Below are 72,089 nucleotides of genomic sequence, written 5' to 3'. Positions count from 1 at the left end.
CTCAAGAGAGAAAATGGACTTATCCTTGTCACTAAAGTGTCTTTGAATCCTGTCATTTCTTTTCTTAGAACTTCTTAATACTTGTTGTTTTTTTATATCCTTTTCTGATTAGTTATGTATCATCTATCTCCACTCTCTAGAAAATAAGCACCATGAAGGCAGGCCACCTGCTACTCTATCCTCAGGGTTTAAAATGTGATTGACATATGTCAATGAATACTTGTTGCTTCTATTGCTTCTACTGTTATCTCTGCCCAGCATTTCCCTGCACTTCCAGAAACAGGTTTTCTGGCCCAGGATCTTGCTTGTGTACTGTATATGTGGTTCTCAAGGGTGTTGTCAACCAGTCGTCTCTCCTGAAGCCATACTTGACAAGTTGTAGCATGCCACAGTGACTCAGATGGGGCCAATGTACTGATAAATCTTTGAGAAAAGCCAAAGAAAGGGATAATTTCACTAGTGTTGAAACTGTGAACATCACTAGCAGCAAGACAGCGGTTGTGTTGCCCATTATGTGGAAGAAATTGGTCCGAGAGAGTGAAGCCAACAGAGAGATAGAGAGCAGTGATGGATTCGAAACATGCTGTGGCAGTACTTGAGTGTCGGGTCCCAACTGCCCCTCAGAGAAGCAGCCCTCCTGCCATTTGCATGGTTCCCAAGGCGTCCAGAAAATTCCTTCTCCCCAAGCTAACACAATGTGGACTTAATACTTGCACCCAAAAGGGTTAGGTACAAGGAAAACTGTATTACTTGTCTATTCCTGCATAATAGAGTACCAAAAATTAGTAGCTTAAAATAGTATCCATCTATTGTCTAATAGCTCTGGCCATCAGAAGTCCAGGCACAGCATAACTGACTTCTCTACTCAGGGTTGTTTTCCAAGCCCATCAGATTAGCTGGGGCTGTGATCTCATCAATTGTTTGAAGTCCTCTTTCAAGCTCAAGTAATTATTGGCAAAATTCAGTTCCTTGAGGGTGTAGGATTGAGTGGCCCCGGCCACTCTCAGCTCCTAGAGATTGTGTGTTACGTGTGCCTTCCGTGTTCAAATTCAGCAAAGGAGAATCTCCGTCAAGTAGAATTCCCCACACTGCAAATCTCTTTTTCCAGGAAATGCTCACTCTCTTTGAGGAGTTTGCCTGGTTAAGTCAGGCCCACTAAAGATAATCTCCATTTCGGAAAGTCCACTTATTTATGACCTTAATTATATCTGCAAAATCCCTTTAGAGCAGCACCTAAATTAGCGTCTGATTGAATAACTAGGAGAAAAAGTGTGGTCATAATGGACCAGAGTCTTAGGGGCCATCTCTGAATTATGTATACCATAAAAGCTAAAATAAACATATGATTAAAACTGAGCAGAAATATTCAACAGCTTAAATTGGAAGGTAAAAATTTACTAAAAAAGAAGATTAGTTCTAAAAAGAAGTTCCTGTGCCATTTTTGGAAAGGCAGCCAAATAGGGCTTTCCTAGTCCCAGAAAATTTGGAAATTGTCCGATTTCCAGACGTGGAAGCATTTGGAGTGTTGGATTAAACATCTAAGTATTTCTCTTATTCATCAAATATCATTAACAAGAGGTCCACGTCAATGTACCTAGTTTTATTTATCATAACATATTTTATTCTACATTTTGAGATAATTGTATATTTGCATGCAGTTATATGAAATAATATAGAAAGATACTCTACCCCATTTTCCCTATTGGCACAATCTTACATAAATATAAAATAGCATCACAACCAGGAAATTGACAATGATGCTCTCCATTGCTTCTTATTTAGTTTTCACCAGTTTTACACGCACACATTTCAGTGTATGTGTGTGTGTATGTGTTTAGTTTTATGACACATGTGGATTCTTGTAATCAACACCGCAGTCAAGATACAGAGCCATTTCATCTCAAGGAAAATACCATTTTGTCCACTTACAATCATACCCACCCATCTTCATTACTAACCTCTGGCAACTACTAGTCTGTTCTCAATAAATATGATCCTGTTGTTTGAGGAATGTTGTATAAATAGAATCATAAAACATTTATCCTTATGAGATTGGCTTTTTTCATTCAGCATAATTCCCTTGAGATATATTCAAGTTTTTGCTCTGTGTGTAAAGAGTTCATTCATTTTTTATTGCTGCATAGTATTCCACGGCATAGAGGTACTACATTTTGTTTAAGCATTCTCCCATTGAAAAATATTTAGTTTATTTCTAGTTTTTGCCCATTGCAAATAAAGCTGCTATAAATATCTGTTACAGATTTTATGTGAACGTAGTCTTCATTTCTCTGATATAGATAAAGAGTATGATTGCTAGGTCATGTGGTAATTGCATGTTTAGTTCTATAGGAGACTTCTAAAGTGGTTTCTAGACCAGCTCTACCGTGTTACATTACCATCAGAAATGCGTGAATGAGCTAGTTTTGCCACATCATCTAGTAGGTGGTTGCTATCATTATTTTTTATTTTAGCCGTTTGGATAGTGTATCATACTTTCTCATCGTGTTTTTAATTTGTCTTTCCCTAGTAGCTGGTGAAGTCAAACACCTTATCATGTCCTTATTTGTTATCTAGATATCCACTTTGGTGAAAATATATTCTTGTTATTTTGTCCATTTTCTAATTTTTTGTTTATTTTTTCAATCTTGGGTTTTGAAAGTACTTTATATTTTTAGATGTAAAAATATAAATATTTTATATACTTTTATATTAAAAAAATACTGTATATTCTAGATCGGAAAATATAAGTCTTTTGCCAGACAGGTGGTTTGCAAATTTATTCTCCCAGTCTCTAGCTTGTCTTTTTGCTTTTTGCAAGGAAGATTGGCTCTGAGCTAACATCTGTTGCCAATCTTCTTCTTTTTGCTTGAGGAAGATTGACACTGAGCTAACATCCATGTCAGTCTTCCTCTGCTTTATGTGGGATGCTACCACATGTAGCTTGATGAGCCGTGCTAGGTCCGCGTCTGGGATCCAAACGTGAGAACCCCAGGCTACCAAAGCAGAGTGCACAAACTCAACCACTACAGCGCAGGGGCGGCCCCTCTAGCTTGTCTTTTTATCCTCTACATGGGATCTTGCAGAGAGCAAAGTCTTAAATTTCAGTGAGGTCTAATTTATCAATTTTTCCTTTTATGGATTGTGCTTTTGGTGTCAAGCCTAGGAACTCTTCGCTTACTTCCCAAAGTGTTTTTCCTACATTTTTTTCTAAGTATAGATTATCTATCCAGCATCACTCTATCTATAGTTTTAAATTTTACCTTTAAGTCTCTAACCCATTTGAGTTAATTGATGTGGTGGGTGTAAAGTTTAGTCAATATTCTGCTTCTTTTTCTCCTATTTGTCTACAGATATCCAATTGCTACAGCACCATTTATTGCAAAATCTATCCTTTCGTCGTTGAATTGCTTCACACTTTTCTCAGAAGTTAGTTGGGCATATTTGTGTGGGTCTGTTTCAGTGTTCTCTGCTCTGTTCCTTTAGTCTACATGTTTATCCTTCTGACAACACTACTCTGTCTTGATTACCATAGCTATATATTAAGACGTAATGTCAGATGGAGTGATTCCTAGCGGTTTATTCTTCTTTGTCAAGACTGTTTTACATATTCCGGTTTCTTTCCCTTTCCATATAAATTTTAGTGTAGGGTTGTCTATTTACATTTTTTTAAAAACTTGCTGGAATTTTGATAGAAATTGTATTAAACTTCCAGATAAATTTGGGGAGAATTTAGATCAAGTCAACCAATTCAGTAAATGTGGTATATTTCTCCATTTATATAGGCTTTCTTTGATTTATTTCATCAGCATTTTGTACAGCATACAGGTTCTCTGTGTGTGTTCTTAAGATCTTACCTAATTATTTCATTTTATTTGGAGCACTTATAAATAGCATTTGTTTGTAACTTTGGTTTCTACACGTTAAATGCTGGTATATAGAAATGCAATTAAATTTTTATGTTGATCTTGTACACTGAAAACTTGCTGAACTGATTTATTAATTTAAAGATTGTTTTGTTTTTGTTTTTGGAGCTTCCTTGGGATTTTCTACATAGATAACTGTCATCCGCAAATGGGGACAATTTTATTTTATTTCTTTCCAATCTAGATACCTTTTATTTCTTTGTTCTTGACTCATCACGATAGCTGGAACTTCCAGACCTATGTTGAATAAGAGTCTTGAGAGCAGTCATTTTTGTTTTGTTCCAGATTTTTGGGGGTAAGTTTCAGCCTTTAATCAGTATGTAATGTTAGATGTAGGTTTTTTTCTAGATGCTCTTTAAAAATAGAGGTAGTTTTTCTACTCTCAATTTGCTGAAAAGTTTATTATGAATAGGTGTTGGATTTTGTCAAATCTTTCTTTGGTTTCAACCTCTATGATCATTTATTTTTCTTCTTTCCCCTGTTGATATGGTGGATTGCACTGATTGATTTTCAAATGTTAAGCCAGCTTTGCTTACCAGGAATAACACGTTTGGTCATGATATTTAATTCTCTTTATGCGTTGCAGATTCAGTTTGCCAACATTTTGCGGAGGTTTTATTGTGTCTATGTTCATGAGATATATTAGCCTGTGATTTTCTTTTCCTGTTTTTTTCTTTTATTATACTGTCTATGTGTTGTTTTAATATATTGAAAAATTAATATTGTGCTTATAGAATGAGGTGAAAGTGTTCCCTCCTGAATTTCTTTCCTCTCTTTTCTGGAATAGTTTGTAAAAATTAGTGTTGGTTCTTTAAATGTCTGGAAGAATCCTCCAGTGAATACATCTGGGGCTAAAGATTCCTTTTTGGAAGACTTTTAATTACAAATTCAAATTGTTTAATTGTTTATCCATTTCATTTAGGCTGAGTTTTGGTAGTTTGTGGTTTTCAATTAATCTGTCCATTTTTTCTGTTTTCGAATTTATGAGCATAAAGATATTCATAGTGTTCCCTTATTGTCCTTTTAATGATTGCACTATCTGTAATGATATTCCTGTTTCATTCCTGATATTAATAATCTGTGTCTTCTCTCTTTTTATCTTTTCAGTCTTGCTAGAAGTTCATCAACTCAATACATTTTTTGGAAGAACTAGCTTTTTGTGACATTGATTTTCTCTTATTTTCAATTTCACTAATTTCTGCTCTTATCTCTATTATTTACTTTCTTTTGCTTACTTTAGGTTTATTTTGCTCTTTTTTTTTCTAATTTCTTGAGGGAGGCATATACATTATTGATTTGAGGTCTTCCTTCTTTTCCAATGTAAGCATTTGAAACTATAAATTTCCCTTTTCAGCACTGTTTAAGCTGCATACCACACATTTTGGTATGTTCATTATCATTTAATTTGACATATTTTGTTACCTCTTGGACACAGTCTCATTGAACTATTGATTATTTGAAGTTTGTTTAATTTCTAAATATTTGTGAATTTTATATTGTCTTTCTCTTGATTTCTCATTTGATTCTACTTTTATCAAAGAAAAATTTATGTGTCTTGAATTATTTTAAGTTTGTTGAGATCTGTTTTATGGTTCACATTTGGTCTGTCTTGGTAGATGTTCCTTAAGTGCTTGAAAAAAGCATGTATTCTAATGTTGTTGGATGGAATGTTATATAAATGTGGATACACTGTTGGTGTACATTGTTCTTGAATTCTATTGTATCCTTATTGATTTTCTGTCTAGTTCTATCACTTTGCTGAAATGTGGTGGGTGCTAAAGTGGCCAACTATAATTGTGGATTTGTCTATTACTTTTCCAGTTCCGTCCATTTTTGCTTTGTGAATTTTAAGGTTCTGTTTTGGTGTGTACACAGTAGGATCTTTATGTTCCCATGGCCTATTGATGCTTTCATCATTGTGTAATGCCCCTCTAGTAATTGTCTTCTCTTTGAAATTTTGCTTTATTTGATATGAACATAGTCACATTTTTTCTTGTAGTTGTTGGATAATGTTTATATGGTATATATTTATCCATATTTTTATTTTCAATTTGTTTATAATGTTATTTTTGAAATATGTTTCTTGTAGACAACACACAATATGGTCATTTTAAAAAAATTCATCTGTCAATCTTTTCTTTAATTGGTATAATTATATCATTTATATTTCATGTAATTATTGATATCTTAATAGGTATCAATAGGGCTTAAGTCTACCATTGTGTTATTTGTTTTCTGTTTACATCTTCTGTGTCTTACTGTTCTGTTTTTTTCTCTTGTCTTCCTTTGGGTTATTTGAGTACTTTTTAGGATTTTATCTTGATTTATTTGTGGGATTTCTGAGTATACTACTTTATGTCATTTTCTTAATGGTTCTGTAGCTGTTATATATACATATACATAACTTACTTTCTGCTGGCATAAATGTTTTACCATTAGGAATGATACATTGAAAGTTACTTCCATTTAGTCCTAGTCTGACCTGCTGGTTGTGATGGGAACCCAGGCTGCCCTCCCAGTGTCTTTAGGTGGAGAAGGGATTCTCTCGCCTCAGGGAAGAAGAATTGTTCCCAGACTTGGCTTCTTTTTGTTACCAGATCCCCTCTGGCAGTGCCACAGGTCCACCCACAGTCTCTGGTAAGACTTGGTGAGAGGTAGATGAGAGAAATCTCTGGCCAGAGGGCCAAAGATTACTTATCGGGCAGGGCTTATTTTCGTGGTGTGATTCCTCCCTGCAGGTGCATCTGCCCAGCTGGAATATTTGCTGGGACTCCCTTGTGATCTGGGAGAGACAGGAGTCTACTGGGCTGCCTTGTGTTGCTAGGTTAGGTTTGGGAGATGCAGGGCCTGAGTTTTCTTCACTGGGTGAGGGATGGGGTGAAAGAATTTGTAAAATTCCACGGTCCCTTGCTGTTTCTGCAGTATTGACTTACTAAGGCGTCTGACTTCCTTGCTCTGGCTTGTGGATTCCTCCCATTGTTGCCTCTTGCATGATTTCCATGCCAAGCTACATAGAGCAGTTAATGTATATATTTCTAAAATCTCAGAGGAGGAAATATCTGATTCTTATTTTTAACAATGAAACTACAGACATAAAATCATCATGAAAATTCTGTCATAACATAAATTTTTTAAAATGAGAGTATGTCAGGGATAAGACCCACAGGAAATTATTAGTTTCACTGGGTAATTTAATCAAATATGCAATCTACTCAATTTAATAATCAGGTAATTTATGGCTACTGTACATGCCTATACACCTTTTAAAAATGGGAGAAACCGTCTTTAGAGTACAGATGCCACCTTCCCTATTACTAATCATATTTCAAGTGTGCTTTTCCTTATGTTTCAACAATTGGCTATTCAAACTGGAATGTGATGCATATAATCTCTTCTTGGATGTATTAGAGTCATCTCAAACTTACTATGTCTTAAATTTAGCTCAAAATTTTACACCCACACGTGGTTCCTATAATTTTATCCATCTCAACTACTTGCAATTGCATGTTTCCATATTTTCAGACCAAAAATTTTGGTGCTCTTACTGATTACATTCTTTTTTCACACCCCACATCCACATTTTTTTTTATCATTTTCGGATGTACATCATAGTTTGAATTCTGTGTACATTACGTCATGTTCACCACCCGGACACTAATTATAGTCCATCCCCTCACATGTGAGCCTCATCACCCATTTCGCCCTCTCCCCTCCCTCCCTCCCCAATCGTAACCACCAATCCAATCTCCAATGCTATGTGTTTTTTTTTGTCGTTGTTTTTATCTTCTACTTATGATTGAGATCATATGGTATCTGACTTTCTCCCTCTGACTTATTTCACTCAGCGTAATTTACCTCAAGGTCCATCCATGTTGTCACAAATGGCCAGATTTCGTCATTTCTTTTGGCAAATTAAGGATAGATCTACCGTATGATCCAGCTATTCCTCTGCTGGGTATTTATCCAAAGAACTTGAAAACACAAAGCCATAAAGATACTTGCACCCCTATGTTCATTGCAGCATTATACACAATAGCCAAGACATGGAAGCAACCTAGGTGCACATTTAAAAAATTCATTTGTAGCATTCTCAATGAATATCCAGTACATGACTATATCTCATGACCTCCACAGTTACACTAAGTTACACTTATATCTTTTACCTGGATTATAATATCAGCCTCGTAACTAATCTAATTCAACCCCAATCACCTCAATACCTTCTCTATTCTCAGTACAACGGCAGAATGATTCTATGTGTCAGATTATGTCACTCCTCTGATTAAAACCCTCTAACGGTTTCCTGGATCAATGAATGTCCTGGTAAGAAATAGATGCCATCTTCAATTTAGGTCATTTGAAGAGCATTTGATAAAGAGGTTACTTTCAGTGGTGTAGACAGGGCATAGTCCAGGGCAGTTATAAGGGCAATACTAGGGTACAGTAACAGTAGCTCTGCATTACCACTGCTAGACCGATGGTACAAGAACAGTTATACGGTCCAATTCAACTGATAAAAACTAAAATAGGAAATTATATACATATTTCTTTATGAGCCTGATGGCTTTTTTTTAAACTCAATATTTCTATCATTAAAGTATTTACTTAATACTTGTTAAATTTTTAATAAAATAAATCCAAAATTAATCTTAAGAGTACAGAAAAATGATATACATTTTCCGTATTTTCTTCCCAGGATTGAACTAGCATGATTACATAATGAATGAGAGTGACAATACCCACTTTCTTATGCTTCAGCTACAACACCTAGTGAGCAGAGTGTATGCTGCATCTCTCTGTGGCAAATAACCTAACATAGTATGAAACTGGGCTAATATGCAATTGAAAAATAGCAGGGTACTACTAATAAGTAGGTTTTATGAAAGTTTTAGCAATTAACAAAAACTTTTATGATTTTATATATTTGTGTAGCTTTTTCAGAGAGACACACATGAAGCAATCATGAGAGTTATCCTCATACAGTACAATACTGCTGGAATTGTACTGATAATATCACTGAATAATGAAATTGACCTAGAAACTTTCTGTCATTTTCATGAAAGCGGGTTAATATTCAAGCTTATATATTTTGATATATCGGCCTTTCAATCCACAGGTTCCAATTCTAGCTCTGTCACTTTTTAACATATATAATATACATAATTCATTGAGATAATTATATAGAAAGTGATAGCTGACTCCTCATCATGTCCTTAGTATGCCTGCATTGACTGTGGGCTTGAAAATCCTAACCACTCTTTGTACTATCAAAATTTTTGAACTGTATTTAAATAAAATTAAGTGGAATTTAAAGTTTTACCCTTTCATTTAACTGCATACTCTGACCAATGATATTTTAAGTAATTACTATATGATACTATGCAGAGATAAAAGGATATCTTTTTTCCCAACTGAAACAGCATTAACCTTGACTTTTTTCTCTTAAATGCTATATCTTTTTGCTTTAAAACAAAACATGACTAGAATTTCTAGTTGTTTTTCTGTAAATGAAAACACAGTTTGCACTTTTGTCCTACCCTCAGTAATTCCTTCACGGCTATAGTGCCTCGTATGAATTTGTTTGTCTCAAATGCCACTGTCCAGAATCCCACATGCAAAACATACATATACCAAAGGTACTATTTCTGTCTGGGCTTCTGTCTTTCTTTCTCATTTGTCACTGGATCCTGATCAAGTATACAATTTAATTCTAACGTCAAACTTAAATTTTTCTTTATGTTAAATTTCTATAACTTTTCCCAAGAATATTTGTTGGATTGTGGTCTTTACAAAGATTGGCCTTGCTTATAGGTTGAAAACATTGATAACGTAAGTTTTACTTCATTGGTCCTCAAATTTCAAAGTGACATGTCAGTATATTTTGGAATATTCTACCATAAAAATGAGACATGGAATGTTTCATACTCTTTGGAATTACTCATATCTAACAACAAATACATTTTAATAAAGAGTCGTGTTCATCCAAAAATTTGTCTATTCTTTAAATGTTTTTCTATATTAAGTAAACATACTTGATTTATAGTTGTGTTTCTTAAAGTAGATAATTATTAGATAAATGTTTATCAAATAACTTTCAAGATGTCTTAAAAAAAGTTAGTGTATTATTCTTGCTATGATTTATTTCAACCAAAATGTCCTGCCTACTCAAAATATATGAACCATTGGGTGAAGCCATCTAGGAGATACACCTTAAATAAGAAATGTCCCCTTAAGGGCTTACGTACTTAAAGGAGAGTTTGAAAATGTTCCAAACATGATAAACATCCTAAGGGAAACATCAAATACAATATTATGAGGGTTGAAAAGAGGAAGAAGTCACTTCCGAATGTGGCTTCAGTGGATTAGGGAAGAAAGCCCAGTAGAGGTGGATTTTGATCTCTTAGCACGTTGGTAAACTTTTGAAGGGAATGTTGGAGGAGTCAAGGGATCTGTCTCCTAGAAGAAACAGCAGAGAAGGAGTGAATAGTTGGAAACCTCGAGAAGTGACCTTAAAAGCATTTAATCCATGCAAGGTAATAAAATACTTCTATGAATGTACAGAAAGAATTCACTCAGGCCGGCCCCGTGGCTGAGTGGTTAAGTTTGCGCACTACACTTTTGTGGCCCAGTGTTCGGATCCTGGGCACAGACATGGCACCACTCATCAGGCCATGTTGAGGTGGTGGCCCATGCGCCACAAGTAGAAAGACCCACCAGTAAAATATACAACTATATACTGGGGGGATTTGGGGAGAAAACGCAGAAAACAAAAGATTGACAACAGTTGTTAGCTCAGGTGCCAATTTGTTTAAAAAATTAAAAATAAAATGTTTAATGATTTAGACTAGAGTCTTAGAAGGATGAAAAAGAAGGAATGTATTGCACTATTTTGTAGGCGTTGAGTTCTTACAGAAATTAATGACCAATGAAAGCAGTGAGATTTCCAGTATGATGGCTCCTCGCTACCGTAACTCTCAAACAGGAAATTTCTGCTCTCTCTTTCCCACAAGGCACTTCAAATGGAAAAAAAAAAAAAAAAGGAGAGAGAGAAAGAGAGAGATCTATTACGGTGAATTTAATTACAAAGTAAAGCAAATACAAAGGGGAATAGAAAATGTTCCTAGTGGTCCGAAGTATAGAATCTAGAAGGCCAAAATACATTTTGTATCAGCTATGTGCCTATCTACTTGCAAGTGGATAATACACAAATTTCTAAATATGAAGAATCAAGCCCAGATCTGCTTGATTCAAAAACTAATATATCTATTCCATTATACTAAATTTCTATTAAACAAACCTAAAAATGCCGAAAATGTCAAAGTGTTTTTTTTTCACTTTTCATTTAGATATATTGGCATTGGGGAGCCAAGGCCACAGATAACTTTTAAAAATACATTTACCTAGGGGCTGGCCCAGTGGTGCAGGAGTTAAGTTTGCACGTTCCGCTTTGGAGGCCCAGGGTTCGCTGGTTTGGATCCCAGGTGCAGACCTCCACACTGCTTATCAAGCCATCTTGAGGTAGGTGTCCCCATATAAAGTAGAGGAAGATGGGCACAGATGCCAGCTCAGGGCAAGTCTTCCTCAGTAAAAACAGGAGGATTGGTGGTGGATGTTAGCTCATGGCTAATCTCCCCCCATCCCACCTCCCAAAATACATTTACTTATTTTCCCTCTCAAAATTTGGGCTCTAGTATTTTAGTTTCTGAAATCGGGAAGGATGTCAGGTTTGTTTGGTTTGTTATTGGTGTTGGTTTTCTTTTTCCTGAAGCTGTTATTCTGTGATTTTTTTAAAAAAATATTTTTGAGCCAGAACTGTAGATAGCACAGAAGTGCCCAAACAATATTCTCTGAGTGTGAAAGTGCTTTTGAACAGAGAATAATGACATCTTTTCTCCAGATCAGCTGTGGAGAGGCTCGAGAAATTCAACCTGAGATAATTCAGTTATGTACAAGGAGCCTCATGAAAGCTATTCACCACTGAAGTGGGAGAAATCCTTGACCAGAGAACTTTAAAAGTAAAAGTAAAAGATATTTTTCAGCCTTTTAAGAACAATTTTTTAGGTATAGTCTTTTTGAAAAATCACTTGCAAAAATAAACCTCTAAAATATTTCTGACCTCAGAAGCCCTTTTTTTATTCATAGAATATTTATTATCTAGAAGAGAAAAAGGGACTAACGTATTTTCCAGGAGTCTTACATTATCGTCTCATTATGGCTTCAACAATTCCATACACTGAGTATTTTGACCCATTTTTTTCCCCGATGAGGAAATCAAAGATTAGGAACTAAGTAATTTTCCAAACTCACACTGAGGTGATATGTGAAATCAGGTATATCTTTTTTCTGTAGTCCATTTACTTTCAATTCTGCCATGTTTTTTTGTGGCTATTTTGCTGGCAGTATTTTAATGGGTGTGCTGATTAGAAATGGAGGCAGGATTATTCCTTTTGTGCCCCTAAGTGAGTACGCTGAACAGAATTATCTAATTCATAATGGGATTTTCAGGATTTCTTTTTTTAATTTAGAGTTTAATTTCTCTCAGTAACCTATTCTACTTATACCTTACTATCTTAAGACCAAGAGTTCACTCTGCTGTATAAAAATAGTACTAAACTATGATATTTAGTATACTTAATATCAGAGCAAAATAAAATATCATGATAAAGTAAGCATTGATGAATTGATAGGCTTTAATTTCATATACTATGCCTTTCTCACATCTTTTTGGAAGTGAAGGAAGGAAATCAGGGGCTCAGAAGAAGTGATGGCTATGATCCCTGGGCCTCCTGATATATTAGAAGTCTGGAAAGAAGATCATTGCTGCTATCTCCAAGCAATGTGGCCCAGGCATAGAACTAAGGAAAAAATGTTTAAGTATTCAGCTTTCTGATATTTCCAATGAGGTATCATAATTCTACATTATCAAATTATATGAAAAGAGATGAGAATATTCAGTTCATCAACTATCTTAATCTAATTTTAAGCCAAAACATCTTACTTTTGCAATGGAGGCAAAGTATTTTAAGTAAAAAAAAAAAATTAATTATTTAAAATTATAAATATTTGCACAAATATCAGTTTTAAAAATACTCTTTAAATATCTTTAAAAATATTCTGCTAAATTATATTCATCTTATAATCAAAATTTCACTCCAGAAAATCTGCCACTTTTGTTTTCAAACATATTAGCTCATGAGATTTTTGAACTGTTTTGCAAGATATTTTATAAAATATCTTAGGAATTTCAAGTGTAGCAAATGAAATTTACACAATTTCCTGACTAAAACTCTGCTTTCAAGAAGAATATAAAGCTCCTTGGAATTAAACTAACTTATGTTTAGCTTTTTCCATTACTTAAAAATTTTGGACACTCCATCTGAGCATGTGTTTATAAGCTGAATCTATTCATCATGGCTTCGAATCTATTGAATATTGAAAGTATGAAAACACGCAGCTCTAATCCTTGAAGTAACATTTGACTTGCCATTTGTACATTTTGAAATTATCTTAATATTCAATGAATATAAATGTCTACCGATTGCATACTTAAATGATGTTTCTATGATTTCAAAATATTTAGAATTTATCTTCAAGTTGACAGTTATTTTTAAATGTTGAGTTAGAGGCTGATGTTCATAGAATGGAAAACAAATGCCAACAATATTTGGCTGGTTATAATCATAGAACATGTCTCCAAAGTAAATCTATATTAGCACAACTCAATGTGGTAATTAAGATAGAAAAAAGCAATACTAAGCCGCATATCGTATCAGGTTCCTTGGGGAGCAAAATTAACTGACGTGACTTGAAATGTGTCCAAGGGGTTTAGTTAGCCTCCAATTAGCTGCAAACTTCTGCTATTAAAATGCATAACAATACTAGCTGCCATGTCCCTGAACCCTTCATTATTTAAGTCCTGATTTCAGATGGCTCCTTCATTAGAGTATAGATCCCAAAAGCTAGCTTTGACTTTTAATTACACTGTACAATCAGTGCTGTCAGGTGACAAGTTGGAAGGACAACAGACTCTAGGGCATATCTTGGTGAACCTCAGGGGCCCAGCTCTTAACCAAAAGCAAACAACAGAACAAAGGCAGACATTCTAGTAATAATCTAGCATGAAATGCAGGCCGACTTGTCGCCCGTTTAACCTTGCCGCTTACACCTGTCACGAAATCCATATAATAAATTCAAGAGGCCAGCAGAGATAGGAACACAGGGAATGTTTCAAGAATGGGAAATTGCAATCTGTCTTTTCTTGGCTACAGAAAGCACATGCCATGTTCCTAAATCCCCTTTTATCTTCTACCTCTCTTTCCCTTCATAGACATCTGGACTTACATGAAATGCCTGTCTGTCCTTTAAATAACACCTCGACGATTAATATTCCAGGTTGAATGACAACAAAGTAGGCTTGCTAAATATTTCATGAATACTTTTGAGGTCACAACTAGTTTACTCTTTGGACACATTTATCTCTCTATAAAAAAGTCTATTTGTAAATCACTTCTTTGGAAATCATGACATATTTTCCTTTATAGAAAATGTTTTAAAATCTTGTTCAATTCTCAGGACAGGTCAGACATAGTCTACTTCACCCATAGTATAACCTGAACTGTCTTTGTAATCCAATTTTACTCATTTGTAACAAGCTTCATGTATAAACGTTCTCTTGACTTCTACCTCACAGCCTAATAATACGCTCTGCCTCCGACTAAGGCTATTTTAGAAAGAGGTCGATGCTGTGGCTGTAACGGCCCCTCTGACGACGTCAGCAGATGCACTAGAGTGAGTGATGGAATAGATTTCCTATATGGCAGCAACATTCAAATTCAATATGTTTTCATAAGTAAAGGGATATTTAAAAATTTTGTGAAGAGAAAAACTACTAAGAGCTAATAATCCCTCAGCTGCTCTAAACTAGGGAAACATTGTGTTTGTGAGTCTTTGTGACAGTGGGAGTGAGTGTATATGTATGATAGTATTGGAGTGTGCAAGCTAGCAAATAAGTTAGTGCTTAAGCGTGTATATGAAAATGTCTATGAGTTTATGAGCATGCATGAATGAGTGTGTGTGTGTAATGCGTGGAACAGGAGTGCAGTGTTCCTAGGCTAAGGCTGACAAGGGAATCACATGGATGCAAGTGGGATAGTTATAACCTAAGAGCAATTCACAGCAATTCAATAACATATGGAGGAATTACTAGAAAAAGCTGGGGAAGGAATATGTTAAGCTTCATTGTTCAGAAAATATTCATCAAGGCACATAATTTCCACATCATCTCTTTGTATTAAAGGTAAATCAGAAGCTTCTCAATAACTATATGGAAAGAAAGTGATGAATTGGATTGCATTAAAATGATACCATTACTAGAGTAAAAAGAAAAGTTATAGAGTGGGAGAAGGTATTTGTAATAACCGGCAAAAGGATTATATCCAGAATACGTAATAAATTAGAAAAAAAAACAAGTATTCTCTTAGGAAAAAAGTGCAAAGACTTGAATAGCCACTTCTCAAAAGAGAATATCCAAAAAACCAATAAACATGAAAAATTTCTCAACCTCGTTGGGGGAACACCATACAAAATCATGGTGTGATCTCACTACACACTGAAAGAATGGCTAAAATAAGTCTGCAAAACAGTAGCACTTTCCCTGGGCACCATGCCTTACAGCACACCACTCTGCTCCTTTTCTGGTCTTGCACCTTTCACAGGGCAAGGAGTGCTTGGGCCAAAGGCATGTACCCCCCCAGAGTCTGCCACCCCTACCTTCCAGACCATGTGTTAGCTTCCTGTGCCCCAAATTCCCTGTCCAGATAGCGTGGAGCATTCTTCCAAAACGTGGCTTTGGCATTTTCCTTGGGGTTTCACCCAAAGAAGAGATGATATCACCTAGGTGTGGAGCAGTAGACCCAAGGGACGGTCAACATTCCGGAAGACGCATACAAAGCTTCAACGTGCAGCCTAGGTTTCCAGAAGCTTGGTTCTCCTTTTGTATGTACACCACTTTTTCTCATTCATTAAGTCCTATCAATTTTACATTTGAATATTTCTGGTGTTTCTACTCATCTCTAGCTACACCTAAAACATCCCTTCTGTTTCCATTCTTAAGATTCCACTTTTCCCCTGCCTAAAACAATCCAGCAGCTCAGTATTGCTCATGAGAGAAAGAAAAAAGAAATCCTTAACATTACAGGAGCCTACATTTCCTCTGCCTGAAAAATCACCAGCATCTTCTCATCTAACTCTAAACTTCACTCTTTGCTTCCCAGTTACATTAGCCTTCTTGAAATTCCTCAATCTTGCAATTCTCCTTTCTACCTCAACACATTGGTCTATCTTGTTCCTCTGCCTAGGACTCCCCCCTCTCAACACACCCACAGTTCACCTGATTAATGTCTGCAAATTATTCATAGCTCAATTCAGATACATTTTCTTCAGAGAAACCTTATCTATTCCCCTCACATTATGTCAGGTCCTCCATTATAAACTTCTCATAGCATCCTGCATTGCTTTCATAGTATCTACTACAGTTTTAATAAAGTAATTTTATTCTTTGTTGTTCAATATCTGCCTCAAGCAAAAGTGGAAGTTACATAGGAATGTCAAGCACAAAACTTTTTATATACAAGTGCTCAATAAATAATTGTTTAATAAATGAATATAAACATTTACCTATGTAGCTTAGTAAAACCTGCCATATTTGGACTTTATGAAGGATGGCTAAATAATGAATGTTTTAAATAACCCTCTAAAATCTTCAATCATCTGTTCATGAACTATTTAAAAATAGTGCTGTTCTATATAATATATTTAAAAACCTCTAAGATTCTAATTCTAGGAAGGATTCAAGTATAAGCAAAATAAATGGAGATATAAATTCGTAAACTTAAGTAAGGATTACAATTTAAATAAATTTAAATAAATTCAGAATTATCATTGAAACAAAATATACATTGGCTTACATTCAGAATTATCATTTAAACAACATATATACAGGCGTAAGTTCACAAATCATAAGATTTCATATTCCAGTAACAATTGTAATGTTTACACGCACAATGTAACATATTATCTGTGATTTTTGATACATATTAATAGTTATCAATTATTGGTAATCTCCCTGGTAATCTACCAGGCACTCTACCTATATTATCTCTAATTCTCACAAAAACTCCATAAAGTGGATATTATTACCCCTACTTCACTGTTGAGGAAATGAAGATTAGAGTTGTTACAACACTTGACCAGGCCGCGTACATTCTTAGATTCCCGAGAGCTGGAGTTTGAAACTTTGAGAAACTCAAAAGGTGCATTCTTCTCATTTTCTTAAAAAAAAAAAATTCACCTTCGTTTTTGCCAGAATTATATTTTTCAATCTCTAGATTGAGTATTTTGATTAGAGCTTAATGTTTCCAAGAAAAACTCACTTTCTCAGATCTGTTAAATAGGTTAGCACATAACATATATTGTGAACACTGCACAAAACAGAAGAGAAAAAGTCAACAGCAAACCAACCAACCACCAATGAATCAACTAGCAAACAAACAAATTAACTTGTTAAACAACCATTAGAGGAATTTCAAATAACACCTTTCTTTCTAAAGTGGGAACCTCTAATAGATCATTCTGCATTTATTACAGAAGAGTAGATGCAAAATCAAAGTTATAAACCAGGAAGATATTAACAATGCAATGCTAATGCACAAGAAAATAACCAATAACACTGCAAAATGACTGCAATCTGCTAATTAGTAGAGCATGTTATGTCAATTTGCATATACATATTTTCTTTCCGTGATAAATAACCTAGAAACTACGGAGGATAAAGTCCAAGATAAAAATCAGTCATTGAGCACTGCAGTTCACCTTATGCTAGAATCTCAGTGTGAAATCTATTTCGGTCCTGGTCCTTCATCTATGGAGGAAGGATACACATGTGCATCACAATTTGCCAGATTGTTTCTTACATTTTCTTAGGAACGGAGCCATATTGAAGAGACAATTAACCACATGATGTTAATTACTGGGGAAATTATCATTACTAAAATGAGAATCATCATATATAGGTATGTAGAATTTTAAAATTGCATATAATGCGCTATATCAATATATATACATATAAATTAACTCTAACTAATGAGATACATCTCTTAGAGTTAACATAATATGTCAAATATGTCAGTGATTTACCATGGGTTAATCCAAACTGCAAAATCAGAGAAGCTTCCACATTGCAATAAAAGACTTCCATATAACCCTACTTTTTTCCTTTTTACATTAAGTTGTGGAAGATATATAGCTCAAATTGGAAAACGAGCCCTTAAAACATGCCATTAGTTCAGAGAAGCAAAGGTTAAGAAAATAAATCAGGTGTGCATCAGATGAGGAAGTGCAAACATAATGATTACTTTTATGTAAGTGGAAACAACAAGAAAAAAATTAACTAAAGTAATGTTTTTCATAGATGACATTTCTAGAAAGGGGTACAGTTGCAGTTAATGAAATAGATTTTCCCTATGATTCTCAACAATACTACCTAAGGAGTGGTTTGCAGAGGTACAGGGGCATTTCTGCTTTTCTCCATGATTGAGGATACTGTCATGGGAACCAGGTAACCGAACATCTTAGACTGTGTGTCCTCTTCAATTCTCTGATCTCTTCTCCAGCACTGTTGTGACAGATCTGTGTATAATCATCTGATAATAGAACATAAATTACTTTTACATGTAAACATCCAGACTTCATTATAGAGTTTTAATATGAATATTTTATAAAAAGTCAAAGGAAGATTATAGGTTGTTTTGTTAGAAATATCTTCAAGAGGGAGTTATCATTTCACATAGTCACATCATTAATGGCATGTAGCTTGTCCCATTAGAGTCATCAATATGTGCCAACTGGACTTTTGGCTGTCACCTTCAAGGGAGTTCTACACATACTCAACACTGGCTGCACATCAGAATCTTCTGGAAAATTCTTAACAAATCCTAACTCCCAGGCTGCACCACAAATTATTTAAAGCAGAATCTCTGCACTAGACGTGTGGAGGCAAGGTCAAGCACCACTGTTATCCACATTTGCTCTGATCACAATTATTTACTTATTAATACATATTATTTTATTAGATATTACATTCCTGTCCTCATTAGATGAGAATGAAGACATCATATGCCTTTTGAAATTATCTGTAAAGTACATTACAGAATGTTTGTTGTAAAATGGCAGCACGGGCTCTTATAGTGCTGAAAACTTGTGACATAATGCTTCCTCCCCGCTCCAGCATGTGAACAACCAAATGCAGCTGAATACCCAAGGTGACCTTTGGCATCTATGGGCAAAAACTTTTCAGCATGATACTGAGTTCATCAGGGTCTTTCTTTTACTTCCCTCCCACAATTTCACACTATCAGAAGCTATTCTCAATCTCTTTGTCTGAAGAGAGTTATGTATCAAGAATTCCCATTCTCTTTTGTAAATGCTTCAGTGCCCCATTTTGAAGCTAATAAGATATTATTGTTTTAGGGGCCGGCCCCGTGGCCAAGTGATTAAGTTCACGCACTCTGCTTGGACGGCCCAGGGTTTCGCCAGTTCAAATCCTGGGTGTGGACATGGCACCGCTCATCAAGCCATGCTGAGGTGGCATCCCACATGCCACAAATGGAAGGACCCACAACTAGAAATACACAACTATGTACTGGGGAACTTTGGGGAGGAAAAGGAAAAAAATAAAATCTTTATTAAAAAGGATATTATTGTTTTAGAAATTTAAAAATGTCATTAAACTATAGAATAGTGTGAGCACTCGTTTCCTAGAATATCCTGAATCTTTTTCCTGTAAGAATATTACATTTTTCATAAGTCATAATTAAGAATATGATTAAAAGTAAATGTGGACAATTAAATTTAGAGAACCTAGTTTTTTTGGGTTTTTTTGTAAAGATTGCCACCTGAGCTAACAACTGTTGCTGATCTTTTTTTTTTTTTCTGCTTTATCTCCCCAAACCCCTCCGTACATAGTTGTATATCTTAGTTGTGGGTCCTTCTAGTTGTGGCATGTGGAATGCCGCCTCAACGTGACCTGACGAGCAGTGACCGCGCCCAGGATCCAAGCCCTGGGCCACCGCAGTGGAGCGCGGGGACTTAACCACTCTGCCAAGGGGCTGGCCCCTAGAGAACCTAGTTTTAGAGAAAGTTTTATTTTTCCCCTCATTAAATTTCATTTAGTCAATTCTAAACAATTTTTCAACTCAAACTTCAGAAAACTACACTTCAGGAACAGTTTAGTAGGAATAGCTGCTTTTTTTAGTTAATATGGAGTAAAAAGAGAGAGAGAGAGATGACAGAGGGAAGGAAGAAGGAGGATTGTGTTATATAATACACTGTGTTATAACAAGCAGGTAGCATTGTGAAAGGAGAGGACTCTGGATAACTCTCTGCCATTGAGATTCTTTCTGAGTCAGAGTTTGACAATTATATTCATCTTAGGAGAGGACAGACTGCTTAGCTTTGCTGTGTAGATGGCAATTCAAGAGGAGAACACGTATTTACGTCTTTGGAGGAGAATTCAACAGTATCTAGAATGAAACAAACTATTATACTCAATGTGGAGTAAATGCACAAAATCCATATTTTCTTTAAAAATATTTGTCTTATTTACACTATCTCTATAAATGCATCCCTTTTATAGGTAAATGATTTGCACAGATTTACAGTATTTCTCTGTGACTTAACGTTATTATTTTGACAACAGTCGCCTAGAAGCACCAATAGGCCAGAAAATCTCCCGCTGAATATGGACACATGTTTCCAATGCTTTTAGCCATCTGGGAATGTGGAGCTCTTCATGGGAGCTCCATTTCCTAAACTCTGCCAGCATCTTAGCTGCTTTTTCAACTTAGCATAAGCACATCAAGCTCCAAAAACTTATTAACTATTTCATGTCCTGCACTGACAATTAACCTCAATCATATTAAACCAGTAGATTAAAGGGGACAGAAGAGTACAAAAACATAAGACAAAAAAATACACGTTAACGAAGACTAGTGGAAAGAAGAGATGTGTGAGTAGAATGTTCTGCGTATTTTCCTCAGCTTTCTGGCACCGAACAGAAGTCTAGGTGCAAAAGTGTCATTTATCTTCAAAGGATCACCTTTGTTCTCTTATTACCATTGTATGAAAGAAAATTACTCTCATTTTTATCGCATCTCAAGATTCGGAACATCCACCTAGAGGTATGAAAGTACGAATTTGCTATTCATGCATTTAAACGACAAACTAAAAAACATTCAGCTGAAATCACCTAATAAATTCTATGATACGAAAACAATATCACTCCCCCAATATAATACAGACATATTCTGATCCTGTAAGAGCACTATTGGGACTACCACTTTTCTGAAAATCAGTAAAATTCAATATTTTTTTTTTGTCTTTAATGGTATGCTGAAAAATACGTTTAAAGGATGAGCCCCATGTAGCCTCTTTTCGAGTGTGTGTATCTTTGGTGGGACTGCCCTAGTTTGCTAGTTAAGTTGTACATTTTCCCACAGCTTTTAGGGCCTCTCCTGATATACATATTCTTAAACATATGCATATGCATACTCATACACATATCCAAAAATGTACACATATACATGCCATATGCACACACACACACACACACATACATTCTTTATCCTAGAGGATGTTATATGGTACTAAAGAAGATTTTATATTTTTAAAAATCCCATAATTTATAAAAAGAAAGTTAACATGTTTTTCTTTATATTATTTGGCTATTTTTAAATTAATTTCAATACTTTGCATTATAGTCTAATAAAAATGTGGAAGATAAAGTATTTACTTTTGTTCTGAGATTAAAAGCATCACAATAAAGCACAAAAAAGAGGTTATTTGTGAGTGAGTGTTGCGTTGAGGAGAGAAGGGCAGGAAAAAAGTGTGCTTAATCATAAGTGAATAAAATCACAGGGATGGTGGGGGTGCGCAGAGCTGGGATAGTGGTATCTCTCAGTATGAGGTTGGGGGCCATCTGTTTCCTTCCTTTCCACCTGTCTTCAAAACCCATGCTCAAAACATTCTTCCTCATTAAAATGTCCTTGATAACATCCAGATAACTCTAATCACTTATTCTTCTTCTGTGTATGCTAAGAATGGTGGGTTTCAAGACATACTGCTGAAAAACATGGTACCTTACCATATTGACTATTTTAAGCTGAAGAAGTTTGAGAAAATGGGAGAAGCAGGAAAGTCACTCTGACTTTCCTCTTGCCTTATCTCCTCAAGTAGGTCATACAAGCTTTATGTGGGGGGAGCTTCCCTATACTCTGAGGAAAGGAACATCCTTATCTCTGAAGACAAAGGCACACTGAGAAGGAACCGAACAAACAGGCCTTGCTACGCTTCCCCCAGTTTACTACACTGACCTCATACTCTTTGAGCTATCATATTTCTCCACAACTGTCCACTCTTCAACGAACCTGTCATAAAAAAACTAAGATTCAGCCATTCCTTTAAGTTTTAATTTCCTGTGGTGGCTCCGGTATCATGTAAAGCTTATATTAAATAAATATGTATGCTTTTGTCTTATTAATCTGTCTTTGTTAGCTTGAATTTCAGACCCCACCAGAGACCTTAACACCGCTGAGGAAAGTTATTCCTCCTCTATGTAGTGCACAAATATACATTAATGCTTTGTGGTTTTTATCTTTTATAGTGGACTTTCTTTGATGTCCTCAATGATGTCAACTTTGTGATATGCAACAGGATGATAAAATAGAAAATTTAACTGATGCGTCAAAAAATGAAAAATGATAGATACTAATGAAAATTGTGAGGTAGACAAGCTGGAACTTGTACATTACTGTAGTGTGGTTATAAATGAGTTGGTCAGGACTACAACTGAAAACAAGGCTGTAGAAGAACCAAGAGAAAGTATTTTTGAGCAGGATTTCTTTTAAGAGAGACACTACTGTGTTGTAAGTTACAGATACTCTTCTCTGCCCACTTCCTTTAAGTCTTAGACTTAGAAGAATTGGGGTTTTTTTGAGTAGGTGGGTCATAGTGCATTGGATTTTAAGTTCCACCAAGGAAATAAAAAAGACCGGTTTATGATTCATCCTACTTACTACTTACTCAGAATAGCAGTTATATTATACACACATCAAGTTATAGAGGTTTGGAAATGAGCAAAATGCATCAAGAAAACAGGATGCCTGTTTGATGCAAAGTGCCTGTAAAGATTGAAAAACTAATGATGATGACTATCATTTAAAAATCTCTAACCCCTCCCGGAAGCTTTTCATATTTCATATCAGTCTTAGCTAGATATTTATAAATAATGTCTGCCATGAAATGAAGTATAAGTAGAAATAAAGATAATAATAAAACCTTGAAATCACTGTGTTGTCATCCCCTAGATTTTCAACCCTTTCTTTATATCAGCAATATTCATAGAACATGAAAATTCTATGACCAGATATATTTACTCCTTTCTGCCCTTTGCCAAGTAACCGTTGTCTTTCCTCTGAGAGAAAATAAGTTTTAGGAATTGTTTATTCACAGTATTTCAGACGCTAGTGAATACTCTTCTTTGATATATTCATTTAACTTTTGAACTTTCTATTGTCCTTTGAATCGGTGACATCATCTTGGCATACTTATTTTGATTTTTAATTTTGAAATTTAGTTTGTCTTCTTTAGAGTAGCTGTAGTTTATGAATAAGGAAGAAAAGGAAGCACAGACGTTGCTCATGATTTCTCAGTTAGGGTTAGAAAGAAATAATGTATATCCTAATGTACTTTATATTCTAAATATTTTATTTACAAAACAATAATGCCACTAATAAAATAAGCTATAAAACTGCTTAACATATCTTCATATTTCTTTAAATGGGTCACTTTATGTGGTCACTATAAAGATTGAGGTCTTCTTGGGAGGAGAAGACAAGGAAAACTGAGTGTATTCATAGAGAAATGAGAGAACTTCAGCTGTGTTGTTGCCATGGAATAAGTTGGTATTAATTAAGTATCTATTCATTAGTAATGAATGCCAAATAACATTAAACAGTTAGTAGAATATTAATTACATGTTTAAGGACTAATTGCACCATATTAACAATTAATGGCACTATAACAAACTAGATATACTATAATATACAATTGGCATTAATTGAAAGCTCTTCTAGGAGTGTGCTTTTACATTTCCTGATGGGACCATAGTACAATAACACATAATTACTGAGTTTCTCTTTCCTGAACATCATGGTGTGTATTTGAGTACAAGTGGTATGCCCAAATATGCCTCTGTTACCATTAAAAAGCCATTGTTATTTGTTACAAATTGTGCTCTTTCCATTCTCATCTCCCTCCAACAAAAGGAAACCTCATTTCATGACTAAAATTACTTTCTATTTTAAATAACATGTTTATTCAGTACATATGAAACCTTAAAGAAGTAAAGCTGAGCTATAAGACACCCACTTTGAAGAAGGCTCTCTTCTTCTACCTGTGTATCTCTCCACTTTCTCTTCTGACAGAGTTGGAGTATCCACTAAATATACAGCAGGAGAGAACCCGGTTCCGTGGAAGACAGGGCACTTCTCACTCTCTGGAAATGGGCCCAAACACTTCCCCATTCCACATAGATATGGACTAAAAAAGTGTATTAAACCTGTTTGACTCCATACTATGAAAAGACATTTTAAAGTAGTGCTTAATATGAAGGTAGAGGACAACAGGTAGACTGTGTCTGAACACTAGGAGCTCGTATGGTAGACTGAGCTATTGACTACAAATATACATCCTCCCTGTCCTTCACCATGTAGCTTTGAAGTTTTTCCCATGGGTAGGGGACTGCAAGTGCCCTGTACTTTGACATTGGACTTGGCCAAGGGGTTGTTAGCAGAAGTGGTACAGTCCATTCTCTCCTTCTTCTAAAGTAATAGAAACTTAGATTTTAGCTACACATATGTATACTCTGAAAATGACTACAATTTCCAGGTTCCTTTGAAGATGAATAGCTGTGGCCAGATGGCTAAAAGCTAGACAAATGGGATATGAAAGGAAGTGGCATGTGCACATTCCAAGGAGTGTCCTTTTAGGGAAGAGCTGGCCTTTCTGATTCCATTTTCTCCTTCCTAATGTTTTGGATGTGATCATCAAAGCTGGTAGGTGAAGAATCCATCTTGAACCCTGAGTTGATTTGAGAAATAAAAACACACAAAAAGAGTCTGAGCTGAGACATCATGGAGCAGCAGACAGTTCTAGGCTGCCTGCCACTGAGTGGTAGGTCAGGGAAAACACAAACCACCACCTCCCAAAACCCTCTTCTTCAAATCCCTGCTAAAAACTAATCCTGAACCCACTTCTAACCAATACAAGGACTATCTAAATTGAAATATGTAAGCCAATACTTTTTTTTTCCTTTGTTAACCAAGAATACACTTGTAAAATTTATTTACAGCGTGCTATATACCATGTACTTGGCCAGGCACTTTAGCAGCATGATCTTATTTAATCCTCACAATAATCTACAAGGACTATAGTATTATTACTGATCTTTTATATTTGATAATCCCGAGGCTCGAAGAATATAAGCAGCTTGCCTTAAATCAGACTGCGAAACCCAGGTCATCTAGTGACAGCGCTTGTGCTCCCAACCTCTACGCTGCAGAGTTTACCTAATTCTCTCCAGGTTCTGAGCTTTGTACTAGATGCTGGGGATCCTGAGATTAATTAAAATGAAAATAAAAACAAAAAAGCAAACGGGCTCATTACCTGCCCTCCAGAGTTACATATTCCTCCATATATTTAAAAAAATATTATATTTTAGGTATAAAATTATTTATCAATTTCTTCCTTAGGGACAATAGTTACAAATATCTTCTTAGGTGCTTAATTCAAAGTTAAACTGAGTAATCCCTATGACGATCAACCACTCATACAATGGAGGCCCTGCTTTCCAAATGTACTGAAAAATGTTACATTACACACAGTGCCACATTACTATACGCAATGCTACATATTATATCCAGTGCTGATTTTTAGGAGTTATAAAAGCTGAGTTTCTATATCACAAATTTTAATTTATAGCACAATTAATTTCTTCTAAATCCTGATCAGTGATTTTTCTAACAGTTTGCTAGGTACTCACTTTCTTGTGATAGTGGCAGAAACAGAAAGCTTTGAAATGTGCTGATGATCTAATTCAACATTCTTACCATGTTTGACGTTTTCTTTGATCACCTTGATGGATTTTGTCATTGAATAAAAGAAACTGAAGAGATGGAAAGGATAATGGCTGTGAGAGCTGCAGAAGTAACTGTCAGAGAATCAAAAAGAACAGAGTTAAAATAGCTTCTTTTAAAAATTACTATCACGGGGGCTGGTCTGGTGACATAGTGGTTAAGTTTGCAAACTCTGCTTCCACAGCCCGGGTTTGCGGGTTCGCTCGTGCATGTCCCTAGCACTGCTGGTCAAGCCACACTGTGGTGGCGTACCACATAAAATAGAGGAAGGTGGGCACAGACGTTGGCTCAGTGACAATCTTCCTCAAGCAAAAAGAGGAAGATTGACAAGAGATGTTAACTCAGGGCCAATATTCCTCATACACACGCACACAAAATGACTATCACAAAAGAGAATTTAACTACATAATTGAGATTGTAGAAAAAGGGGGACAATTTAGAAAATATCATCATGGACATCAACAATAATTATGAGAGATACTTTCAATTTGAAGTGAGGAAAATTGTGATCCCAAGAGAAGTTAAGTGACTTATAAGATCAGATAAAAAGTAAGAACAGAATTTAGATGTAAGCTGCGTCTTTGACTTTAAACTCCACACAACTGACTGGTGTTTGTGCCTCCATCACAAAGTGATACCCAAGTGCACGTTACGATCTACAAAGTCCAGCTTGTTCCACTAATCCTTCACCCCAAATTAGGGTTAAGATGATTCTTTAAAATGACTTACGTGAAATAACTTCTTTGGAAAAATATTACTTCGGTCTCATAGACTAGATACATCAAAATGTAAAACAGTGGAATTCATATATGTTGACCGATAGAAACAAAATGTTTGTCTTCCAAATTGGTAGATTGATTAGATTATATCCTGGTTTGGGAATTATGAGGTTTAACAAATTTCTCAAAGCTTAACGATGGTCAAACCTCTTTATATATGAAAAACAATTATAGAATTATAGATCTTGCATGGTTTTGAACCCTTATTTCTGAAAATAGGAAATTAGGGATATTGCTAACTAATATTCACTGGTTTTACTATACACAAGTTATTCTACATGCATTATTTGACAACCTCTAAGAAGATGATTTATAGACTTTATAGAATTACTTATTTTCTATTGTTGCTTTATAAATTGCCACAAACCTAGCAACTTAATACAACCCGCATTTATTATCTCATCCTTTCTGCAGTTCAGGAGTTGGGACATGGCTCGGCTGAGTTCTCTAGGGTCTCCCATGGCTGCAATCAAGATGTCAGCCTGCTGTGTTCCCTCCTAGGATGCTGTTCTCTTCCTAGCTCACATGATTGTTAGCAGAATTCATTCCCTTGCAGCTTTATGACTGAGGTCATGTTTCCTTGCTGGCTAGTATGCACAGGCCACTCTCAGCTCCTGGAGCTGCCCCCTCCCTCAGTTCTTTGCCACATGACCCTCCCACAGGCCTTCTTATAACATGCCACCAAATGTCTTCAAAGCCAACAAGAGAACTTGCCCCACCTGCTAAGATGGAGTCTCATATAGTGCAATGTAATCATGGGGTGACCTCCCATCACCTCTACCATATTCTATTGACTGGAAGCAAATCACAGATCGCACCCAGCCTCAGGGTGTGACTCACCAGGTTTGCCTTAGTATGTATCTACTAGAGTACCTGAGGGATGAAAATGGAAAATGCTGAAGCTTGGATTCACTTCCAGATTTTAAGCTTCCAGATTCTATGTTCTACCTATTAAAATTTACTTTTGATTTAATCTCCTGTTCTCTTTCCCAAGGCTGTTTTTGAATGTGTCCATAAAATAAAATGAGCAGACATTTCACATTTGCATTCTTATAAATAGCTTGACCTTTATCCCAATTCAAGTTAGTGCTCTCTGGAGAGCTCCCCATCTTGGTTAGAATTTGGCTTCTGCCGGCAGGTGGAGGTGCTCTGTAAATAGATGGAGATTGTGTTGGGGGAGGAGATGTGAGAGCAAGAGCTTGGGGCATCTCACCTACCTTCATTTGTCTTCTCCTCTGGGCTTGGTAAGGATTGTTCATGATAGTGTGGCCTGTGAGCATTTGCAATTAGGTCCCCAAACCTAGCACGGTATATAACCTTAAATAAGGGCTTTATTTTAATTGAGTGTTACAATAAGTAGAGAGAATATCAGAAAAAAAAAAGCAGCAATGAAAACTGTAAGTTGGGACTAAATTCTATTCAGAGCAGCCTCTTATTGAGGAAGCTATTTTCAGGTATCCTGGATGAGCCGTCTTCAAAGTTATGAGGAATGGCCAAAGTTCTGCCAATGTCTAATCCTCCTTTACCCAGGGCACAGGTTAGATGACATATTATGTATTTCTTATCTCTAATGAATTTAACAACAGGAGGATAAGATGATGATATGAAGATATTAAACTTTTCCATGAGATTTTTACTCCGTTTCCAGGGTTAAGACATTATTTAATTTCAATCACTTTTTCTGATTAGATGACACCATTCTTTATCTTGATGATTTCATCCTTTGCTATTGTATTGGTTTCCTATTGCTATTGTAATTAATTACCATAAACTTAGTGGCTTAATATGAGAGGCATTTATCCTCTGACAGTCCTGACGGCCACATAACAGAAATGAGTCTTTGGGGGCTAAAATCAAAGTGGTGACAGGGCTGGTTCCTTCTGGAGGCTCTCGGGGAATCTTGGTTCCTTGTCTCTCTCAGCTTTTGGTGGCTGTTGCATTCCTCAGCTCATGGCCACATCACTTCAATCTCTGCTTCCGTGGTAATATGACTTTCTCCTCTTCTGTAGTCAAACCTCTCTCTGCCTATCTGTTATAAGGACTCTTAAGATTCATGAGGTAATCCATGATTAATTATCTCACGAATAACCCAAAATAATCACTCCATCTCAACATCCTTATTTTAATCACGTCTCCAAATTTCGTTTTTCCAAATGAGATAGCATTCACAGGTCCTGATTATTAGAATGTGGTTCTTTTATGGGGGGAGTGGGTTATTCAGCCTACTACACCTGCATATCCAGTCGCCTGCAGGATTCAAGATACACTTACATCAGAAAAAAAACTTACATAAACCCCATATTTCCCTACTGGATGACTTTGCAGTCAAGAGAAGAGAATTTGACAGCTTGGTGAAAGCCAAATATTTGTAATTGTACAAATGTTTATTTTTCATTCACCTTTTTATTCCTTTTTAGTCTTTTGAGATATTTATTCCTAAAAATAGGAACTCAAACAAACTACCTCCTTAATTACAAAAATGCACACAAATAATTGTGATTGTGTTGGGTGTTTTGTCTCTATCAATGAAAAAAATTATTATTTATAAGTTAAGATTTTTTAATTAATTTTAAAAACTGAGCATATGAAGCAGATGCTGATTTCAGGATTTATGTTTTGGTTGTAATATTATGTTTCACTTTCAAGCAGTACTTGATTTTTGTAACTTCATCTTATGTTTATTTTTCTTCTTTAAAAGTTCGTATCAGCTTATTTGTAAAATGATATCATTACTGAACATATATTAAAATGACACAGAGCCATCGCTATCACTGGTATGTCTGCTCACTGAGTTTCAACACTGTCTTTGCAACTCAGAAGAGGCCATTTATTAACAGCAGATATTTTTGAAAGGCATCAAGTTTTGCACTACCTGTTCTGGACCAATCAATATAGACAAAATACAAAAATGTATTATCATGATAGTTTTATTCTTGCAGCCTAATAAATCTGACATGTTTACAGAGCAATGAGTTCTTGTTTGGAAGCATTAGTACAGAAGTATTTCCGGGGAAAAGAAGGAGAGATAGAATGCAAATGGAGAACTTCGTTGGTGTAAGAGTCAGAAAACTTGTGTTCTCGTCCTGATTTCAACTTTAACCAGTTCTGTGACCTTGTAAGTCACTTAATTTTTCTGGATCTCATTTCTCTGACCTACAAATTAAAAGGACATGAATAAATTATCTCCAACATCTCGTGATGATGGAATATATGACTTTAGCTATTGTGCGTTACTGTTGCAATTGCCTCTTCTTGTAACTTTGCTATATACAACAAAGCTATGAATTGTTTAGTGACACTGGTGATTGCTTAAAGATGTGGTAAATCCTTGAGAATTGGGAAATGTAAAACCATCCATAATCGAACAGTCCCTTCTTTCCTTGCTTTTGCTTAGAATAAACTAAAAGTGAACAAAGGAAATCAAACTAGGCTTGCTTTGATGTGTTATGTGCTGAGGTAGGTCAAGAGGTTCTTATCTTTCCCAAGCTAAATCCTTGGGATTTATTCCTAATTCTGCATTTGCTGGAAGAGGAAACATTGGAGCAGCCGGATTTATTTCTAATTTTAATTCACTATGGGCCCCAAATTTCAGATGAATCACAGGATTAAATTCGAGCTTCACTACCAATACCACAGAAATATTTTAAAAATGCAACTGAGCACCCAAGCGCATTGCGTTTGTAATGAAACAGTTAGATGTTAAGGTTATTTTATCTTCCTTTTTGTATAAGCATTCTCTAGCCATTCTGTCACTATCCACTGTAGTAGACACACAGATGCAACCAGCCTTGGAATCTAGATATGTAACAATGAGAAAGATTCCTTCTATATAAAGCAGTTGCCACCCTGAGGATCTCTCACAGCAAGAATGCAGTGGGATTAATTGCCACAAAAAGCGGAGGCAGATTTTGACCTCTCTCTTCAGAGGCTGAGGTGACATCCTTCCTTCTATGTCTTCCTAAAGTAAGCAGTGATTAAATCCTTCGCGAGCAGCCGGGCTCAGACATTATTATATGAAGACTTCCATTCTGGGTGGCAGTGTCTTTTTGCCTTTTCTTCTTGTTCCTTTTTCATTTTTTTTCTGCCTAAAGAAAGTGATCAAGAGGCAGCTTTACCTTGAACTAGACTCTCTGTAGTTCCCTGATCTTCCATCGGGTTTCAGACCTGTACTTGCAGTTCCTTATGCTTGGCTTTGAATTCGCAGACTCCAGAGATAAGCTGCTTCAGTTACCACCAAATACAAAGTTGAAACGCACTTTAGAATCTCTCTTAAAAGACAAAAGACACAGTTTCAGTAAAGAAGTCCCACTGGACACGGTAGAGTTCTTTATGATAATGATTATAACAAAAATGATGATTTAAAGATAGCTGTAAATTTCATACAGCTGTTTCACAGATATTATCAGGCCTGATCTTCCCAAAGCCTCAGGGAGGTAGCCAAGGCAGTTTTTATTCTTATTTCACACGTGTGAAAACTAGACTCAAGGAAATTAAGTGAATTCCCCAGGGCCTCACTGCTAGGAAGTATTAGAATTGAGAAGGAAATCCAGGAGATCCTGTTCTCAATCCAATTATTTACCCAGTTTTGCTTTATCCTCTATGTGCTGCCTCAACTAGCATGTGTTTCCAGACCATCTGCTAATTTTAATTTTATCTACAGAAAGTATTTTCAGCCATGTTGTCTCCTCCATTCTACTTCAAAAAGACGCTTATCTATTATTCTTTGCTGCCAATCTGAAAGATTGGCCTATGTGTTGGTTGGGCATTTCGGTCACCAAGTACGCACCATCTATTGGTGAGGTGCAGCAGGTCATGCAGAACGGGAGCTCACTGGACTCCACAAACATGTGGTTCGATTAGGACAAGTAAAAACGTATAAGAAGACAGCATAAAGAGGCAGTGCCTAGTTAGAAATCTTCCTGGGACTTTCTTTATTGCCAATCAGTTAATAGGATTTGGCTATACATTTTGTGTCTTTACTTTCCACTAATCTGCCTTGCTCTTTTTTCATAGGGTATGCTCCACATCACTGTGATTAGACCGTCCCTAGAAATTAACAATCTCTCTTGATCCTTCTACGTAATGACTTTTCATTTTAAATGCCAACTGTTGACTGATGAATTCTCTCTGCACTTTTTGGCATAGATTCTCAAAAAAGAATCTGACAGCACAGATGCTAGGCTCATTCATTCCTTGGAGACTTTTAACGCAGAGAAAAGTTACTGTGCGCCAGGCACTGTTCCAGGTGTTAGGACTAGAGCAGTAAACACAACAGATACATTCTCTGGGTTCACAGTCATATATTTTTGTATTTTAGGAATATAAGTTGCTTTCCAGCTCAAATCTAATGAGAAGGTGCAGACAAAAAAAAAAAAAAGAAAAAGAAAACACTACAGTAGTATGACATAGAAGCTAAGGGAATAGTCTGTTTCTTTTTTTAGTTCCCAACACTTTTCAAGCTGCTAGGTTTGGAATTGGCAAGAACGTGCCCAAGAAAATATGCAGGGAGCATAGGTGGTACTCTTTCCACTAGAACGAGGTGTGTATGAAGGACAAGCTCTGGAAATAAATGATCCACTATGCATGCATACTCTAGTGTTTGTAGAGTATTATTTTATTCTTTGCTTGATAATTTTAAGTTTGGCAGAGCTTAAGTCCTTTATTTAATGTACATATGCATGGTATCCTTTGAAAGCTGGTGTGTATCTAATTATCTTAATGAAATTCATCTAGTATATAGAAAAAAAAATTTACACAAATGTAAGGGAACATGCTGGATTTATTAGCAGAGTGAAAAGATCAGAATCCATAACCACATTCTAAAAACATTTAGCTGCCTGGTTTTTGGTGGGTTAGATTGATAGGGGCAAGGCAGAAGTCAGGGATGCACCAAGGACGCTGACACAGAAACTCAAGCAATTAGGGGTCAGCCTGGTGGCACAGTGGTTAAGTTCTCACGTTCTGCTTCAGCAGCCAGGAGTTCGCTGGTTCAGATCCCAGGTGCAGACCTACATACTGCTTGTCAAGCCATGCTGTGGCAGGCATCCCACATATACAGTAGTGGAAGATGGGCTCGGATGTTAGCTCAGGGCCAGTCTTCCTCAGCAAAAAGAGGAGGATTGGCAGCAGATGTTAGCTCAGTGCTAATCTTCCTCACAAACAAACAAAAAAAGAAATGCAAGCAATTAATAATTGTTGCCTGGACAGTCGGCTGGCAAGAAAACTGAAAGGACATAGGCAAATTAGGAGCTTATTTAGGAGATATGCTCCACAGGACATCGCAATTTATAGGATGGGAATATGTGGACTGGGAGATTCAGCATAATTCCTAAATTCACGGGTTGGGCAACTGGGTATAAATAAAGTTATTCACTGAAAGAGGGAAAGCTGGGGAGCAGGGAGGAGATGTTCTGGTAGGACAATACTTACATTAGGGCCATGCTGAATTTGAGGTGGCTGTGGGGCATTCCAGAAGAGATATTAATTATGGAATTGGGCATGTGGGCCTGGAGCTTAAGAAAGTGATCTGAACTTGAAATATACACGGCTTGTAGATAACAACTGACAGCCTGCTAAAGCAAGTGATTACCAAAAAGAAATGTGAGGACAAGACATAAGTGAGAGCCCTGAATACTCTCAAAATTTGAGGGATAGTCAACCCTACAAAGGGATGCTAAGAAGATACAGCCAGAAAAATATGAAAAATGTTAAGAGAATAATATTACAAAAGCTAGGGAGAAAGCGTGGTTCTATTTAGCATTCTTGATTTAATGTTCTTAAATTTTTTTAAAATTGTGAGATACAATGCAGAAAGGGAAATAAATGTTCATGAAACACAAATTTTCCACTTGATGGAATATTTTAAAGTGAACTCACGTAACAAAAATCCAGGTCAAAAAGTAAAATATTTCTAGCACCTAGAAGAGTCCCACATGCTCCTTACCAACATCACCCTCTCACTCATAACGTAACAATTCTCCTGAGTTCTGAAGCATAGTATAGTTTGGTCTGCATTTTGAACTTTAAGTAACCAGAAACATATTTTGTGTGTGGGTTTTTTCACTTAACATTAATGTTTGCGAGATTCAGCATGTTGGTGCATATAGCTAAAGTTCTTCCTTTTTATTACTGTATAATAATCTATTAGTTAAGACAAACATAATTTATCTATCCATTATAATTTTGATGAAGATTTTAATTGCTTCTGGTTTGAGGCTATTGTACAGATACCATCGTAAATATTCTTGTCTGTTGGTGCAGATGTGCAGGCACTTTGAAGAGATTCTTTGGAGAAGAAAGTAATGAGCAACATAATCAAAGATCACTGAAAATGTAGTAAGTGATGTAGACTAGCCGTTGGATTTATTTCAAGGGGATCATTGATTACTTCGGTTAGAGCAAGTTCACTGAGGGGCATAGAGTTAATAGCAAATTTTAATGGGATGAGGAATGAGATGTTTAAGTGGAAAACAATTCAGGGAATGAGGATAACTCTTTCATGAAGTTTGGCTCTGATGAGAGAAATAAAGAAACTCTTTCCTCTGCTTACAAGGAACACAAGGTAAGGGCCAATGCTGCTTCTAAAAGAGACTGTCTGTCAAATCTCTCTTCTCTTTCTTTGTTCTTCAACTTCTTCCTTTTATCAACTTCTTCCCATCAGTATTTAAACATGCTTAATCTCTGCCATCTTAAAAGACTTTTTCCTCAAACCCTAACTCCTTGCCCAGGCTTATATATCCCTTTGTGATAGAGCTGACCTGATTCTCTGGTATCCACAGTCACTTACGCATACTCCATCTTCAAGAGATTGAATTTCTTTCAGTTCTTCAAATATACGAAGGTTTCAGTATCCCCTCCAAGTCAATGCACATGCTAATTTTTTTTCTTAGAGCATTCTTTTCTCTATATACTTCTTTTTCTTCTCCTGGGTAATTTCTACTCATTCTTTAGGTTTCTGCCTGGAAATTACTTCCTCTTAAAAGTCTCCTCAAGTCTAATTATATTTCGCATAAATATGTGTGTGTTGTGTATGTGCATGTGCACTCATGGGGGCACGCATATGGTAAATTGGTCTCTGCCTCTCCTTTTTGACCTGGTCACAGTGTTCTCAGAGCTGCTCTACGATCTGAGATGCCTCCCACCCATGCCTCTTTCCTGCCTTCTCTTCCGACACAGGTGTCAGAGCTACATCATTGGCACATGATTGCAGTGATTCTCATGCAAGTGGCTCATTCATCACATTTGGAAAACATGAACTACTGTAATAAAGGGCTATGCATGGCTTGAACATCTCCCATACCTCACTGCTTTCTTCTCTTTCTGGCTTGCCACTTAGCATATATATAACAGATTTACCTAGGTGATTTCCATCTGTTATCATGTGTATCTGTAAGATAACAGGACCCAGGAGGGAACAACTTCCTTACTCCCACCCCAATACCTACTATTAAGAATTCTGGACTTAATCAGGTTTCTTTTCCAGATTATAGACTTATAAATTTAGGGTGAATCCTAATAGCATAAATATGTTTAACCTCAAATATGAGTTTAAAAAATATTGTAGAAATATTGGAGGAATGTTATACTTGACAACTAAGACATATGTTTCTCATATAGTGGCTAGAAAGATGCATATGTTGGTATATAAATAAATATGATTATATACATATAGCTATTTAGCTTCACACACACGCACACACACACACACACACACACACACACACACACTACATTTCTAAGGAACAAACCATTCCACACAGAGAACTTTATAAACAACTAAAGTTTACCCAGAGAAGTAAAATTTTATTAATTTTAAATCTTTATTTATAACCTTGGGTAAATGATGAAACTCATATTGCTTCAGTTTTTCATCTGCAAATTGAGGACATATAGTCTCAGATAATCTCTCACATCCTTCCCTGGTTTAATTTTCTATGGTTTTATGACATACTTTAAATTATAAACTTCATGTAATCAGAGGACATCAAAGATGGTTTCATTTCTTTGTTTTGTTGTCAATTCAGGCTCAATCGTAGGAAAACTCACCATACTGTTTCAATTTGTTTTACAACTTTTCTGTCTTATTCTTTGATACCTGACTGTCACATTGACGCATCTGCTCTCGCCTAGCTGAGCTTCTTCAGCTGTCATCATTCCCAAACCCTCTCTGCTCAACTGTTTCTTGCTTGCTGTGGATTGTGGAAAAACAGCCCAAACTGTGAACAATAATATGTTAAATTATCTGTAGTCATCAACATTCTGAGTGCAGACAAAAAGCAATAGCATAGTTCTAGAGGTGGGCTTGACAATAGCTCTTTTAGGTGTTTGGCGTCTTTTCTCATGTTTGACCCCATTACAGAGAAATAAAGTTTCTGGAAAACAAAACTACTGAATAAGTGGCATAGCATTGGACATTGACCTTTTCAGAGAATGTATACAATGTAAATCAGTGCTTTGACATTTTATGCATGTTGTAGCATCCACTAGAAAAAGATGGACAGAACTTAAACCTGCTTCGTTTCATGCTCCATACAAATAATGCACTAGACTCTTATCTTTCAGTTAAGTGTATTTATTGTATTTATTTTTTATTACCATTTCTTCCCTTTAGGCAGTATGTCTGATACCAGCCCTGATATAAGTTGCCCTACATTAAACCAAGCATACATGGGGTGAAAACCAAAGCACTCTTTCTCTTCTTACTCCCTGGCTCCCTGGCTCCAGAATCCACTAGCCGCCATGGAGACAGATGGCCAAGGACAGCTACCTGGATTCCTTATCATCTCCTCTTCTTCCCTGTATACAGCGTCCCAAGGCCAAACGCAGGCTGGTGGGAAAGCTCTGACCAGCAATGCCACTGACTACCCCCCATTTACAAGCAGCCACATTCCTCACAAACCTTTAAAATCCCTTGCCTCCCCTCTTACAGGGAGACAAGACGAAATGAGACAAATTTGAGGGCTCACTCTCATCTCCCAGCTGATGCCATCCGAATAAAAACCTTTCCTTGCCATAAGCCTGACATTCCAGTTTTTATTTGGCCCCTCTTGTGTGGCTGGTAAAGAACCTATGTTTGTAGGCAGTAACATTTCTGCCTACAAAGTGCCCCCACTAAAATCTAGAACTATATAAAAAAGAAAAATATTTTACCTGTTACAAAGTTTAACAAAGTAGAGACAAAATGAAGAAAGTAGCTTGCCCAAGGTCAGAGAAGATGTGATGGACCCAAAATTACAACCCAAGGACCTGATTCTCAGCTACTGCTTCTTGAGTTGATCAACATTCGCTTCCTATCGCCAATCTGAGTTTATGAACTTTAAAATATTTTAATTTCCACTATTTAACCTCATTAAATAGATTTCAAATAGCATTTGAAAAATGTACTCTCCAAAAAGTCTAGTTTGCATGCTTTAAGAACATTGAACAGATTTTTTTTCATACTGATATACTAAAAGGTGATAATTGTATTGGACATAACTAGTTAACAAAACGTGAGGTAGAAACAAGCTTTTATGTAGTATTTCAGTTCTAATGTCTAATCACTAATCAATACTTAAACTTATTAATTCTACTGTGCACCCATTGTACACAGTAATTAAATGAATTTTCAAATGTAAAGGAGAATCCATTTTCATGGAGCCAAGTCATATATTCATCCAAATCCATTTGAAAGCCAAAAGCTGTCATTAACACATTTGGATTGCTATGCTATTGCTTCAACTGCCAATATAATAAAGTAAAAGGTATACAGCTAATCTCAATCTACTTATGTCATGGAAAATTAAAACATCAGGAATCATTGTCACCTTCTAAAACCAGCACTTATTTACCTTGATTTGAGAATGGTAGATTGTATGTAAATATGAGATAGACATAGAAGCTTTTCAGTAAGTAATGGCACACACATGTTAGCATGCACAAAATTCTTTGTCCCTTTAAGCCATAGATGAAGCATCTAAAGCATGTTAAATGAGTGTTTTCCTATTAATGTACTGTTACAGAGTAACATTTTTTAACTCATTTTTAAACTCTCATGGGAGATTCATAATCAGTGAACAGTTATAACCTTTCCTTTTTCTTTGGTTCTTACATATATCACCAACGACGCAAAGTGCCGCATATAAGAAAATCAATAAATGCAATGTTTAGATGATGAATGTTTATAATTTACTCTTTCATTGCTGCTGTGTGCTAATAAAAACAACACCTAAAAAAGAAAAGTGAGGTTACAGACATAGAACAGATACCTGCCCCCAACTAAATAATTTCCCTGTAGTTAAATCAGAACACTTCCTTGTTCTGCTTTATTTTTCCTCATTGCACATAAATTACAGACTTTGTATAACTCACCCACTTCATTCAAAAGGAGAGTGCATAGAGTTTAGGGAAGACTTTGGATAAACTTCATTACACAGTTGGGAAAATCATTTATGCATTCAATGAAAGCAAATGGTAAATATGAATGAAGGCAGTTGGGTTATCTGTACTCTGTCTCAAAAAACTTTTTTTATGGATGAAATATCTCAAAAGTTAAATTACCCGGTGTCACAGTACTTTATGCGAAACAGCTGCAGAAAGTTTCACATCTTTTTGAAAGGTAGGACAATATCATATGCATTTGCAATGTGACAAGGAGTTTTCATTACATATGAATGCTTTTGTAAGCCTCCAAAGTCAATTCTTTTCTGCACTGGGAAAACTGTCATGCAATTAAAGTAATGAAAGCAATCCCATTTCTCTCCTGCTGAAAATATAGTTTCCTATAGTAACAAGGCAGTCAGAAATCATTTCCCTTGTTAATACTTAAAAAAAATAGAGAGAACATTTTCTTTTTGAACAAGCCTAAGGAATGTCCCAATAGATACAATTTTTCTATTTTGAAAACAATGCCATGCATAATGATTCTCTTCTCTATGCATTGTTAATGCAAAAAAAAAAAGTCCAATGTGTACTTCACGATTTAAAACCTGATTTCTTTCCTTTGAGGTTATGTTTACTATTTGTTAAATCAGACATGAATGGAAGTACCTTACAGAGCAGCCAAGCAGAGACTAACAGTTCGTAAATCCCTACTGCCTGAGGTTGCAAAATGCTGTGAGATCTTTATGTAAAGCCCATAGTCCCCGGGCCCAGGTGACTTATTTTGATATAATTCCATTACTCCTCTCTCCCCATTTAAGTTACAATTTACTTTTGATGTTATTTAACATAGATTTCTACTCATTCTCAAGGGAAGACCAAATAAAATGTTTGAAGAACCAGACCTTTAGAAAATGGAGCTTAGAACAGATATACGCAATAGTGTACCATGCAATCAGAGTTAAATCAGATAAATTCACATAAGGAAAAGATTCACAATTTAGTTTTGCGTTTGCACTTGGCCATAGGTTTGTGAAGATGCTCTATAATATTCAAATCATGTCTGCAATTAAGGAATAAATGATACCAAATCACTCATTGAATAGTAGGTCATATATTAGAGGAGATATAAGTATGTCACTAGTTTCAATATATGTGTTACATTTTCAGAAACATATATTATTTAAGTTCTCGGATATTCTATAAAGTTCCATAAACCACCCTTAATGCTTGATGCTAATACAGGAATTATTAAACTGTATCTATTATATATCTATGTATACTTATGTGCAAAATTATTGTTTTCAAAATAATATTTATAAATTTTTTGTACTTTTATTACCATTTTCCTTTCATTCTTAAATTTTCAATAAAGAATAAAAATATTCTGTCTATTTATCCTTAAATCTGTGAACCTCAAAATCTTTATGTCTTCATTTATGTCTGGCTTGATTATGTTTTAAAAATTTACTCATGTATTGCATTGAGCAATATCTGAAAATGATCCTGAGTTTTCATTGTCGATGGACTAAATAATTAGCTTTTGGAACCAGGTGTATATCTTTATCCAGATGTTGGAGCAGCACCCAAGCATTCAGCTCTCCGCACGGATAAGGGGCAGCAGTATTTCACAGTTTCCAAACTCTCCTTAGATGATACCTGCAAACATCTGGCACCCCCAATCCTGCCTTTAGTAGCGGCTGGATGTCAACAGTTCCAGGAAGGGTGTGATGTCGGTTGAGAGCACTCTCTACAGCTCACGTGATCCCTACAGCTGCTGAGGGCTGCAAGCTGATGCCACTCCTGCAACTAGGGAAAGGAGGCCTTCCTTGAAGGCTGGTCTCAATAGTGCCTTACTCTGCCCATCACAGGAGAGCTGAAGCTTCTCTTCTCACTGACGCTAGCCTTGTAAGACTCGCTTTACCCCAGCAAAGCCTGTTCTTTTATACATCTCACATGATGTTATGCAATTTGTCCAAGATCATAGCACGTGATCAGTATCCAAAACAAAGGAGCCATCCTGACTTGGCATCTGGATTGGCTATTTTGCTAAACTGACTAGTCTTCTTTTCAAAATGGCTAAGTTAAATATGTTATGATACAAAGTCTGTTTGAGTTCATAAGAAACCATAGGAACCTATGATAATTGCCTTAATGTTGTCATGGAAAGATTTTAAAAGAATATCCTTTGTAACGTGAAAATTAGTGCTTGTAAGCACCGATAGTTTTCTCCTGATTAGAAAACCTGCAACTAATGTACTAAAAATAGCCAGGTTATGCTATGCCCTGCATGTAGCAATTATCACAAAAGCATTTGGTTATATTCGTTCATGTTAACAGTGTGGTCTTCATTTACAGGTGTGTAAACATTTCAGACTCTATTACCTAGTAGCATTATTTCATTCTGTTCACAGAATACATTATCTTTTGTTTTAAGGCCAAAGTAGGGTGCATCAAGTAAAGAAGCAGTAACATGTACAAAGTCAAAATACTTGGAAAGCTGCCTGTAAAGTTATACTGAACACTGGCTGCATGATAGTAGGGTTTGCTGGCTTCTTTGTGTGCTATTTGTATTATTTTGTAAAGGCAGATCAGTGTGAGAGTCTCTAATCCCTTTTACTTTGAATGTCAGCAAATATTCAGGATAATAACAATGCAAGGGATATTCTACGCAGTGAAAGTTAATTTTCTGTTTAGATAATTTAGGTATCAATAATAGTTTGAGGACATTTTGAATATTTATTAACATATAAAATAGTTACACTGTGAGTGATTTGTTTATTTATAACTGTCTTGCTGGTTTCAGTAAATCAATTCTCATTTTTTCTGTTAAAATATTTAAAACATTAAAAAGTGTTCTCCTCAATAAAACTCAGTGCCTTGCAGACTAGGAGGAAAATGTTCATAAAGTAAAGCTGTTAACAATTTGGATGATTACAAACTTTTAAAAGACATTTCTGCAATTATTTAGTTTGTCAAAATAATGTTAAACTGTGGAACCCTTTGTTGGAACGTGGCTGAATGCAGCTTAGGATTTTGCCATTAGATAGTCTCCAAATTCTGCCAGCACACTGTTCGTGCCGGGATCTACAGTGTACAAGCTGGTAGTCTACCCATAACCATGTCTAAATCTAAACCCAGTATCGGAGCTAACTTTTTTGTGTTGAGCTCATTGCCCTCCATCCTTAAATATTTGACTCATCAAATTTCCAGGTTATAACACTTTAAAATTCCCATACAGAAACAGAGTTTCCTGACAGGAAAATGTGAGATTATGTTCCATGCAGCAGTTACAGTCAGGCCAAAATTAATAGGGAATTAAAAATGCATTTTAATTGTTAATCATTGTAGAGGGTATTAAAGCCAAAGCAGAGAATACCAAATATCAAGAAGATTGATCTACTAGAGATGTTAACTGGCCCCCTTCTAAAACTCCCTTGAGATTAATCTGCCCCAGTTCTCAGCCCCAAAGGCCCTGTTGGTACTATGTGAATCTTTCCCTCTTGCACATGTAACTGAACGAGGCATAGACAACTGAACTAAAGTGGATTAATCCACTTCTTAGACTAAGAAAATCTAGTTTTTGTTTTTTTCTTTGGTAATCTAAGTAAATAAACAAGTGGGACTACATTAAACTAAAGAGCTTCTGCATGGCAATGAAACAACCAATAGATTGAAAGAGCAACCTACAGAATGGAAGAAAATACTCACAAGCTATATCCAGTAAGTGGTTAATATCCAAATATATAAAGAATTCATACAATTGATAGCAAAAAAGCAAATAATCCAATTAAAAAATGTGCAAAGGACCTGGAAAGATATTTTTCCAAAGATGATAAACAAATGGCCAATAAGTATATGAAATGGTGCTCAGCATCACTAATCATCAGGGAAATGCAAATCAAAACCACAATAACATATCACCTCACATCTGTTAAGATGACTCAAAAAAAAAATCACAAGTATTGGCAAGGACATGGGGAAATTGGAACCCTAGTGCACTGTTGAAGGCAATGCAGAATGGTACAACCAGTATGGAAAACAGTATGGAGGCTCTTCAAAAAATTAAAAATAGAACTACCGTATGACCCAGCAATCTTATTTCTGAGTATATCCAAAAGAACTGAAATCAGGATCTTTACCCTCATGTTCATTACAGCGTTATTCACAATAGCCAACATATGGAAACAATCCAAACATCCATGGACAGATAAATAGATATAGAGAATGTGGAATATACATACAGCAGAATATTATTCAGCTTTTAAAAATAAGAAAATCCCACTATTTTTAACAACGTGGATGAACACAGAGGACATTATGCGAAGTGAAATGAGCCAGTCATGGAAAGTTAAATCCTGCATGATTCCACTTATACAATGTATCCAAATTAGCAGAGCTCATGGAAGCAGAGAGTATAACAGTAGCTTCCAGGGCCTAGGAGATGGGCAGGTGGGGAATCGAATCGTTGCTCAATGAGTGTCAAGTTTCAGTTACATAAGATGAATAAGTTCTAGAGATCTGCAGTAGAACACAGTGACTATAGTTAACAGTTGCGCACTTCAAAATTTGTTGAGTTGATCTCATATTAAGTGCTCTTATCACAACAAAACAAAACAAACACACAGGTACACACACATAAAAGAATATAAGGACATTTTTGTAGGTGGTAGATATGTTTGGTACCTTGATTGTAATGATGGTATCACAGCTGTATGCATATGTCTAAACTCATCAAACTGTATACGTTAAATATGTGCAAGTCTTTTGTATATCAATTACACTTTACTAAAGTTTTCAAAAAACAACTGCCATGGATACTGTGGTAAACAACCCAAATCCTCCCCCAAGGACCAAGACACTTATTCCCACAGTTGCTGGGAATGAAGGTTGCTCATGAGTCACAGCTGAGTCCTTTTCCAGGCATTCCCTTGAGTGAAGAGAGCTACTCCTCCAAGTTTACAGCCTCTACCTAGAACTAGGTGGAAAGCCCTGACCCCCGCATCAATCCAGGACAGCTATCAAAAGCCACTCGACGTCCAGAGCGCACCAGGCAGAGCTGTGTCGTAAATGTACTCGGTTTACGTCTTTCTACCCCATCCTGCAGCCTTCACCCCTTCACAGGTGTTTTCCCTATGGTCACTCACCGATAAGCTTCCTGTATACAAAGCTTAGTCGAGAATCTGCTTCCTGGGGAACACAGCTTCTGAAACTATCTTAAGATCTACATTACGTCTTAGTATTTAAAATCGTGGCCTCTTGAATAAAACTTGAATCCAAGTCCTCCATTCATCACTTTTTTAGCTGTGTAATGTTGGAGGAATATTTAACTTCTTTATGCTTGCTTGTATAAGAGTTCTTATAATACCCTAACTGAGGTTTGTTTATAGGATGAAATGAGGAAATGCATATAAAACACAGCATCAAATCCTTTAGATAAAGGAACAGATAAAGAACGGTTACAATTATTTAATTGATTATATTATCATAATCTCTAATAATGCAACTGATAAGATTAGGAGTGTCTCTACTGACTATCATGCCCAGTGACCCATTTACAATACACACACACTTACCACTAAAGATATTGTCAATTGTGTCTAAATGTCACAGTTGCTGTTTTCCAGACCACAGTGTCATTCTACATTTAGAATAAAGATCATCAGATGATCAAAAATCCCGGAAAAGGGGAGACGAAATCTTTCCAGATCGTGGAGTCGGTGAGAGCACCTACCTATGGAAAGGAGCTTAAGACCAAGTCTTGGGTCTTTTGGCCAGGATAAGATCAGAAACCTTTTCTTCCCATTAGTGTAATGATCCTATAAGAAGAGCAAGAGATACTATGCAATGTTCCTAACCTTTATAAATTAAACTCTCCTCCTAAAAGGTTAGTGCTGTGTTCTGGTGTTACTGGGGAGCTCCTTCAGTTGGCTTCCATAAAGAGGAATGACTCAGAGCCAGCATCACAGCCCCTGAATACCAGCTCAGAAGACGGACTTCACTGCCCTTCCTTTTTCACTGTCAAAGGGGAAAAGGAATTTAACCCTGACCATTGTGGCAATATCCTACTTGGAATCATGGGCATAAAAGGGCTCTCTGCTCTAGTAATCTGAGAGTTAATTTTAAGCCAGATTTGTAGCTATGAATGGTCACCTTCAGTGATGGGAATATCTTCATGTTGTTTAATTCACAAAAAAATTTATATTTAATTTATTAGTGCTTAAAATTCAGTCAGAAGGTAACCATAATGCAACTCTCAGTGAGGACTTCAGAGAACACAGACAGGTGTCTGGCATTGTTTGAAAAATGAGCTTACCATCCTGAAGAATATCAGAACACATCCATTCATAGTTCCCTGCTGCAATTTCTTCACAAAACTGTGTAGATGCAGCCCTGTTTGATATGGTTTTCAAACGCACCTCAGTGAAAGCTACATAGAAGTCACGCAGACATTAAGGTTGTTAGTTGCCTCTTTTTGTAATGTCTTCCTCTCTGCAAGGAATATTTTTTCCTTTATATTTGACTATTATTAAATTGTTGATGGTCTTAGGACAAATTATGATTAGAAAATTTACTAGCTAATTTGTACAAAAGAAATTAAAAAACAAGCTCATGAAAGAATGTGACCTATATTTTTTAATTAATTTTCTAAATCTGAACTTAATGATAATTTAAAAAATATTTCCTTTGGAAACAAAGGATCCATTCTTTGTCTCCAACTGATTTATAAATTATTAGCTACTGTCTTTCATAAATAGTTTAGCTTATGGTCTAATTTATCTCAATTAGTGTGTTGGTTAGTTTAATAGATGAATGCATTAGTTTTATTTGAGTAATGACTAAATTGGATAGCTACCAGCCTACAAAATTGTTTTACTTACTTGTTAATAAAAGGTCAGAAACTAATACTAAAACTAAAGGACACCAGTGCAACCTAATCCATTTAAAAATATAAGTCCACATCAGATCATATTTTTTACTTAAGATGTTGAAATTCAAATGCGAAAAGATCACAATTACCTAAAATAATTTTCAGAGAGAATTTAAAGGATAAACACGTCTATCAAAAATTATTCATTGTTTCAGTAACAATGAGTTCAGACTATACGTTCAGACTCTGGACTCACTTTGGTCTAAGTTAGAATCCTGGCTCTCTCCACTGCTCACTGTCACTCACTCAGTGAGGCAATAAAAATTTTTGCAAGTTAGATCTTTTTCTGTAAAATGGGAAACTGAATTGTACCTCTCTTTTGAGGATTTTGTGAGGACTTACTGAGATAATGTAGATAGAGAACTTAGCACTTGCCTGATAGAAAGTTTATTCAAAGCTGGCTGTAATTATTATTATTGTCATTATTATTATCTTTGAAGTTCAACCCGATAAAGGAAAGGAGTGTGAATGTTAAAGTTTATCTTTTTTAGTTAAACCACATAATACTAGGGATGGTTTAATTTCATACCTGTTTTACTAACTAACACTAGTTGAGTACTTACAATCATTAATTATTGTTATCATTATCTTAAGTAAGAAGGCACCGAGTCATCGGGAAACTATATAATCTTTTCTCAGAAGTGCTTTTAGGAATAGATAATGTCCACATTCTGGCTAGTTTCATGGCCTTCTTAAGAATCAGGGACACAAAGAACTGAAATAATAGCAGGAATTATGATTTCATGTTCAGACTCAGAAAGCATCATATATGTTTCTAATTCATTTTTTAAAATATACTAATTAAAATGAGCTGTGAATTTATGAAGAAGTAAAATAACTCAATGATCCAAAGAACGTCCCCCGTTATTCAATTAGAACTTGATTCAAATTAGTAATAAATGTATAACAAGCTGTAGAGAACAAAAGCGTGAAATAATTTTTATGATATAAATTAACTGTGTAATGATGTCAAATTTGAAGTTATTTTGCACCTTTCTTTTTTGTGTGTTCATATTTTTATGCTAATTTTAAATGATTCTACATATAAGTAGGCAATTATATTTATTTCATTTACTGAAATTAATTTCTTGCCAGTCTCATATATCTCAAAAACTTACAGTTCTTTATCCTTACATGTTTCAATTTTTTAAATTAATCCTTTGCCCTGTTAGAATAAAACCTATTACCTAAATTTGAGGGGCTCTCAATTTTTCTGGGAATCCCAAGGGCTGTATTAACTGAAAGCATGATGCAATTCAAATGCTATGGAAATAAGCGCAGAATCTAATCACTTTTGCTTTCTGTTGTCACACAGCCTCACCAATGAAGATCAGAGCTGCAAGGACAAATAACCATTTTCTACTGTATGTTGATGCTCTTGTCAACAGAACTCTTGCAGTTCCGTACGATTCCCAAGACCATGTATCCCAAACTTACCTTAGTCTGGTGGCAGAAGCCAGAGAAAACTCTATGAGACACATGTTTTTCTGACTAGGGTTTCCCCAGGTAGGCCCACACACCAAAACTGAGTCACCAACCTAGCCTAGCAGGCTCTACAAGACACGTATTTCTGAGCAATTCTTTTCTTCTTATTCCCTTAGGGTTGCCTTAGGCCAACACAGCAGATCAATTCTCTTTGTATCTTAAAATCTAGTCATTGGGCTTTTCATTGCTTCCCTTACAAAAGGCGTCTAGGATACTTATGTAAGTTAATGTAGTTTTCTGTAGGGACTAGCTTTGCATGAAGAGCTAAAAAACCTTCATGGACCTCCTGTTTCATCTTCAGTTTCTGAGGAGCTTGGAAGTCATCACTTCCATTCTTAGAACAAAAAAAAGTTGAAGAAACTGAAAATCAATGAATTTTCTTGGACAAATCAGAAAACTAAGGTCATAGGGCAAACCACCATGGTGAAATATGGGAAGACAGGCAAATTCAGAATCACAACAATGATCTGTTTACCTCAGAAGGTGCTCTCGGAGCCATGAACTGGTAGGAACAGTTAAATGGTAATTTTTACAAATTACTGGAGGCTGAGTGGGCACTAGCCTAAAAGTGAGAAAACCTGGGGCTTCTGACTCAAAGGGCCTCCAAACTCTCATGGAGCTTGTCACCTGTGGCCACACCAGGTTCTCATAGTGAGGAACTAAAAGAGACCCACTCATGACTCTGGGAAGAGTAAGGGAAGAGCAATCATGGAAAAATATGCCTATAGAATTCTCCACAGTGAAGACCTATTTTGCAAGGAAAATATTATACCAGAGCTTTATACCTCCTGGAAGAAGTTCATTCCTCCTGCTGTAGCCCCCTGTAGCCTTTCCGTATCACTGAAGGGTTAAAAAAATGCAAAGCTGTGCTAATGGAGAATCACATGTGTTATAACCCAGGAACACAGACTCACTGAAAGTCTGATATTTAATCATATATATATATATATATCTAGATATATATATATCTAGAATAGTTCTCTCCCACACCTTGCCACCACACCAACAACACTCAGTATAGTAAGAGTAGATCACCTGAAAGTTCTGCATGCCACAGAATCTGTCTGAGATGGAGTCCTTAGGGAAGCCCAAAGACAAGAAAGGAGAAACAAAAGGGTGCTCAAGGAGTTGAAAGCCTCTGGCACCTACACTACAGAAGACATCACACAGATACAGCTCCTAACAAGATTCATGCAAATTCTCACATTAAAAAGGCGTATATATCTTAGTTTCTATTATCTAATTCAGCAAGTCTGGCTGTCAAAAATAAATGAATAAAATAGCATTCCAAAAGTTAAAAAAAAAAAGTCTCACGGCCCAGTCTGAAGAAATAAATCAAATAAGAACCAGACTCATTTAAGATACAGATGTTGGAATTTTCAAGCAAGGAATTTAAAATAACCAATATTAATATATTAAGGTCTTTAATGGACAAAGCAAAGGGCATGCAAGATCAGATCTAAATCCCTTCCAAGGAGCACAGTTTGGGAAGGAGGGATAGGAGAATAACTTTGAAGTGGAGACACCTGACAAATAGTACCTTGCAAACAATCAAATATCTGGGTCCTGCTCAGGTTGCACATGCAGAATCATATAAAATGTCTATAAGCAATGAGGGAAGCAGTTTGGGCTTATGTTCAGGTACACATATTAGATGAAAATTCGGAATGTTCTTTGAGTTGTAAGTTTTGCGTTTTGGACACAAACAATTAGCTGAGTGTCCAGAACAGTCACAGGTTTAGCAGCATTTATGTAATAGCTGAGGGCTGATCTGCTTTGACGTGACTCTGGCATTAGATATACACTGCTGTTGTCACTTTCATTTTGTCCTGTACATTCCTATCAACAAAGTTGGGTTAGCTAAACTAAAAGATTCATTAATTAAAGGCTTTATCTTCCTAACTATATAGACTTCTTAGAAATTACCAGTCATGCATTCATAAGTGCATTCTCAAGATAGCGTAAAAAAGGCCAAAAAACTCATATTGTGATGGTTTAATTCAGAAGTCTGAGTATTTGTGAGTTATTAATACCTGTTCTACATAATGAAAGCATACTCTTTATATTTACATATCTTTTTTTTTACTACTAATATATCTCGTTCAGCACAACTAGAAGTTATACTGGTTATAATGTTGGGGAAGAAATACTCCATCATTATCAAGATTTGGCCCCAATGACTACTGGGATAGTCACTTAAGTATATGCCTCAATTTGCTTGTATGAAAAGTAGGGTTTTAACAACTACATTGTATTCCCTCTAGATTGGTTGTGGGTATTACATGAGATAAAGCACATGAAAGTAGTAATCTTTGAGATACAAAATATCCAGCATTCAACAGTATTAACTGGATAGTTGGTGACTTATTGACTAAGACTACCCATGAGCTCTGAACACATGATAATATTTAGCAAATTTGCACACTACTTGAGCTCTGGACCCAAAGAACTCTCCTAATATGTCATCTTTGAAAATGTATTCTCGACCCCAATGCCTCTTTTGGATTTTTCACTCATTTGAATAAAGTATAAAGCATAGCAATAATAAATGTTATATTTTTTCTGCCAATATGAATCCATGCCAGTCCTAAAGGAAACACACTCAAAATGACACCTGGTAACAGATTACAATAGTCTAAAGGAGGCACAACGTTATGCAAGGTCCAAACTTTGGCAGGTCTTTTGGTTTTACTGCCAGTTCCTTGCCAAAATCCTATTTGATAGATGAGAACAATTTGTCTTTTTGGACATTCATGAATGAGACACTGCAGATATTGAATTATATATACAGAGGTGAAATTCACTTTTCATATTTGAATTTGGTAAATGAATATGCAAGTAGCATTAAATGTCCCAGATGTCTTGCCAATTTAAACTATAATAAATCTCAATGTTCAGACTAGTTCAACTAAATCACAGTATGTATACACAGAAGCATTCCCTACATGTTTCTCATTGATACTGATACTACTAATAGCTTCTTTAAAAATATACATATAGAATACCTTATTCATTATTGAACATTTTTACTCTGAGGGATAGAATTTATATATTTCCAACCCCAAACAGGCTCATCTGAAGTACAAATTTTGAAGCATCTCTGGCACATTAAGTATTGGCAAATACAAGTTGAAAACTCAGGGAAGTTAATGAGTGACATAAATATCTCAGATTTTATATAAATGATAATGGAAGTCAATAACACTTCTAAGATATTGTTCATGAAGCAAGGCCATGAAGGATTAGGAAGACCAACAGATCTCTAAGAGTAGAAAACACTTAAACAAATGTTCACAGTAGAAAGCATAAATGCTTGACAGAAGTACATACAAACATTTGTGACTTCCTTCTAAGAAAAAATTACATTTGAGGTGATTTTAAAAAAGGAAGTTTCCAGATGGAGAAGTAACTGATCATTATAAGTACAGGAGAAACACAGTGAAGTCTGCTAAATCTCACTTAGTTTATATATGAAAAGTACCCATGAAATTAAACATGGAACAATATTTTGTGAAAAGAGAGCAAAGTGCCTTGGGTATCTGACTTTGGGCTTGAATTTTATTCCGTCTGCCATGAAGATTATGCAAAGGATTTTAATTAGAATAATGACAAGATTGGATTTCAAGTATAACTCTAGTCACAATATTGTGAACTAACTAGAAGGAGCAGAGAAGACAGACTTGGCAATTCTTGAAGTGAAAATTATAAGATATTGAACTAACCTAGTAACAATGAAATGACACAAGGAAATTATTTGAGACATATTTGAAAAGTAAAAATGATAGGAATATGTGTACTACTAAATATGGGACAAAAATGAATACGAAAAATATGGAGAGAAATATTCATCATTATGGGCACTTTGGATAAATGGCTACAGAGTTGTTTTTAGTATTTCAAGCTTAGGTCTCTGTAAAGTAACATTGCAAGAGATAAAGCATATACATAGTATACTAGTATACACCTAGATTTAATGGAAAAAAGGAAAAGTTCAGTTGCTTACGCATGATTCTTGATGTAGCAATGCCACTCCTGGTGATTTTCCATTACACATTGTAAATAAAGACGTAAAACCAGAGAACTGTAAAAAAGACTTTGGACTCAAGAATAGGGAAGTGGAAGACATGAGCGTTTATAAAATGTTGTCCCTGGAACACAGCCATGCAGAAACAAGGAGAGACAAATTTGAATGGGGGGAGTTTTCAAGTTTTTACAGAAAGATGTTATACAAGATTATCTTGAGTGTATCAGTTTCTAGACAGAGTTGCAAAATGAAATAGAGAAAAAATGAAGGATGAGCTAGAGAAGTTATCTTTAATAAAGTCAAGCTTCATAGTCTCCTAGGGCTTTTTTCTTTCTTCTTAGATCTGAGTCTGATAGTGAGGCTTCGAATATTTGGAGAGTTTAAATCATGATGAACGCAGACAAAGGCTAGGCTTTTCCCTCTACCCTCCCCAAAATCTGACGTTAGCAAAATACAGCTTCAACACCATTCTCTAGCCTTTCTTGTTGTGAGAGCTTTTGTGTAAAGATAAACCCCAGATTTCAAGAAGAGTGAATTTAAAAAACTTGTATTTTGTAATTTCCTAACTAGAGAAAAATACGTGTTCTTCAAGTAACACTTTAAAATAAAATTTGCCGTGGTTTAAGGCAATTTACTGAGGGAATGCATGAATACAAACAATTGATATGGTAAGCATTTTTTAAGCCTCCAGTTTAGGATAGCAAATGACATAATAAGACAGGAATATGGCACTTAAAGGGCTCTAAGCTTCCTGATGTGTAAGTTATTCTTCTAATAATGTAGGAAAATAAAAATTCTCTGTCAATATTTTCATACTATAAACATATGCACGTTAGATATATGTGAGCTTTGTAAATATACAAAATATGTAAAAGACGGATAGATATACACATACATATGTAAATATGAATGTATATAAACACACGTTTCACTTGGGCTATATTTATGAAACAATTATGTAGAAGACGAAAAACATACAAAAATGTAAATAATATTATAATATTATATAATATATATATTATATAGTAATATACAATAATATCTGGGGCTAATATTTTATACTTCAAAAGATAAGAGCCAAATTTTGACAAAGCTTTTAGAAATATCATACAGCAATATACATATCAATTGTTCTGGAAAGTCTTGACTTAAGAGACAAAACTTATTCTCATTTTGCTACGATGACTCAAAATCTCATGGGGGCTCCTCTTTTGGAAACACTTTCAGAGACATTTTACTGGTGAATTAAGAAAATCAATCTCAATTACTTTAAATTCATAGCTAATTTTAAACTCCAAACAGATTTTCTCAATGTGATTGCTCACCTTATTTACCAGATTTAGCACCAAAGTTCTGTCAAAAACAATTAAATTCACCCCCTGTATGTGAAATCTTGCTTCAAGGATGGATATTCAAAAGCGTGCTCCAAAATGTCTGAAGATAGTTCTAGAGTCTGAAATACTCTTCAGACTCTATGTGAAGAAGAGTTCTAGTCTTTTTAAGGTTAACATGTATTAACTTTATACCTTCAGAGCACCACAAATTTTGGAATTTTTATGATTTTAGCTTATTTATTAATAAGCTAGTATTTATTAAGATTCTAGCTCATTGTTACCAAAATCTATGCTGAACTATTTTACCATAGTATAAATAGCAATGTTTAAATATATCAGTCATTGCTCAGATGTCAAGCTGTCAATTTAATGTCAAATATATTCTGGCCGTCATCATTGAATTATACATTATGCTATCTTAATATTAAGAGGCAGACACAAAACATAAAAATATAAAAATATTAAAAGATAATCTGATTTTTTTTTTTAGGTTTTTTGCTATAGAGTTGTAGCAGTTCCTTATATTTTCGATATTAACTCCTTATCAGAGGATATAGGATTTAAAAATATTTTCTCCCATTCTATATGTTGCCTTTTTAATTTTTTGATTGTTCCCTTGTCATACAGAAGCTCTTCAGTTTGGTGTAGTCTCACTTGTCTACTTTTACTTCTGTTGCCTGTGCTTTTAGGGTCATGTCCAAGAAATTATTGCCAAGAAGAATGTCAAGAAGATTTTCATCTATGATTTCTTCTAGGAATTTTATAGTTTCAGGTCTTACGTTTAAGTTTTTAATCTTTGTTGAGTTAATTTTTGCATGCAGTATAAGATAAGGGTTCAACTACATTCCTTTGCATGTGGATATCCAGTTTTCCAACACAATTTGTTGAAGAGACTATCTTTTCTCCATTGTGTATTCTTAACACCCTTGTTGAAAGATCAATTGATTATAAATATAGGTATATTTATTTATATATTTATATATATATTTAGGGTTCTCTATTCTGTTCCATTGGTCTATATATCTGTATTTATATTAGTATCACATTGTTTTAATTACTGCATATTTTCAATATATTTTGAAATCAGGAAGTGTGACACTTTCAGCTTCTCAATATTGCTATGGTTATTTGGGGTCTTTTTTTGATTCCGTATAAATTTAGGATTGTTTTTTGTATTTCTGTAAAAAATGCCATTGGGACTTTGATGGGGATATAATTGAATCTGCAGATGGCTTTGTGTAATATAGACATTTTAACAATAGTAAGTCTTCTAATCCAAAATATAGGATATCTTGTCCCATTTATTTATGTCATCTTTAATTTCTTTCACCACTGTTTTGTAGTTTTTAGTGTATGAGTCTTTCATCTCCTTGGTTAACTTTATTGCTAAGTATTTTGTTCTTTCTAATGCTATTGTAAATGAGACTTTCTTAATTTTCTTTTTGGATAGTTCATTGTTAGTGTATAGAGACACAATTGATTTTTTATGTCTATTTCATATCCTGTAACTTTATTGAATTTGGTTAAAAATGGGCAAAGTAGGTGAATAGACATTTCTCCAAAGGAGATATACAAATGGCCAACATATATATGAAAAGGCACTCAAAATCACTAATCATCAGGGAAATTCAGGTCAAAACCACAATCAGATATCACCTCACACCTGCTGGGATGACCATTATAAAAGAAAACAAAACAAACAAAAAACAGAAGATAGTAAGTATTGGAGAGGATGTGGAGAAATTGGAACCCCATACACTGTTAATGGGAATGTAAACCATGCAGCCATTAGGGAAATCAGTATGAAAATTCCTCAAAAAATTAAAAATAAAACTACCATATGATCCAGCAATCCCATTCTGGGTATACATCCAAAAGAATTTAAATCAAGATCTTGAAGAGATATCTGCACTCATGTTGTTTGTAGCATTATTCACAGTAGCCAAAATAGAAACAACCCGACTGTCCATTGATGGATGAATTAATAAAGAAAATACCTTATGTACATACAATGCAATATTATTCAGACTTTAAAAAGAAGGATATGCTGCCATACGTGACAACATGCATGAACCTAGAGAATATTATGCTAAGTGAAATAAGCCAGTTACAAAAATGGAAAAACTGCATGATTCCACCTACATGATGTATCTAAAATAGTCAAACTCATAGAAGCAGAGAGGTAAATGGTGATCTCCAGGGATTGGAGAAAAGGAAATTGGGGAGTTGTTGTTTAATGGGTGTAATGTTTCAGTTATGCAAGATGAATAATTTCTAGAGATCTGCTGTACAACACAGTACCTATAGTTAACAATACAGCATTATACACTTAAAAATTTGTTAAGGGGCTACATCTCATGTTAACTGCTCTTACCACAATTTTTTAAGAATGGTGAATTAGCAATAAATAAATAGCAGAATCGTATAGAAAAACAAAACAAAAAAACTATTTTCCATAGGTCATGTTTCAAGTCATTGATTTGAGCCACAGGTTTTTATGCCAATATTTCACAAATATAATATGTAAATGTACAATGAAATAGAAAAAAATATAGGTAAGAGCATTCAGAAACAAAGAAAAATGTCATCAATAAGTCAGAATAATTTCTGCAAGATGTGATGCATACAGGATTGGACAGAGGATGACTCCAAATGTCCTGCAAAGGTTAATGAGATTAAACCCCCAGAGAAGCAAATATATAAGGAACACCACAAGGCACTAGATAACTCCAATTTCATCAGTAGGTGTAGGAGTGAAAGCTGAGCATCAAAATATTGGCAAAAGTAAATCAAATGACCCAGAATTTCATCGATGTCCCATAGATGCCCACAGCGACTGGCTATGGCACTCACTGTCAAATTCAGTTTAATATATTTGAACAAGTCAAGAAATCAGACTTTGGGGCTGGCCCAGTGGTGCAGTGGTTGAATTTGCACGTTCCACTTCGGCAGCCGGGGGTTCGCCTGTTCAGATTCCAGATGTGGACATGGCACTGCTTGTCAAGCCATACTGTGGAAGTCATCCCACGTACGAAGTAGAGGAAGATGGGCAAGAATGTTAGCTCAGGGCCAGTCTTCCTGAGCAAAAAGAGGAAGATTGGAAGCAGATGTTAGCTCAGGGCTAATCTTCCTTCAAAAAAAAAATAAAAACATAAAGAAATCAGACTTTTTAAGGAAAACATGAATTACTATAACTGGTTCAAAAATGCCTCAAAAGTCTAAATAGAATAAAAGGAAGACAGTGAGATAAAATGTCGAGCTATGTCTTCAAAGGCACTGACTCAGACATTTCCATTACTGGCCAGGTTGGAGTAACAGAGACTGGGTTTATCCTCCCAATTTAAACAACTCAAAAACTGGACAAAATATTCCCAACAAAGTGTGTCAAACATTGGACTGCAGGCAGTGGAGGACAGTGATTCTCAAGGGAAGGGAAACTAGTCAGATGATCCCTACGATTGCTCAGCTTACTCCCAAAGAGATTTTCCTGACTACAGCACAGGCGGCAGTACCCAAACAGAACCCAATAGTATTCTTGACTTGAGGACATAGAGTTCAGAATTTGGGGAAGGCGAGGTAGCTAGAATTTGTAGAGTAGTGTCAGAGTCAAGACAGCTGCACAAACAGAGATCTCCAAAGATTCACAGAGACTTCACCTCAAGTCTCCAATTGAGTAATGATCAACATATATTTGAGACAACTACCAAGAAAAGCAAAAGTACTGCTGAAAAGAAGCCACTGGAATAATCCCTCACCAGCACACAGTACCAGAAATGGTTAGTTTACCACCAACCAGAGGTGAAAGAGCTTTTAATATGTGGATAAATGAGGTGGGTCCTCAGGAGAGTATTATCTAGTATGGGACCAAATAAGTCTAGACTAAAGGCTGCTTTTGTCCTGCCTCAGCCAAGAGTAAACCTCCAAAGACTCAAAAGTGTTTCAAGTAACAGAACAGCATCTCTGAACATAGCTTAAAATTATTGAAAGGAATTAAAAAAAAATCCAACACCCAACAAAAAGTTCACAATGTCTAGCTTCCAATTAAAAATTATCAGGCATGCAAATAAACATAAAAAGATGACCCATAACGATGAGAAAAATATTTCAATAAAACATGTGAATGCTGAAGGCTACAAAATACAGATGAAAGAAAGCAAAGCAGACCTAAATAAGAGGAGGGCCATACCATGTTGATGGATTAGAAGATTTAACATAGGAAACACGTCAATTCTCCTCAAGTTGATTAATAGATTCCATACAACTACAAACTTCCTTAGGCCAGAATTCAGCAAGTCTTCAAAGATTTCTACTCTAGGTGCAGAGTGGAAGGAGTGACAGAAACACCTTCGTCATCCATCCAATTTCCACAAAAGTAGGTCTTTAGAAAGAACAGAGGAGTCATTCAGCTATGAAATTTTAAAATCAGGCAGAAGTATAATTGATACAAAAAGAAAACCTCACCAGTACCAGTGGCAATAGAAAGACCACATTCTTTGGATGCCAGTAAATGTGAATGCATACACACACACACACGCACATGTACAGTCCACTTTAATATACTTTATAGCTGCAAGCTGAAAGACGTATAAAACTTAATAGCAGAGGTAGGCAAGATGGAGACTGAAGTAGATCATCAGAAAGGAGACCAAACAGATGAGCTGATGCTAAAACACAGATTAAACTAGAAAATTATAGAATCAGGTGATAAACGAGAGCATGGAGGCCTGGGAGCAGATGGCTCACTAATCTCAAAGGGGGAGATCAAAACATTCCTGCACTTACTAGGTGCTGGCGCTTACATGCATGTTATTTTGTTTCTTTGTAGCTGGACTGTGCTAGCTCTTTATTTCTCAGCATATATAGTTGAGACAGATGTTCTGGGTACTAAAATACTTTGGCATGCTAATTTATAAGTTCACTGCCATCCTTGTTCTGAGCTTCTAAAAGAGTCAGCTAAATGCATGGCCAGTGTATCTTCACTGTAAAACTTGCCAAGAGGGGTTCATGGAGGAGGAAGGTATGTGCTACTCTATTAGCTATTTGTTGCTATTTAAAAAATTATCACAAAATTAGTGGCTCAAAGCAGCATACATTTTCTGTGGGTCAAAAGTCTAGGCATGGCTTTGATGGGTCCCTGATTTAGGAACTCTCATAGGCTGCAGTCAAGGTGTTGGCCAGGGCTGCAGTCTCATGTCAAGGCACTAGTGGGGAAGGATCATCTCCAAACTCACATGGCTGTTGGTGGAGTTAGTTCCTTACGTGATGTTGGCTGCGGGGGCCTCAATTCCTTGCTGGCTCTCAATTGGAAGCTGCCTTCAGTTACTCATGGCGTGGACCTCTAAATAGAGCAGTTCCCAGTATGGCAGCTTTTCCCGTCAAAGTCAGCAAGGGAGAGAATTACAAGATAAAAGTGATTGTCTTATGTATTCTACTGTTTAGAAACAAGTCACAGGTCCTACCCACTGTGACCCTGCGAGATTTTTCCGAGATGCACAATGGTAAATTCCATAATGTGGTTGTTCTGTGTGGCACTGTTCTCAGCCAAAAAAGGTGAAGCCTGAAAATCTATAGCAGCTAGGGTAATGGAAGACATATAAGCAGAAGTCTGCTGGGTCTGCACTGGTCACTTGGAAAGTATTCATTCACTGAGTTAGGAAGCTCTCTCAGACGTTGCCATATTTCACTGTACAATATAGAACAAGCACATAATTGGAGTTTAGTTACTAAAGAAGGATAGATAAGTAGGGGCATCTGCCATGACACTTTATTGTGCTTCTTAGAGTCTCCTACAAAAGTGGCACGCAGTTATGACAAATTGTCATGCTGATCTCAAATCTGTGAGTCAAAGGTTGGATGACACAGTCAACCACTTATGCGGTGCAGTAACGTTAACTTAGGTGATTGAGATCCATAGACTCAAAGTCCTGCATGCATGTCAGTTTTCAAAAGGGGAGATTTTTCAATGTTGTACTAGTTATAATTGTCTGAATGCTCATTAATCAGACATTATGCACAAACATATTGATTTAATTCTCACACTAACCTGTGCGATGAATATTTATTCCTTTTAACAGATGAGTAATCTGATAATTCTGGTAAGTATATTTGTCCATATCATTGGGACTACATACTAATGAATTAACCTCTGAATTCCTGATTTAATATGGTCAAATAGAGTCATTTATTCAAGTTTCTCCTAACCTTTAACTAAACTTATAGAACTTTGTAAATGTTGTCAATGTCAACTAATTCTTTTGAATAACTCTGAATATAAAGTCCATAACAAATTTTAAGAAACTTATCCTCAGTGAATAAGAATTTAAGTTTTTTTGGAAGCCCTGAGTTGTATATGGGTGTTTGTGTATATGCTATGTGGTGTGTGTGTATTTGTGGGTTGTACGAAAAAGAAAGAGTGGGACAATTCTATGATTGCCCCCATTAGTCACTTTTATTATTATACCTAATATGTGCTAATCCATCTCTTTAAATCTTTTAGTTCTAATCAAAGTATTTCTCAAAATGAGTAATTAGTAGCATATGCAATATTGGGTATATTATCTTAATATAAATAAAATTCTTTGGGTTTACTGATGTTATATTGAAAACAGAACTCACTTAAATAGATCATGCCAAGCTCTTTCATTATATGGGATATTTTCCTCAATTTTTACTATCTTCTATTAGTAATTGACATTGACCTTCCATTGACATTGACCAAGTGAGATCCAAGATCTTTTGGAGTCTAAAAGCTTTTTATTTCTTTCAATACAAAATATACTATGAAGACTGTTCTGGAAATTGTTCCCAGATACCGTATACAGAAACTAATTTCTATTTCTTGGCATTGTAGTCTACAATGAAACATTGTCAATAGTGAAAACCCTGGTGGGGAAGGAGTGAATATGTTAACATGGCCTCTTAAAGACAATACATGCCTAAAGATTTGGAGATACTTTTTTTTTCTCAATAATTTTATTGAGTTCATAACATTGCGCAATTTGAGGTGTACGTTATTATTTATCAGTTTCTGTATAAACTGCATCATGCTCACCACCAGTAGTCTAATCTTTATGTGTCACCATGCATATGTGCCCCTTTAACCCTTTTGCTCACCCACCAGCCCCCTTCCCCTCTGGTGACCACTAATCTGTTCTGTGTGTTTGTTTGTCTTCCATATAAGAGTGAAGTCAGGCAATATTAGTCTTTCTCTGTCTGGCTTATTTCACTTAACACCATACTCTCAAGGCCCATCCATGTTGTTGCAAAGGGGACAATTTTGTCTTTTTTATGGCTGAGAAGTATTCCCTTGTCTATGTATATCACCTCTTCTTTAGCCATTCATCTGCAGAAGGGCACTTGAGTTGCTTCCATGTCTTAGCTGTTGTGAATAATGCTGCAGTGAACATAGGAGTGCAAAAGACTATTTGAACTGTTCATTTCAAGTTCTTTGGACAAATACCCAGTAGCTGGATAGCTGGATTGTATGGTATTCTTATTTTTAATTTTTGGGTAAAAATCTCCATACTTCTTTCCACAGTGGCTGCACCAGTTTGCATTCCCACCAGCAGTGTATGAGAGTTCCCTTTTTTCTACATCCTCTCAAACATTTGTTATGTTTTGTCATGGTGATTATAGCCATTCTGACAGGTATAAGGTGATATCTCACTATGGGTTTGATTTGCATTTCCCTGATAATTAGTGATGTTGAACATCTTTTCATGTGTCTGTTGGCCATCTGTATATCTTCTTTGGAAAAATGTCTGTTCATAGGAGATACTTTAAATATCAAACAATTTGGCTGAATTGCTTTGTAAGAGGTTTAGTACTGAATCTAGCAAATAAAGAGCGAGGGGGAAATTCCTGAATTAAATATATGAAAACTGCAATGCAAACCTAGGAATTTTATGAAGGCATAGTAGTAACCACCTGAAAAGGTGTTCCTTTGTTCTAAAATATAATAAAAGAAAAACAAACAGTTTTTCCTTTATTTTAATCAATTTGGGTAAACGACTAACAATATTACTGTTCCAAAAGCATAGGTCTATTGAGAAAAACACCAGATTGGCTCTAAATTATATTCTCCCCCTATTCTTAATTTGTCACTACTCTATTCATTTGGTATTTCCATGCCGAATTGAGAGAATGTGGGAGTAGTATATGATTGCTGTTAACGATCATCCTAGAAAACATAAAGGATATCTTGATCATCACAGTGGTCCTCACCGTTAGTTTTCTACTTGGCCAGCATTCAAGGTCTTTGTGGAAGCTAGAATTACTCCTGACATATTCTCCTACTTTATCAACAAAAAAGTATGCATGTATTTCTCTAGGTTTATGCATATTTTAGGAACTTTTCTGTGATCCATCTCATAGCTGGGGATAGTATGGTAGATTTATTCCATTAATACCTAGGAGCTGGTTCAAACTTTGCCTAAGGAAGCAATGCTATTTTGAGATGCAACATAAAACAAGGTAAAAACCTTGGGCTCTAGTGTGGCAGAAAAAGATTTGTTAATCTCATATTTGCTACACACACTTACATTATTTAACTATTCTGAGTTTTACTTTCCTTATCTTCATGTTGGGCACTACTGACCCAGTTGTCATAAGGGTGTTATGAGAATCACTTGGCAAAAATAGATGATCAATAATGTTAATGACTTGTGACATTTTCAAATGCCTTTTATGTTCACATGTGTGTTGTTTTACCAACTAGTCAATAGAGATTATTATTCAAAAATTCAGTAATACTTAAGAAAATTTGAAAACTTCACTTGAATATTTGGAATGCGTAACATAAATGTAACATTTTAACAGCACTAAAACAATAATTTATTTTAAAACGCATTATGCAATTTTTTGTGTGGGACTCTTTATAGAGAGTTATAAAGTGAAAAATCACTTTTTTTTTTCAATTAGCCATTTGGAGAAAGTAAGGTAAGAAGGAAAGGATTCTTCCCTTGCAGCTAGACAGCCAAAATTTTCAATTCTTGTTCCACTAGATAGAAATTTTTGTGTACTTGGGAAGATTGCTTTATCTTTTAAAGCTTAGTTTAAGTTAGTTTGGCCATCTGTAAAATGAAGCTATTGGTACCTCAGTATTCTTGTAAAGATTAACACAAAGTTTAAGAAAACACCCAAGATAATAACTTAGTCCTTAGCAGACACTAAACAAATATTATTTTCCATTCTTCAGTCTAGGGGAAACAAGACAAATTGGTATATTCCCCTATCTATATATAATTTTCATGACCAAGGCTTTATGTCCTCAGTTTGATTAATATTTATGGAAGGATTCTTGAAGAGTAAAATAAATCACATACCCATAACATTTATCAGACCAATGAAGCCCAAAATTCTTGTTTAATGAAGGTACACATATCATATTAGACAATGGTTTCCCATTCTATTTTTAAAGCACTTTTAAAATACTAAATTATTATACCACACATTCCTAAAAATTTAAAAGTTCAAAAGAATACTACATAAATAAACACAATTAATTACAACATAATCACAACTAAAATCTTATCTTGTCTACAAAAGCAAGGGGCCAGCCCGTTGGCTCAGTGGTTAAGTTCTCACATTCTGTTTCCATAGCTCGGGGTTCTCTGGTTCGCATCCTGGGTGCAGACCATGGCACCGCTTGGCAAGCCATGCTGTGGTAGGCGTCCCACTATAAAGTAGAGGAAGATGGGCATGAATGTTAGCTCAGGGCCACTCTTCCTCAGCAAAAATAGGAGGACTGGTAGCAGATGTTAGCTCAGGCCTAATCTTCCTCAAGAAAAAAACAAAAAAATGCATTCATGTTTATTATCAATTACTCACTTTTTGCCAGTATCTGAATAGATCCATTTATTCCCTGAGTTACACTCTCATAGATTGAGGACACACACTTCTCCTATGTTCTGGTCATGGTATTCTTTCTTAGAAGTAACTTAATGTTGTTGTATATTCATAGAGGGCAGTATATTGTTACAGGCTACAACCATGTGGGGTTCATTTAAAGATCCTGCCTTACTCCTATTTATAGCCCATTGTTACAGAACTAAGTGTTACATGTTGATGAAAGTTCAGGGGAACATTTTGAGAGAGTGCATGGCACTCCATGTGCAGCAATTGAAAACTACAAATTAAGAAAATAAATATTCTGTTATTCCATTATCATATACGCTATTTCTAATATTAATGATGTGGTAGTGCATTTTAATTTTTACTCAATAAATATTTAAGGAGTAACGTGATTTTTTTGTTGTTGTTTATAGTGAGAAACCGATGGATATGATCTTTTTCTACCATGGAAAAGAGAGTTAATGGAGGAGATAGATATTATACCAATAAATAAATAAAATATCAATGCAAAATATAGCAAGTTGTGACAAAGAATAAATTTTTTTGAAGGAAGAACAAGAGAAAATCATTGAGGTTAGTGGACTTAAGGAAAACCTCTTCGAGGAAGTGACGTTGAGCTTTGCACAGCCCTGGGCCACTGGAAGACTAAAGTGGCTGCAGCAGACTGACCCCTGAGGGCAGGGAGGTGACGGGTGGCAAGATGAGGTCACGCACCCAGTGTTCAGGAATTACATTTTCATTCTCAGGGTAAGGGAAAAATTAAAGTTCTGAAGCATCTGAGTGACATGTATCAATTTAAAATTTATTCATAACAAATGTATCTCTCACATAACAGGATAGATATATTTTATCCAATTTGAAATATAGAGGCTCTGTGAGAGTCAATATACATTTTTCACTGATTTTCTTTATAAAACCAGACATTTTCTTAAGAAGGGTGAATATGGTAACTAGGTCTCTTGGGGCTAGGCATTTTAATACAGGCTTGAATCCATTACAGTCCATTTATTCTTCTCCATCATATTCAAAATTTTGAAATAATCTGAATCTTCACTCTTGGTCTTTCTAACATCAACCAAACTAAATGTTTCATTGATATTCCTTGACTCTAACTTTGCAGGGCATAAAGCATCATTTTGTTTGTAATCTCACAATATCTAATATCATCTACTTGCAAATAATCACTTCTGGAAAGTGCCCTCCTTCAACAAAAAAAATCCTCCCACCTCAAAATAAAGGGACTGATGTTTCACTTGAAATTATGCTGAAAAAACCCTTTTAAAAATTATAACTAAAATTATATGTATAAATTTACCCTCAAAATGAAGACTAACTATTTGAATATGCTTTGTCAGCAGCTGATTATATCAGAAAAATACAAATTGGACAAATATTTATTGCATTATAAATAATAAAATATTTTGCTTATTCACAATTGCATTAGCCAATTGAATCTACAATTAGAGTGGTGCTTCAAAATTTCCATGTGTTTTTGTTTTGTCAATATCCAAAATGAACACATAGATAGCAATGTATGATGGGGAAATAAAATATGATCACCTTTTGGGGAATAATCAGGAAGTAGAGGGAAATTTTTAAACGATGCAATATTTTTGGAATCTGGTATATCTATATTCAACTCAACTGCCTTCCTGAGAAGAAGAGATCAGCCCTTGCTGTTACAATTTCCCTACACAAGAATGAGTTACTATCTGAACCAAAAATTAATTTGCACCTCAAGAAATGTAAGTGAAGAGTTACCCATCTGCCAGATAAGAAATTGCTTTAAAATAGAACAAAAGTGTTAGCTTTCCTTAAAAGTGAATTTACACCTTGCTTCAGTGGGGTGGAAGATTGGTAATGAGTTCACTCTATTATGTGATTTATGGTGTCTGCACAGCTTTTCTATACTTTCCCAAAGAATTCTATCTCCTGTTTTTATGGAAATGTAGACAGACACCTGTAGGTGGAGTCAAATGTAGCGCAAAAATAGCTATTCAGGAGGCCAAAATGTAGTTCAATCACTTTATCTGCTCTGTATTGGATGTTTCTCAACTGATTGCCAATAAGCGAAACAATTAGAGAACAATCTTTAAGTACCATTTTACGGGTGGTGGCAAAAGGTCACAATCTATCGCTGTTATAATCTGCTGCTGAGTTGGAACTGGCACTTTGGATCAAAAACAGTCCTCTCTCCCTCTCTGTAATTATTACTTTTCCTTGAGGTTTTGAGGTAGGACTTAATTATGTGCTGGGTTAAAGTAAAATGTTCATCTAACTCAGTAGTTTGTATGCAGATCACCAGCTATGCAGCACAGAATATACTGGACTGTTCTTTAAACAATAAGAGTTTATTATGAGGGCACTGGAGTCATTAGGGTGCAGAGCAGAGTAAGTAATGGGATCACTGGAGAAGGCATTGGGGATAATTAGGATACTCAGGCACAGAAACCTACTTAGCCTGCAAAGCAAGCAGCAGCCCCCACATCTGGATGCTGGCAGAATCTGTATCCATTTCATTATCTTCACTGGAAATTTCTTAGATTATATGCGCCTTGACATCTCTAAGGTATAATCACTCATTTATCCAAGATACACTGGCACCTGCTATGTGTTCTGGACACTGAGCAAAATGCCAGGGAAATAGTGACAACAATTTCAGATCTTTTCAATTCAGAGTTTAGACCAAAAGAACAGTAAAAACGGGGATCTAAACCGTGGTAAAAACTTTTTATTATATCATACGAGAGCTTCGGAAGGGAGAAAGGAAGGCGCAGTTGCATCTCTCGTGGTCACTATCATCATTTCACAAAGTGAAGGACATTTTAACAACCTAAAAATGTTGAGGAGGACTTAAGATGGGAATGAAAGATGGTGCATTATATCTCCTAATGTGTTCTTCATGGAAAACTCCTTAGGTTGCCTTTATTTTTCACTTTTCTGTAAAATAATAATAACTTCAACATAAATTCTTACCAGTCTGTAGACCAATATTTGTGAAACACTGATCAAGAGACAGAGACAAAAAATGGTGACAAATGATATATGTGAGAGGTAGGTTTTGGACAGCTCACACTGTCCAAACAATGACATGGTCTGGAAAGTGAGAGAAGATTTTCAGCAGAAGGTGATAGGAACTTTGACTTGAAGTTTGAGTATAAGTTAATTAAAAATAAGATGGAAGCTTGTACCTTCTAAACAGAGTATAAAAAGTAATGTGTACACACAGAGGCAAAGCAGCCAGCGTGTATTTGGGGAAAAGTAAATAGTTTTCTATAAGCAGGAAAAAGGTGGCATGTCTGGGACAGTTGAGGGAAATAGGTGATTTTGAGGTGGATGAGTCTGGAAACTCATAGTGCTGAAGGGATAGGATAATATGGAGATTTTACACTAAAACTTATGGGAAGTCAGTGAAGAATTTTAAATAAGGAAAATTATATCACGGAATATGTGATCGAGAAGACAACAATATAAAAACATATATAAGGAGAGTTTATATATATAAGGAGAATACATATATATATAAGGAGAATATGAAAATATATATAAGGGGAGTTTATATATATAAGGAGAATATATAAGGGAGAGTTTATCATTCTGGTATACTCCCTCTGGATACATGATTTAACAAACAGGCAAGAAACACAGGACACTGTTTAAACACACTATAGGTTAATTCTCAGAAGCATGGGAAATGATGGCCCACACTAAATGATGAAGACAGGCAAGAATTGCCACGCCAAATGGTGAACAATATAGCATTAAAGGCTGAAAGAAGTGGGCATGTTAAAGCAAAAATAGTATGTAAGGCCAAATAATACATCATTCACCAAAGACATAAGGAATATACTAGAGAAAGGGATAGTTCTGCTCTGTTGACTACAGTTGATGGTAGGGAATGTTGTTTACAGCTGATAGCAATGGGGATGATAGGCTCCCTTAAGCAGTGGAGGTCAGATGTGACACTTGAACATCAGAAGCCCAGTGGACACAACTACCTAATGCGAGGTGAGTTAAGGAGTTTCTGACCCACAGACTATTATGAAGATGACAGTAATGCATAGCGTCTTTTGAGGCAATACACAGGGGTAGTCAAATGGGTACTATCCAACCTGTAAAATCAAATTGAGGATGGATGGTCAGAAAGATGAGAGCAGTTGGCCCAATACAAAGTTGAAATCCCCGTCTCAGTTTCCATACCTGATCTAGTTTTCAGACCAAGAACTGCTGATTGAAGGAGAAACTGGATTCAGCAGGAAGGGATCTGTAACATCACAGCAAATGTATATGGTAATGATTCCCCAGATCTTCCTTAAATTGCTCTTTGGATATTTCTTAGTTTACTCTACACTGGGGAAAGAGAGATGCTTTGACACTGGTTCTGGGAACCAAGGATAGAAGAAGGAGAAGCCTAGTTTACCATCCCTTGAAGTGATGTACTTAGGGAATTTGTGCTTCCTGTTGCCTGAACTCCATGCTCTGTGGGAAAAAGTGATCATTCCCCAAAGGGAAATGCTTCCACTATGGAACACAGCAAGACTCCCATTGAAATATCAGCTATAACTGCTCCCTGGGCACTTTAGAATCTTGGTGTCAAGAAATCAGCAGGTAAGAATAGAGGTACTATATTAGCAGGAGTCATTGACCCCAGTCTTCATTGGGAGGAAGTAGGGGTGCTATTAAATAGTGAGGGCAGGGAAGAATATTTTTGGTGAAAAGGAATTCACTTAGGTACACAGCGAGTACCAATTACTTGCCCAATTTTGATAATAAAAGCAAAGTTTCTCTGACCCAAGAAAAACATGATGGCCAAGGACCCATTACTCTCAAGGATGAGAATATGGGTCACATCTCCAGGTAAGCAGCTGAAACCAGCAGAAGTGGTAGCTATGGGCGGAGAGAATCTAGAATTGATAGGAGTGGGAGTGAAACGCTGAAAATCAGTGGTGTCTTCCAGACCAGGGCAGCAGTAAGAGCATTGGGTTTTCCCAATAACTTTTCTAACTCTCCCCCAGGAAGAAAGTCAAAACAAGTCCAGAGAAGCTGCTCCCAGAACTTATATAACAAGTGAGCCAGATGGCACCAGAGATGGACTGTGATGGATGGTGTAATGTGCTGCCCAAATTCTCTCTCAGGAATGAAAACATATTACCCCAGCTGCTAGCAGTGCTGTAGGAAGGCAGCTCTCAACTTTCAACCCCTTCAGGCATTGACTGGGCTGAAGAAAGTCTCTTCAATCAAGGTCACACAGATTGATTTAGGGATAAATGTCAGGACCTCTCATCAGAAATGAGGAGATCTCCAAAGTATTAGCTCATCTTCAAATCTCCCGACTGGATGGGCTGAGGCTTGCTTTAAGATTGCATCACAGCTTTACTTCTCTCTCTATCCAATCCTGCTTTCTTCCTTTCCCTTTCATGCCAACTTTCATCTAACTATTTTCTTTCTGGGGAACCTAATCTGCAACAGTGCAAGGAAGTAAAAGAATTGTATGGGGTAGGGGCTTTATTGTACAGGGCATGTGGGGAAGGCTATAACCTGATTTGAGTGAACGCAAAATTTAGGCATGTTTAATTTAGACACGAAATAACTAAACTACACAAGTGCTAGAGGAAATCTTCGGAAATTTTAAAATAGATTTTATTATCTTTGGATGGAAAAGCCTAAGTATTACGCAAAATCCAAAAACAATAAAAGACTGATAAAATCAACTGCATAGAAATAAAGAAATTGAAATATTCATAGGAAAAGAACCCTATAAGATGAATAAAATTCAAATAAAAAACAGGAAAAATAATTTCTCCCAAATCAAAGAGAAGTGCCCTCAGTTTATACAGAGATAGTTGTGAAAATTTAATAAAATAGAATAGAGATGATTGATTTGAGAAATCCTTGGGAGTTTGTTTTGGCAATCTTGTTGGAAGAGAGATAAATGAAAAGGCTAAGAATGAGTCTATGACTCTTGCCCTAAGTAACAACTAAGGAAGGACATAATTTTATTATTTGCGCTTTTTCATTTTACTGAGGTCATAATAGTTTATAACATTGTGAATTTCAGTCATACGTTATTATTTGTCAATGACTGTATATACGTGCCCTTTACCCCTTATGCCCACCCCACAACCCCCATCCTCTCTGCTAACCACTGATCTATTCTATTTGTCCATGTGTTAGTTTATCTTCCATATATGAGGGAAATCATATGGTGTTTGTCTTTCTCAGTCTGGCTTATTTAGGTTAACATAATACCCTCAAGGTCCATCCATGTTATTGCAAATAGGGCGATTTTGTCTGTTTTGATGGCTGAGTAGTATTCCATTGTATATATACATATATACACACACACACATATATATACACCACCTCTTCTGTAGCCGTTCATCCAGAGAAGGGCACTTGGGTTGCTTCCATGACTTGGCTATTGTGAATGATGCTGCAATGAACATAGGGGTGCATAAGTCTTTTTTAATTGTTCATTTCAAGTTCTTTGGATAAATATCCAGTAATTGGTTATCTGGGTTGTATAGTATCTCTATTTTTAATTTTCTGAGAAGTCTCCATAGTGTTTTCCATAGTGGATGCAACAGTTTGCATTCCCACCAGCAATGTATAAGGGATCCCTTCTCTCCACATCCTCTCCAACATTTATTGCTTTTTGTCTTGGTAATTATAGCCATTCTGACAGGCGTGAGATGACATCTCATTGTAGTTTTGATTTTCATTTCCCTGATGATTAGTGATGTTGAACATCTTTTCATGTGCTTATTGGCCATCTGTATATCCTCTTTGGAAAAATGTCTCTTCATATCCTCTGCCTATTTTTTGATCAGGTTGTTTGTTTTTTTGATGTTGAGTTGCATGAGTTCTTTACATAATTTGGATATTAACCCATTGTTGGATACATGATTTGCAAGTATTTTTTCCAAATTGGTAGGTTGTCTGTTCATATTGTTCCTAGTTTCCTTTGCTTTGCAGAAGCTCTTTAGTCTGATAAAGTCTCGTGTGTTTATTGTTTCTTTTGTTTCCCTTGCCTGTGTATACATCGTATTCAAAATATCCTTCTAAGGCCAATGTCAAAGAGTGTACTGCCTGCATTTTCTTCTAGCAGTTTTATGATTTCACATCTTTCCTTCAAGTTTTTAATCCACTTTGAGTTAATTTTTGTGTATGGTGTAAGATAATGGTCTACTTTCATTCGTTTGCATGTGGCTGTCCAGTCTTCCCAACACCATTTATAAGAGACTTTCCTTTCTCCATTGTATGTTCTGGGCTCCTTTGTAGAAGATTAGCTGTCCGTAGGTGTGTGGGTTTATTTTTGTGCTTTCAATTCTGTTCCATTGATCTGTGTGTCTGTTTTTGTGCCAGTACCATGCTGTTTTGATTACTATAGCTTTGTTGTACATGTTGAAGTCCAGAATTGTGATGTCTGCAGCTTTGTTCTTTTTTCTTGGACTGCTTTAGCCATTCAAGGTCTTTCGTTTCCACGTATGAATTTTAGGATTCTTTGTTCTACTTCTGTGAAGAGTGTCATTGGGATTCTGATCAAGATTGCATTGAATCTTAGATTTCTTTAGGTAGTATGGAAATTTCAACTATCTTTATTCTTCCAATCCATGTGCATAGAATATCTTGCTATCTCTTTATGTCATGATTGATTTCTTTCCAAGATGGCTTATATTTTTCATTGTTTATGTCTTTCACTTTCTTGGTTAAATTTATTCCTAGATATTTTATTATTTGTGTTGAGATTGTAAATGGAATTGCATTTTTGAGTTTTCTTTCTGTTAGTTCATTATTAGAGTATAGAAATGCAACTGATTTTTGTAAGTTGATTTTGTACCCTGCAACTTTACTGTAGTTGTTATTTCTAATAGTTTTCACATGGATTCTTTAGGATTTTCTATGTATAAGGTCATGCCAACTGCAAACAGCAAGTTTCACTTCTTCATTGCCAATTTGGATACCTTTTATTTCTTTTTCCTTCCTAATTGCTCTTGCCAAAACATCCAGTACTATGTTGAATAGGAGTGGCAAGAGTGGGGACCCTTGTTTTGATCCTATTCTCTGAGGGACGACTTTCTGTTTTTCCCCACTGAGTATGATGTTGGCTATGGGCCAGTCATTTATGGCCTTTATTATGTTGAGGTACTTTCCTTCTATATCCATTCTATTGAGAGTTTTTATCATAAATGGATGTTGGATCTTGTCAAATGCTTTGTCTGCATCTATTGAGATGATCATGTGGTTTTTTATTCTTCATTCTGTTAATGTGATGTATCACATTGGTTGATTTGTGGATGGTAAACCATCCCTGTGTCCCTGATATGAATCCCACTGAATCACAGTGTATGATCCTTTTGATGTATTTCTATATTCCGTTTGCCACTATTTTGTTGAAGATCTTTGCATTTATGTTCATCAGCAATATTGGCCTGTGATTTCCCTTCTTTGTGTTATCCTTTTCTGGCTTTGGGATTGTACAGAATTCATTGACCTCACTGCCTTTCAAGGACACTGGGTCTGGGCCCTATGTGAAGGAACGTCTTTGGGCTCAGGGCCAAAGATGGCCTCTTAGGCCCTGACTCTAAGGTACAACTTACCAAGAATATGTCCTGCATCATGTTCCTTGTCTGGGGCTGGCCACCCTGATGAGCACCTGGCTGGACTTTAGAAACATCCCATTTGTGGGAACAAAAAAATAGAAGCACCTCATCCATGGGAATGAGAGAAAATAACTCAACATATCCACATATCTAAAACCCTGAGTCACAACCTAGAGAAACCTTAGGATAAAAGGGAGTCACAGGCATAGAACAATTGGAAGTCTCACTGTGGAGAAGACACTTTGCCTCAGACCAGTACAATTGACACTCCTGCCCACCTTACAAACTATCGGGACTTCCCCGGCTGATTGTGTTGTGGATGTTGTAAGTACCAATTTGTTGTTCCCCTTTATCCTGGCTCCTCATTCTGTTTCCCTTTATCAATAAACTTTGATTGCTTAAACAAGCAAGTAGCCTTGGCAGTACCAGTAATTCCTTGCCCTTTGCAGATGTGGAAAACAGGGATCAGGGGGATATTGGCCCTTGTAGAATGTGTTAGGAACTGTTCTGTCGTCTTCAATTTTTTGGAAATTTTGAGAAGGATAAGCATTAAATCTTCTTTGAATGTTTTGTAGAATTCTCCAGAGAAGCCATCTGGACCTGGATTTTTATTTTTGGGGAGGTTTTTGATTACTGTTTCAATCTGTTGTGATTTGTCTACTTAGATTGTCTATTTCTTCTCAATTCAGTTTTGGGAGGTTGTATGAGTCTAAGAATTTGTCCATTTCTTCTAGGTTATCTAATTTGTGGGCATATAGTTTTTCACAATATTCTCTTATAATCCTTTGTATTTCTGCAGTATCTGTTGTAATTTCTCTTCTTTCACTTCTAATTTGATTTATTTGAACCTTCTCTCTTTTTTTCTTAGTGAGACTGCTTAAGGATTTGTCAATTTTCTTTATCTTCTCAAAGAAACAGCTCTTAGTTTCATTGATGCTTCCTACTATTCTTTTTTTTTTTTTTTTTTTTTGGTTTCTATTTCATTTATTTCTGCTCTAATTTTTATTATTTCCTTCCTTGGCTGACTTTGGGCTTTGTTTCTTCTTCCTTTTTCTGTTTATGTTAGGTGTAGTTTAAGATTGTTTATTTGATCTTTCTTTTGTTTGTTAAGTTGGGGGCCTCTATTGCTATGAATTCCTCTCTTAGGATTGCTTTGGCTGCAGCTCATATGTGCTGGTATGGTGTATTTTCATTTTAATTTGTCTCCAGATATTTTTTGATTTCTGCTTTAATTTCTTCATTGATCCAATGGTTGTTCAATATCATGTTGTTTAGTGTACACATATTTATCACTTTCCAAGCTTTTTTTCTTGTAGTTGATTTCTAGTTTCGTAACATTATGGTCAGAAAAGATGTCCAGAAAGATGTTAGATATGATTTCAATCTTCTTAAACTTATTGAAGCTTGCTTTATTTCCCAACATATGATCTATATTTGAGAATGTTCCATGTGCACTTGAGAAGATTGTGTATTCTGTTTTTGGATGGAATATTCTATCTATATATCTCTTAGGTCCATCTGGTCTAGTTTTTAATTTAGTTCCACTATTTCCT

General features: G+C 35.8%; 1 long non-coding RNA gene across 2 annotated transcripts; it reads left to right on the top strand.

The window, feature by feature from the left end:
- Window positions 1–30,779: 30,779 nt before the first annotated feature.
- LOC111774567 (uncharacterized) lies at window positions 30,780–62,444 on the top strand. 2 transcript variants are annotated; one of them, XR_011421143.1, is made up of 4 exons: window positions 30,780–30,912; window positions 34,210–34,284; window positions 58,156–58,176; window positions 62,347–62,444. It is a non-coding gene; the product is annotated as an uncharacterized lncRNA (long non-coding RNA). The 2 variants fall into 2 exon arrangements; XR_002809564.2 differs by lacking the exons at window positions 58,156–58,176; window positions 62,347–62,444 and adding an exon at window positions 35,125–35,244.
- The last annotated feature ends 9,645 nt before the right edge of the window (window positions 62,445–72,089 follow it).

This window comes from Equus caballus, chromosome 8 (genome assembly GCF_041296265.1).
Source record: "Equus caballus isolate H_3958 breed thoroughbred chromosome 8, TB-T2T, whole genome shotgun sequence".
Classification (NCBI taxonomy): Eukaryota; Metazoa; Chordata; class Mammalia; order Perissodactyla; family Equidae; genus Equus; species Equus caballus.
Note: the sequence above shows the minus strand (reverse complement) of the source record. Positions and strands in the feature narration are given on the sequence as shown.